Source organism: Petromyzon marinus, chromosome 13 (assembly GCF_048934315.1).
Source record: "Petromyzon marinus isolate PM22_M1 ecotype Great Lakes invasive population chromosome 13, UKy_Petmar_22M1.pri1.0, whole genome shotgun sequence".
NCBI classification, from domain to species: domain Eukaryota; kingdom Metazoa; phylum Chordata; class Hyperoartia; order Petromyzontiformes; family Petromyzontidae; genus Petromyzon; species Petromyzon marinus.
In genome coordinates this window covers 9,621,217-9,682,164 of record NC_133679.1, presented here as the reverse complement: position 1 = coordinate 9,682,164, position 60,948 = coordinate 9,621,217, and the positions used below count along the sequence as shown (strand labels likewise).

General features: G+C 46.5%; 1 protein-coding gene across 7 annotated transcripts; it reads right to left on the bottom strand.

Moving 5' to 3' along the window:
• Window positions 1-20,335: 20,335 nt before the first annotated feature.
• On the bottom strand, window positions 20,336-44,308 carry LOC116941981 (transducin-like enhancer protein 4). Of its 7 annotated transcripts, none has more exons than XM_032953428.2 (20): window positions 43,098-44,308; window positions 40,385-40,482; window positions 39,042-39,105; window positions 38,608-38,652; window positions 36,192-36,302; window positions 34,738-34,839; window positions 32,376-32,604; window positions 31,966-31,985; window positions 30,038-30,157; window positions 29,846-29,899; window positions 29,280-29,441; window positions 28,254-28,386; window positions 27,386-27,570; window positions 24,944-25,023; window positions 23,308-23,557; window positions 22,189-22,436; window positions 21,924-22,071; window positions 21,415-21,565; window positions 21,208-21,284; window positions 20,336-21,030 (listed from the first exon to the last, which is right to left on the bottom strand). In XM_032953428.2, the coding sequence occupies exons 1-20, from the start codon at window positions 43,119-43,121 to the stop codon at window positions 20,923-20,925; spliced, it is 2,409 nt and encodes an 802-aa protein (XP_032809319.2). In that variant the 5' UTR covers window positions 43,122-44,308; the 3' UTR covers window positions 20,336-20,922. The 7 variants fall into 7 exon arrangements, with proteins under 7 accessions (XP_032809319.2, XP_032809321.2, XP_032809322.2 ...); XM_032953430.2 differs by having other exon boundaries at window positions 34,765-34,839; window positions 43,098-44,307; XM_032953431.2 differs by having other exon boundaries at window positions 36,240-36,302; window positions 43,098-44,307.
• Window positions 44,309-60,948: the final 16,640 nt, after the last annotated feature.

Sequence of the window (60,948 nt, the reverse complement as noted above, 5' to 3'; positions counted from 1 at the left end):
TAAAGAGCGCAAACGCATGTCATATGTTGTGAGACGGAATGCTAGGATGTTGGACCTAACCTAAATACTTTCCTCAATGTCACCTTGTTTGGATGCTCAAAATAATGTCGCGGTTACCCATTTCCTCGAATCCACCAAACGTGTTGTACAAATCTCATACGAGGTGCGGTTTACACTCATTTAAATGTAGGAATTAATATGGTATCGGCATTTGGCCTTATGAACAAAGTTATTAAAATGTTTGACAGCCCTTTGTCAATTTACTGTTGGACCACGGTGCTCCCCTACGTCTATGTTGGTCACCGGGATTGTCTGACCATACTTCGCCATGCCGGTTAAATGCAGGTCGGTGAAGGAGTGGCCTTCGATCAATTCAGATATCACTCGCCATCTATCCTCCCCATATCCGGGAATCGAACTCAGGGCTCCGGGTTCAGAACTCAGTGCCGTGAACAGCTGCACCACTACTCCCCCCATAAAGTTGTAAACTATTTATGCTTGCACGTAAGTTTTAACAAATGTATCGTGAGAATAATAACCAACGTTAATCGATAAATCGCCACACGCACTGGGAAAGAGCTGAGCTGCAGGCTGAGATCACTTGAGTCAAAGTCACATTTAGACAGTGTGTTCTCTTTGGTTCTCTAGTTTCCTCCCACATGAAATAAGGGACTCATTAAGGTGGCTGGGTAGTTCAGAAGGTCAGAGCACTGAACTGGCACCACTGAGCTCCTGTGTTGAATTCTGGGCATCTGCCCACGATTAAACTGGGTTCTCAAGTGTCGTGAGTTGATATTCTCAGTCAAGTTACCAATGACTCCACATACAAAAAAATATATTCCAGCTCTGAGAATTCAAAACATGGCTTTGACTATGATGCGATGAACATGACTCTTAGGTGTGCAGGTAGGAAAGTGTTGGCACGTACTGTAGTATGAATATGTCACTGCAACAGATTTCAGAAGTAGTTCTGTAATATCTGCTTTCGCGGACCTTTCTCTGTCAGAGTTCCCGATGGATTCTTCATCTCGTGACACGATGCGGATTGCAAAATTATGATAAAATGTAACAATTTACCAAACATTAAAAATACCCTCCTATAAAATAACGCGGTGCTTTCTTGGAAAATTAAAAGGCAAAAATATTTTTCAATTCTTGAGAGTACATATTTGATACCTAAAATTGGATGAACAAACGTATAGCTTTCTACGCTGGAGCAGTGTGCAATGCTAATATTGCATATGCCTTTCTAGTGTCCGTAGAAATCACGATATTTATTTAACTTTATCAACATGCAAAATAAGGACTAAACAAATGAAAATGAGTTTCATTCCAATCAGTACCTATAAATCTCATCTCCGCCTCGCTGCATTTCAACTCAGCTCTGTTTGGGATTCTGTAACAACATTTCCATATTTAGGCTGACAAAGATTTACCCCCCCCCCCAAAATAGCTTATTGTGCACGTGTATATATTTAAGCTTTTTTTGTTATACCCCAGTGCGGCTGTACTAACAAAAGTCCGTGCCAGAAGAAATAAATGGTGTGATGAAACAACGTTTCCAATGCTAACATTTCCTGCAATTATACAAGCGTCGCAATGTGCACGTTTCACTTTCCAGTGCCATCCGCTTTTTAAAGATGATTGCCCAATCAGGGGCAAGATACATATCTCAGCTGCTATCGTTTTACTGCCAGGGAATTCTTGGCAGATGCCTGTGGGAGTGGGTGCTTAATAACCCTGCTCCTCTGGTTACTTTCTGCATTCATTATGCAGTATCTCTTAACAGGAGGCAGATGGGCTTGCTGCAGTGCCGCCAAATACTTGCCTTCATGCCTCCGCAAGGACTTTGGCAGTTTGGAAACTGCGTGATCGCTGTATAAATAAAGTGCTCCTCTGTACAAGCACCTGTAACTCACCACAAGCTAGACGCTCGCTGTCGCCAACTTAGAGACACGGCACTGATGACGCGCCAAGAATTCATCCATCACACTCTCACCCCCGGCCTGGATACAGATCAGTTACTGGGTTTATTGCACGCAGCGTGTGCCAAACACGTCACAACACTCATAATTGCCACATACACACAAAAAAAAGCATCGCTCTCATCGAGACATGTTCGCTCCACTTAAGATTTTGCTCCAAGCGATGTAACGGCTTACAGGAGCATCGTCGTTTGGTTTAATTTAAGACGTGGGGTAAAGTAAACAGCGTCGTATTTTAAGAACGCCCAGAAAAGCAGGGCGATGTCCCGTTCATCAATCTTGTGCCTTTATAACCGTTCCGAGCGCCGTGTGATTTCCAGAAGACAATAACAGGCCACGCGCAGACTGCCGTGTCGTGATGCGTCGTGATGCCCTGCCAACAGTAAACCGATCAGACAGGCTTCAGTGCAAGAGTACAAAGAGGAGAGGCTGTCAAATGTTATACAATTCAAATGATGCGGTAAAGAGATAATAAAGGACTCGGTTCATCTATGTGCTTTATATACACGAGCACCTCGTGTACTGTGAGAGATGATTGTGAGTGATGAAGAGAGCTCGTGGAGACGAAGCAATGCTCCAAACGAACTTTGAAGACCAGATGCTACGAATGCAATATTGCATCAATGTGTTCAACCGAAACAGGAGTTTCCAATGTCAAGTATCTTACTTTAAGAACAGCAAACTCCCGATGAACAAAATGACAAAATCACCAGCACATGTACTGGCTGCTTTCTCCAATGGATTTCCAACTTTCAACACAAATCAGCATAATAAACAAAAACCTCCCAAGTACTTCGTCTTGGTTTAACCATTCCCGTCTGCTCTCCACTGCTAGGCCCCACCAACAAAAAAAACCCTCCTCCAGACCCCGCATCCACAATCGCCATCGAGAAAGCATCGCGAACCCTCTCAACAAGCTTCTGCAGTGTTTACACGTTGCTACACAATAGCATGTGCTTCAACTAGGCCGTGTTAACAGCCATACCTTATCAGAAGAATGTGGGCAGTACACACATAGACGGAATACACTAAAATACTATTGTTGTGAAGTAGAACCACGCGGAGACGGAGTTTACTATAAGGGCGATTGTCGTTTATGAACACTATCACGTTCATCACTCAAGCTCACACAAGGGGTAGGTGCTCTTTATTCTTGGTCGTTACCCTGCACCGCCGAACTCTATGTCGTCCTACCCTCGGCTATCCCTTGGGCTCTTTCACTCGGGCCGGGGTGGGGGCTCATTCACTCAGAGAGAAGAACCCACTCTCTCTCAGCCGATCCTTACTGAATACTTGGAGCACCGCTCTCGGCTACCCCCTTTGTCCCTGGCGCATCCGCCAGGGACACTCGAAGCATGACGAACGCTGCCTCCTCCTCTTTTCCCCAATGAAACTTTTGGCCTTTAGCGGACAATGGATGGAGTGGTTTCGCGATAGTCGCAAAATCCCGCACAAAGTGACGGTAATATGAGGCAAAGCCAACGAAACTGCGAACCTCCGTGACAGATGTGGGGGTTGGCCGCGCACGGACGCAAGCAGTTTTTTTCTGAATCCGTGGTGATACCTGATGCACTGACCACATGGCCCAAATACTTCACCGATGGCTGCAGCAAATTGCACTTTTGGGGTTTGAATTTCAGGCCAGCAGCACGCACTTTGATGAAGACCGACTCCAGACGTTGCAAGTGTTCGTCAAACGTGCGGCTGAAAACGATGGCATCGTCCAAATATATTAAACAAGATTCCCACTGTAGTCCCGCCAAGACTATCTCCATGAGACGTTGGAAGGTTTCCGGGACCGAGTGGAGGCCCATAGGAAGCCGATTGAATTGGAACAGCCCCTGGGGTGTGCGGAACGCAGTCTTTGGTTTGGAGAACTCATCCAATGACAACTGCCAGATGGCGCCAATTTCGAACGTGGCAGGAGGAGAAATGTCGGGAAGCGCCCATTCCCGCTACAAAACCACGATGGGCGCACGCGGCTGGGCTCCCACCTCTGACATGAGGGAGACGAGGTGTGCGGCCGACTGCAGCGGCTTGCCGAACTGGCTGGTGAGAAGCTGCCAGCTCTCCGGCGGTGGTGAGTATCCGGCAGCGGCAGCCACCTCCTCCTGCACCGGTTGTCCGAGCTCGACGGGGCGCATCTCTGGGGCCCCGGACTCCCGGGGCATCGTGGGGACCTCTTCCGTGCTGTCTTCATCGTCCGATCTCACAACAGGTGGGTTCTTCCACTTCGTAGCCAACTTTGACATGGCGACGAAGGTTTTCGGCCACTTCCGACACCAGTTGTTGTGTAGTAGAACCACGCGGAGACGGAGTATACTATAAGGGCGATTGCCGTTTATGAACACTATCACGTTCAGCACTCAAGCTCACACCAGGGGTAGGTTGCTCTCTATTCTTGGTCCTTACCCTGGACCCCCGAACACGATGTCGCCCTACCCTCGGCTATCCCTTGGGCTCTCTCACTCGGGCCGGGGTGAGGGCTCATCCAACACCGCCCGGCAATGAGGAGAGAAGAACCCACCCTCTCTCAGCCGATCCTTACTGAATACTTGGAGCCCCGCTCTCGGCTATCCCCTTTGATTCTCCCACTCGTCTGCCCCAGACGGGGGTTCAGCCAACACCGTCCGGCGACGAGCGGCAGAGACCTCCTGCAGCCGATCCTTACTCCGGGCTCTCACAACGACCATGCCCTCGTCACGCGGTTCCCCTTAAGTACCCCTTGGGCGGCACCTCCCCCTAACTGGGACCCCCCTTTGTTCCCGAAGGCATCCCCTTACAGCACCCGTGACATGACGTCATCCTCCGCTATCAACTTGCTCGCACCTCCCTCTGTACGCCCTCTCATGGTTTCTCACTCTACTCCTCTGCACTATCACTGAGGACGATGGGGGGGGAAAGGCTGGCCTTTTTTATATACTAGCTTTTTTACATCCAAAGACGGGTGTATATCGCAGTAAATCTGAAATATTCAAAAGAAAAATAGTTCAGCTCATGATTATTAATGAGGGGGGGGGGGGGGGGTGTGTACCCCATGCAGAGTGACGACACCCGCTAATGGTTATCATGGAGTGGTGTGGCATGTGGAGTGACGTCATCTGCTCGTGATTATTAATGAGGGGAGGGCTGTGGCATGTGGAGTGACGTCTCGCGCGGGACGGACAGACATTTCTGAGTGATTATAGTAGGTAATATATAGGGCCCAGGATCGGGCACGCAACCCTACACAACACAGGGAATGAGATGCAAAGGCTCCTCCACTTACAGTGGAGCGTGATCATCATTTCAACGGTGTCGTCACTCCAACGTGCTCTACATTTGCATGTAAATCTGTAGAACGTAGTTGGTGAAAAATTAGGAGTAGAGTATTTATATACAATATATATGAATATATTATATGTGGATATATAGTATGTGTACATATTGTATAGACTAGTATATGCCATACTCTCCAGATTATAAGACGCTCCAGAAAGTAAGAAGCACCCCAAGCTTGTGCCCGGCGTGAATAAAGTTAAAGCAATCTGGTCACGCGCACCCCACACACACATTAGTTTTCATATAGAATTGGGAAAAGTGCGTCTTATGATCCAAAGGATATGGTGTACCTCTGATGTTCAGCGCTTTGAGATTATTAATTTCAAATGCGCCTTTTAAAACGGATTCATTATATGTTTATAAATATAATAGCACTAGTGGTGAATATTTGAACTGGTCCTGGACCTCCCCTAGGTCGACTCAGCCTTTAATGAGTACCTGGTAGCGGTGCGTAAATGTCAGCACTTTCGAGACACTGAGGGAGTTGGGGGTTGGCCACCAAAGTCCAATTACTGACATCAGACCTTGTGGGACATTTAAAAATATCTCAATACAACATAAGATATAGTGATAATAAATGTTTGAATTTAGTTTAGTCATGAATTAAAATGTTAGTTTGTACAACGTCAACAAAACATAATACGAATGTATGTTTACGTTTTGTTGATTAATCTACCACTGTTGCCTCATGAGACCCATTCAGTTCCCTTTGAACTACATTGAATTTTCTGACGAAAACATGTTAACATGTACACAAAAAAATAACGGCAAGACATGTGCATTTCAATTCTTTAGGACTGTCCAAACACGGCAAATTTGCACCAAACAGAGTTGATCAAGAGAGAAGAGCCAGAGCGATTGTTGCTATTCGTAAGAACCATGTTAAACGCTTCGAATTGCGTTAGACCGTGCCATCGTTCGACCGAACGTGCTGCGCTTCCTTCCGGGCCACTGCAAGCGGGCGGGGGGCGTTCGTTCGCGCAGTGCCCTCGGACAGATGCCCTGCCCTTACACAGCTCGAGGTGTGTAGTGGGGGGCACGTGATGACGTCATTACAATTGTATGCGTCAACGACTCCCCCGTGGCAGCCAGAGAGTGCCTGAGAGAGAAGGGAGCGTGCCAACACCGTGGGATTCATAAACACTCCGGTCAACTTTTTCTCAAATAATAAAGTAGTAAAGCTTTCGTGACTGCATACAATTACTCATTGGGTTTTTTTCGGTAAAGTCACGTATTTAAGCTTCTGTTCATCCCTCCGCCCCCCCCCCTCTCTATCTGCCTCCCTGTCCGTCTTTCCTCCCTCCTTACCTCTTGGTGGACTTGTATATGTATTTCTACTGACCGTGTACCTCGTGTTTTTCATTCTATCTATGCTGGTATGTGCAATCCAAAGGTCGAACACGAAATTTAACACTCTTCTGAAATTCGTGGTCCGCCAGGAAGTGTCTAACTGTGTTGTTGGCCTGACTGGATGTGCTTCACATAATGTTTTTTCAGGTTTGTTGAATTCTCGTCTCTCATCTTTTTGTTGTATTTACCTCCGTGATTTGTTCTTGACACCTGATGAAGATCGCTTGCGTTGTGATCGAAACGTCGTGATTGTTTTTTTGTTTTAATATAATTTTATTGTATTTCTACATACGTGACTTTACCGAAAAAACCAATGAGTAGTTATTCTCAAATAGTCCGGTCATAGAAATGTATGAACGTCCCACCCACCCGATCAACGACCCACTCTCAAAAAAAATGCTGCTGCTGCTGCCACAAGCTGAAGATAGCAAACGTGGGTTGACGTAGCAAAGTGTTTGTTCTCTAAAAATAAGTAATATTAAAAAAAATACTTTTAAAATAAAATACACAAACCACTTCGCGCTATGAAAGCAAATGCAAACTGATCGGTTCGAGGAGTGGTTCCATGGGCAGCATTTTTTGTTGTTGCTGTTGAAGGCAGGGCGCCTAATTGCTCCTGTTTGCAAGATGATGTTTTCATTCCAAGTCTGGAGGTCCTAAATCTCACTCACTGGTACAGTTTACAACTGTCGGAGATCCACACAGAGCTACACAACAGACGATCCGGGTGAAGCTCAGTACCGAAGCTTGTCTCAACTCCTGTTCTACAAGAGACTTGAAGATCTTCATTCTGCCAAGTCGCCCTTAACCATCAACGCGCTATAATGCGCCTGCTTTGACATTCGTTGCAGTGGAAACATTCCGCTGGCGATAGGAAGGGCTGTGCGGAGTCTCAGCCTGGATATTTAGAAGACAAACGTTTTGAGAATGGATATCGGAAGTAAACACGCACTCGCGTGCTGCTGTATATTCTCTCAACGCAGTCACCCTTAACATCAATGCATTCATCACACGTGTGTCCCGTAAATCATTAGGAGGCTTCCACATTGAGCGCATTTCTCGACAAGTATCCGATTCCTAACGCTTCTTCACCACTCATTATGTGCGATACAAAGAGAAAGATCGCCCGTATAGCCTCGACAGAATGTTGGGACAAGTGCTGTTAAGCGAGCATATATGAAGGCCGGTACGGCACACGAGGAGGTGGGTGGCCAGCTCCACGCCCGGCCGCTTTTTTCTCCCGAGTGACGATGTTCACACACCACACGAGCGAGAATGGAACTTGGGCCACCGGGTTCACAGTGTACTCCGGCAACACAGTATGTGTGTAAGCACGCACACGTACATTTGTACCACGTACACAATTGATGGTGCCTTTAAGTCATACGACGATCTTTTAAGGTCAACCTGCACATACAATTTTTAATAGCCCGTCAATCGGTAGGTGGCACATGTGGTGGGGTAAAGCGTGGGTTCCCTCGGCCTCTTTCAAGGCGTTTTGTGCAGCTTGACAGATGAGGCTAAAATCTCAAAAGGGGCTACTCCATAGCCACCTCTTGGTGCGGGCATTGTCTGGCCGTGAGCTCTTGATGAGTTGCACCCGGTGAGACTTTGCCCCGCACCGTGACAGCGTCTCGCGTGTCAAACTTTCCACTTGCGCAGTGTGTTTATGCCATCTGCCGTAGTTCGGTATGTAAAAACATATATATAACAACGGCGTATTCTGATATTTTGAGGTGGTGTTTCGCACGTAAACAGCTTGTTAAACAGATAGTATGCTCTCTCGCTTGTATGTTAATTATTTGTTATGATATGATTTCAACCATGGGTTACAGCACAGCCGTCGTGCACCAATTACGAACGTCGTGAAAGATTTCCATCGGTCGGGACAGACAACGGCGAACAACCGTGTTCTTTGTATAAGGCTTCTGATTCCGGGGTTTTTTTTTGTTGTTGTTGCGTGTTTTTATTCACGCGCAAAGCGGCGCGACTGGCTCCTGCCGCCGACACAGTCACACAAGCGAGCGTGGCTTATCGGCACGATGACACACGCTCCACACTGCACGTCATTTGAACCCGCCGGTGCCACCTCAATTGACACCGCAAGCGCCCCGCATGATGAGAATCCGAGGCACTCTTCCAACGTCAACAACAAAAGCACAGCGCGCCATCTCGTTAGCCAGAACCCTACCGCCTTGCATGCGAAGCTGTTTTGTCTACAGGTTATAAAAACAAAGGCAATGGATTTTCTATTCCCCCCTCCCTCCCTCCCTTCCTCTTGTTTTGGTTTTTCCATCAAACATTCTCATCTCCGGTTTACCTTTACATCTTCACGCTCCAGTTGCCAAAGTTTGGTTAGTTGGTTTGAATTGTGTTGCCGTATATTCAGTTCATTGCCTAGGGCAAAATATGAACAAGGGGCAGACAACAGACAGAATTGGAGCGTAGATAAAAGCGACCCACACTGCTTCGTGTAAACAAGGCTAAGCTGCTGGGTGTCCGTAGAGAAGCAGAGGGAAAATACACGCAAGGGTCCTTCAGACTACAAACAAACGTTAAAGTTTGTGGATTTACTCGTGCTTTGATTATATGTTGGCCTTCCTTTTCATGTGCGGACAAAATAGTTTCTCCCAACTCATGAGGTTATATTAGAAACACAATGGCTCACTTTATGCAGCAGCCTGCAGCGTTAAAGCAAACGCTTGTTGTCGGCCTTGGGTATCTCAAGAAATGGAACACCCCAGCAAGTTTTCTTGGTTTATTTTTTTTCCAGCTGATATCATCGCGAGTTTGAACTTGTTTTTTCTTGGCTTGCACTTCCCGGATCCAAAGGCTTTAGTATCCGCTATCAGTGCGACAGCCTGGACAGCAACTAACCTCGACAAACTGCATTGTCGGCAAGGCATTAACGCGGTTATCAACCATTGGTCTCTCAGAGATAATGGATTTTTTTTAAGCCACGCAATTTTTGCTCTATTTTTATCTCGAAGTATAGCTGATCCAGACACAGCCTTGTGCCGATGACTAACGAGCAATCAACAAGGTCTTCCGTGAGATGTTGCATGGCAGCAGAAGTACCGAGTGAAGGTGATGATCAAAGCAGCCTGACTGGTTTCCCAGTCACTGCGTTATCTCTACCATTTGGAGGCAGAGCCGAATAGGGCCTCTTGGAATGCGTTGCCACTGTGGTCACATCTTGTGAGAATTAAGCCCCTCGGCCAACCTCTGGCTCTGCTGAAATGGATCTAATAGCTTCGGCACTAAGTGGCATTTATAGCTATTTAAAGCTATTTCCCCATGATTGTCCAATGTGTAAGGATGCACTGAATACAAACCTAATAGTTTTTTTCGTAAGCTGAAACATGCTTTGTCCTCAGGAGCATGGCTCATTAGTTTGGTGTCCCTCCCCCCATCGCAACATATCCGCCAACAGCCTCAACGTTGCAAAATAAATCTGTCATCGGTGGGCGGTGGGACACCTGGGTGGGCAAAACCTTCCATGGGGGGCAGAGCTGTCCCTGGGGTACGGCGAGTCAGGTCGACCGCCCGGGCCCCGTGCTTTGGGGGGGAGGGCGGTCGGCACGCTACGACGTCCACGGTATCAGATGTAACACTTCCGGTTTAGTTTGAAGGCGTCGGGGGGGGGGCCACACAGGGTGAGTTGCCCCAGGTCCCGCACCCCACTCTATGGACGGCCCTGTCAGGGGCCCAATGACTCGACACGAGTAACGCAGCTTTTACAGCTTCGGCAATGGTTCAAAGGCACGTGCTGATGGCATAAGTTTCCTGAGTGATGCCAGATTCAACAAATGTAATCGACACAAGAAAGAAAACCGGAAAAAAGTCGGCTTTCACGAACTACCTCGGGAATACGCAGTTAACTTGAGTAAAGTTGTAATTTTTACACAAGCGAGCGGTCGGCTTAAGTGCACAGAGTGCACGTTAAATAAAACTAATAAAGGTAACTGGGCGTGCAGTACCTCCAGCAGCTTGCATTTTATGCTCAAACAATCCCCGCTTTAAATATCAGAAAATAGCATCTCTAAGCAGAAGCGTCGTGCGATTTACAACTCGGATTAAGCACGAAACGTGCTGTGTGAAGGTGATGAGTATTAATCAAGGGATACACTTGATGTTCAGAGCCAGCATGAGGTTCAGCCAACAAGTCCTTGGGGCGTTGATTTAATTCGTCATTTGAAAGGAAAACAGACATGGACTGGTTCCCAACCTGTGGGTTACCTCGTGGTGTCACGTGTACCGCCAGGGGCACGCGTCAGAATGTCGGGGGGAGGGGGCGGGGGGGTTACGTGAGACGAATCATTTATCGGCGATCACGTGGGGCACGATCACACGTGATTCCTCGGCCAGGACCGCATTTGAGCGTGTGCACTAGCAATGCTGAAGCTGCTTAACATTTGTTGCATGGAATTTGGCGAACCCGTGTGCTTGGACGCCTTCCTGTGCACTACTTGTTGTGCCTCTGTGCGCGCTATAGCACACAGCAAGATGTATGGCAGGCAAACGGGTCGGGGAGCTGCTGCCTAAGACGTTCCTTAGCGTGTCCCCCAAGTTAGTCAGTTTTACAAACATGTGTGAAGAGTATTTGGCTGCTGGAAATGTCCACGTGATAAGCCACTTCGTTGAGCGACCATTTGTAGGTCAGGTCGCTTCTGAAAAAGAGCTATATAGCTCAGTGGGCCTTACCTTGTAAATAAAAAAAAGTGTAAATAGTATAGTTTAGTTTATATTGATTGAGAGTCTACAACTGGCCCATTGTTCGCAGGGTCCCGTGATTCAGCGGGGCCAATCACACAACCCCCCCGCCCCGCCCCCGTCAAGACGAGCTTGTGCACCTTGCGATCTTTCGTGCACGTGACAAGACTCCTCGTGCTACGTTGGAGAGGTCACGCTCGAAAACACTCGCCGCATTACGGCAGCCCAAGCGGCGAATGCGACTCGTGAAACTTGGCTTCGAAGGGAACCTGTTTTTGGAGACCAACCGAGGACGTAGAATCAAAGGTGGCGACGAGACAGCCTGAGAGGGAGAGTTTTTTTCAGCCGAAGTTTTCCAGGACGGCTTCCAGAAGCCCGCACAATCGCGAGCAGCGATGTTGCCGGTGCAGGAGGAGGGGAACCCCACGTGACCTCAACTAATTTGGATGCCCATCGGAGTGTGCGCAATGCGCTCGCTCTCGCAAGATCCTGGAAACTGAGGAGGTTCAGGCCTGGATAGTGCTCGAATGGGTGATCACCATGCGTATGATTGGTGCTCTATAGGCTGCTGCAGTTTCGATGTTTCGTGGGCAGTTGACAATAATAATCGATTGAGGTATTTTAATTCTATGCAACTCGCCTTCCAGTGCACACGTATGTGCACGTGCTTTGGATGGAATACAGTGCCGTTCATTCAGATTTTTTTTGACAGGACCTCATAAGTTCGTCGGACTAAAAAGGATATAACAAGACTGGCAATTTCCAGCACTACAGCATTTAGATTTTACAGCGACCTTTCTATATTGGCCCAGAAAAATCTGCGTTTCTTGTGTTTCATCCAGTCCAAAGTGTCTCTGATTATACACTGTGTAATATATTTTTTTGTTCCTGGGTAGTAAGTGTTATTTCCTAATTGCTTATGGCTCAAAGGTACAGAAAATGGCTATTATTCCACACAAACTTTGCTTTTGTGACCAGGACAGTGATATTTTGAAATTTACCTATTTTCCAGAAAATTCCAGATAGATTCAGAACTGAGTAAACTTGGAGTAACTTCTAGAACATTATAGAACTTTCCAGTATTATAAAAAGTAGTATAAATACAGGGGCCTTAAGCCCCCCAGTTCAGTTTAGTTCCAACTGCCTAAGTGGATACATATCTGCATTTTTCTGAGATGGCATCAAGAGGCTGCAAGCATCCGGCAGACGCATTTTGCTTTGTCTGCGGCCAATTCATCAAGACAAGAGCGAAAAAGTACTCTGTGGAAGCATCTGCTAAGATGTGTGAGGCCTACAAGGAAAATTTCGGCATGCCTGTCGGGGATGAAGACAAGCCCTGACCACCTCATTTCACCTGCGAGCAATGCAAAATAACTCTGGAAAGTAAGATGGACAACTGTTGTTCGGAATTTTATGTTATAAAACGTGTTACAATTTTTTAACATGTAAAAGTTTTAAAATTTTAAATGTTTTACAATTTTAAATGTTATTGAAAAAATATCAAATATGAAAAATGTTGCGAGAATCTCTTACACATTAGTCATGGGTGAAATAAATGTATTTTTGTAGGATGGTACAGAGGGAAAAAGAGAGCCATGATGTTCGCTATCCCAGAAATTTGGCAGGCACCCACTGACCACTCAAGAAATTGCTACGTCTGCATGGTGGACCCTTCCAAACGTCGGACTGGCAAGAATGCACCTGCTATCACGTATCCGGACCTTCCTTCATCCATCGCCCCGGTACCACACTGCCATGAGCTTCCCGTACCCACTCCTCCGGAGAGAGAGGAGCCGTCTTTAGAAGAGAGCAGCAAGTCAAAGAGCGAGGAAGACGTAGATCCAGATGACAATTTCAGAGGTGGAGATGAGAGAAACCCATACTACCCCAACCAAAAAGACCTCAACGACTTGATCAGAGTTCTTGGTCTCACCAAGTCCAATGCCGGGCTTTTGATGTCTAGGCTCAAGCAGTGGAACTTGTTGGATAAAAGTGTGCAAGTCGCAGATTAGAGGAAGTGTCACCAATCTGTTTGCAGCTTCTTAACCCGTTAAGATGGGCTCTGCCTCTGCCACAATGTGACCAGTCTGTTTGAGGCAATCGGAATCGCCTGTAACCAGAATGAGTGGCGCCTCTTCATTGACAGCTCATCCAGGAGCCTCACAGCCATGCTGCTCCATAATGGTAACAAGTACCCGTCTCTTCCCCTGGCTCACTCGGTGCACCTCAAAGAGGATTACAACAGCATCAAGACCTTGCTGGACACCTTGAAGTATGATGAGTACGACTGGTAGATCATTGGAGACTTCAAAAATGGTGGCATTCCTGATGGGTCTCCAAGGCGGTTTTACCAGGTTCCCTTGATATCTTTGCCTTCGGGACAGCAGGGACACCAAGGCGCACTACCACAGGCGGGACTGGCCACAGCGGACCGAGTTATCTGTGGGGAGGTACAGCGTCAAGTGTGAGCCACTGGTGGACCCCCGGAAGGTGCTGATGCCACCACTACACATCAAATTGGGCCTTATGAAACAATTTGTCAGAGCTGTAGATAAGGAGTTGGCAGGCTTCAAGTACCTTCAAGACTTATTCCCTAAGCTGTCTGAGGCAAAGGTCAAAGCCGGTGTCTTCATCGGACCATAGATAAAGAAGATCCTGGAGTGCAATGAATTCCCCAAGAAGCTCACTAGTAAGGAGAAAGCGGCTTGGGACAGCTTTGTCGCAGTGGTTCGTGGCTTCCTGGGAAATCACAAGGTCGAAAACTACGTGGAGCTGGTTGAGGTTCTGGTGAAGAACTACAGCACAATGGGCTGTAGGATGTCCCTCAAAGTCCATATCCTTGATGCTCATCTTGATAAATTCAAGGAGAACATGGGAGCGTACTCGGAGGAGCAAGGCGAGCGCTTCCACCAGGATATACTGGACTTTCAACGCCGCTACCAAAGACAGTATAACGAGAACATGATGGGAGACTACATTTGGGGGCTGATTTGGGATTTACAGTATAATCGTAAATCTCGAAACACTACTCACTTCTAAATCTTTTGTAGTCCTTTTTGTATTACTTTAGTATAAATACATGTAATTTTTTATTAATATGGTTTTTTTCTGACTTTATGAGATCGAAAAGACACAAATAAGCCAGGTTTTTAATTGAAAATAGGTACATTTCTAAATATCACTGTCCTGGTCACAAAAGCAAAGTTTGTGGGGAATAATAGCAATTTTCTGTACTTTTGAGGCATAAGCAATTAGAAAATAATACCTACTACCCAGGAACAAAAATTGTGTTACATAGTGTTATGAGCTCACCTCTTGTTGGAGTTTGGCAGTCTACTGCAGTCTACTGCCAAACCCCATCAAAGCATGAACTTGCATGTTATTCCACTGTTCCACCATAAAAGCCTGGGACTTAAAGTGACACTATAAACTCTGTTTATTACTCTTTTGGAGTAGGCCTTCTTCCAATCCACAGAACTTTCGACAGTAATTCCTCCACACCAAGCACAGCTGTACCAGGCACTCTCCCCCAAAGAGGTTAGCTTGGGTTTATGCAATATACCACTATTTAATATACCCGGTATTACCTGCCATGGATTTTAATCAGCTTTAAAGCAATATTTCAGGCAATATATCAGTCTGCTGGAGAACTCTACAAATGTTCGACTAACCCGTTTGAAAGTTTGAGTCAACATTTAATGTGTGCAGTTCACAGTAATGTGAATAAAATGTGGTTTCAGGAGCACACTTTAGAAGCACTCCATCTTGCAAAGGGCCCTGCCGATTGGCTAAGCAGCGAGACTTCTGGCACTCGAAGCACGACACAACTGGCTATTGCTGTTTCATTCAAATTCAGATTCCTTGAAACGGCACAGGTCACCATCCACCCAAATGTAGCTTTCCCAGAAACAAGTGCATTGCCAGCGAGGGTCTTTTCAAAATTGATGGAAAAAATTTTGATGGTTTTATTAGTACAATGTTGAAATCTGAAACATGCAAATTGCAAATAATACAAATAAATGTGATTTGTTTATCCATGCAGGAATGGCATGAGTCGATAGGAAGGTGGTTCTCCAGTGGCATGTGATATACCATAGTTTGCTTTGCAAATTAAGGTATAGTCAGTAAATACAGTCAAGTTATCTTGATTCATATTTATTTAATATTTATTTTGGAATAGATGTATTGGCCAATTTTATTATGATTTGACATGTAAAAAAACACAGCAGAATGTTATTTTAATCTCAATCCACTTTTGAAATTACTTTTTCACTTTTCAAAACAAAGCAATTCATGCCTCGTTTAATATTGAGCCATTATCCACTGCTGGATGAAAGCTTCCCTGCAAAGTCACCATCGCTGGTGGGTTCCCTTAATTTTGTACTAAATCCGATGTGTGTGATGTTCAGAAACGGGTCAGTTGTTGGATAAAGGACAGCAGTGTTTGAGAGAGAGATTAGACAAAGCTTGGTTTGCAGACAAGGATAACAGGAAATGTTTCTTAATCCAAAATAATCTGAATTCACAACAGATTATGGGAAGCTTTCTCGCGAGCTGGCTTGATCTCTTTTGGACATCAGTGATATAATCATTCTCTGCCTTGGATACATAACCATGCATAAACAGCGCGAAGATGAGCCCAGGATTGAGGTCAGTCCATTATTGAACAAATTAGTTGGTGATGCTGCTGTATTGGCAGTGGTGCACGAGCACTCATAAATAATTCTGTGGCCTTAAAAGGATATTTATATAAGTGACGTTTCAGGCAATGGTCCTTCTTCATGGCATATAAAATAATAAAAGAGGGCCCTTGCCCAAAACGTCACCTCCATTATATTTAACTGCTAAGGCTGCAGCAGGATTGATACGTATTCAAAGTTATTTCCATTATTTATCAGAAACCAACTGCTTGGAATTACCTCCGGCACACAGTGATACAATGACTTCCTGAGATATGTTAATGAGCCGTGGAAGCGAGATGTTAACTCCCTTGCCTGGTATGAAGGAGGTCGTGGTTTCGATCCCAACCCTGACACTCCTGGTATGAAGGATGTCGTGGTTTCGATCCCAACCCTGACACCTGTATACAGTATTTGGAGTTTTCATGTTCTCACCGTGGATTTTTCTCCGGGTCCTCCGAGTTTTCCCTCCACATTTAGAATCAACGTGCGTTTAAAGAATTTGGCTGGCTTAAATTTCCACGTGACAAGCCACTTTGTTAAGCTGTCATTTGTGGCCAGGTCGCTTCTGAAAAAGAGCTGTATAGCTCAGTGGGCCTTATCGGGTAAATTAAAAAGAGTATTTTTGTATTTACTCTCCTCCTCCTTAAAGCAGCCGGAGAAGGAAGATGTGCCAGCTGAAGGAACTGTATGCAAAAGCCGAGGGACCCGTGGCGTTTTCACTATGACAAGCTCACGGGTTATGCCGCTCTAATTAGTGTGTGCGCTTGTGAGGAAATTCGCTTTCCGAGATACAATGCAAATAGGGTAGGTTTGCACGTCGGATAGATCTCTTCTCCTCCACCACCTTAAACGTCATTGTGTTTACTCAGAGACATGCCCTTCCGCGGATGAGAACTAATGCATTTTTATTGAGATAATATATTTTGATATCACTGTAGTGCTCCCTCAACTGTGCAATAACCGTCCCCGTTTTATATTACATTGATCCCATCTGAAGCACAACAATGAATTAAGTGGTAGCCTCTACAGCAATGTGGTACACATTCCAGTCCTATTCTGGCATTCCAGAGGCAAGGACGCGCACACACACACACACGCGCACACACACGCGCACGTCTAACAACGAACGTCCAAAGAGCCATCGTGACAGTAAACTCTCACCCGACTGCCACTGCGGCAGAGGGAATAGAACGATAATCCTCGTAACATAGCGCCTAGCAGTTTTAACCTGGAATCAATCACACGATGGCTGAACCAGCAGGAGGTTTGCCTGCATTCTGCGGACAACCTGTCTGCTTATTGAGGATTTCAGGATTCCCTCGTAATGCCCCGGGCAGAGACAGCGAAACGAAAGCGGCCTCGGTAGCACAAACTAAAAAAGAACATTGCAACGGTATAAGGTTGCTCAGCTTATGCCACGTGCCAGACAAGGCTACAGGAATAACATTCCCGGTAGGGGTTTTCTTAAGTTTCTATCATGGGCAGAGTTACTTACCCCCACCCGCAAACCCAACCCCCAGCCCGCACCCCCATCTCTCTAGCGGAGCAGTGGTTTGTAGGGCACCTCTCTCCACTGCTAGGGTGTCTCAGAGTAGGCAATCGATTCCGTTTGCATTCGTTGCTCAGGGTCAAGTTTGCCGCAGCCGCCATCCTCGCCCGAACCCAGCTGTGGCTGCTTGGAGCGAGGGGAGCCCCACGGGGGTTCTCTGCACTCTCCACGCTCTGCGGCCGAGGCGCGCCTGTGCATATTCGTAGTGTGCGGGATCTGTTGTACGGGCAGCCGCCGACTCACCGCCACCAGCAGCAGCAGCAGCAGCCGCCGCCGCCACTCGGCCTCAAGAGGCGACTCGCGGCCGAGAGGCGGCGTGGGGGTCGCGTTGCGGCGTGAAGCGGCAACGCCGGCGTTTTAGTGTTACCCGACGCGGGCTCCGTTGGCTCTCGTCCAAAGCCGAATGTCAAAATATTTAATTACTCGTGCACTGCAGGTTAACACCACCCCCCTCCTCCTCCTCCTCCAACCCCGTGTTTAAACAAGACACGGACACGAACGCATTTTGCGCGTGTGCCCAAAACGAGAACGGCATTTCGCTCGACTAAACGTGTTTTGGGGATGCACGTGATCGACATTTACTTCGAGTTTGATCAATTGTCGCTGCGCTGGAGCGGTCAACATCAAAGGGGAGAGACAACTCGACGGCAGAACGCAGAAGTCCGGCACCGTGCGGCACCGTGCGCGACTGGGAAATCGGTGGCGCCGCGAACACCGTGGGAATCACAAAAGCCTTGAATTAAAAAACCACGAGGGGCTTGCGAACAAGACACACACACACAACAATTGCGAACAACACACACAAAACAATTGCGAACACAAAACAATTGCGAACAACACACACACACAAAACAATTGCGAACAACACATACACACAAAACAATTGCGAACAACACATACACAAAACAATTGTGAACAACACACACACAAAACAATTGCGAACAACACACACACACAAAACAATTGTGAACAACACACACACAAAACAATTGCGAACACACACACAAAACAATTGTGAACAACACACACACAAAACAATTGCGAACAACACACACACACACAAAACAATTGCGAACAACACACACACGCACACACACAAAACAATTGCGAACAACACACACACACAAAACAATTGCGTGGTTTTGGCGGCGGTCACGGTTTGGTGTGGGGGGGGGTTGACGAGGTGTGACGATGGGGAACGGCAGACGAATTTAATATGCGGGACGTGCCTTTTAGATGCGGCCAAAACGCGTCGAGGGAGAGGGCCACGTTTACTGGAAACCAAATTTGGGGGGGGGGGGGGGGAGAGAGACCGAAGCAGCCCGCAGTTGCCGTTATCGTCGGTCTCGCATGGCGGGGGTGTGCGGCACTTCAAAAATGGGGTTTTTTTTTTTGTTACGGGATGCACAGCCACCGAACGTCTCCCGCCAGATCAATGGGCGTCCCCTCCGCCGTCTGCGCAAAGCGGCGATGCGGAGAGACGAGAAACGTCGCCGCAGCCGCCGAGTGGCGAGGTGAAGACAAAGTGACGGCGGTCGAGGGGATATAGCAGGCGCGTCAACCACGCACGGACGCCTCGATTTAGCGTGGGCAGGAGTTGTTTTTGTTGTTGTTGCGACGAACGGAAATTTGGGCGATGGAACCTGGACGCGCTGGATCACGCGAGAGAGACTTTCGGGACGGTGCCGTCGGCGACAAAAGCCGACGCTGGGATAAGGATTGGCGCGAGCGTTCGCCGCTTTGTTACGCAGGCAACGGGGAGAATAGGGCCCCCCCCCCATCCCTTTTGTAACGATGAAGGCATCAAGATTGAAGATAAGTGGGAATTCTGCCTACTCCAACAGAGGGAAGCGTGGAATGACACGCGGGAACCTTTACGTCCCAGAAGCTTTGGAGAAATAATAAGTAATATTTAAAAATACTTTTAAAAAAAACACGCTTTAATGAAATGTACCCTACTCGTAATGGCAGAACTCCACAACTCCAGGAAGTGGCCGAAATAAAAGCGCGTAATAATAAAAAGTAGACCCTTATTGATGCCAGAGGTAGTTTCTATACATGCACACACGAGGTTGCAGAAAGGTCACCATTTTCAGATGCTATACTGTACTTTACCATTAGAAGGCTATTGTTTACAGCCCCTTATGGAATATACTGCTAGATGAAGGCCTCCCCATGCTGTCGGGCGCGGGGGGACGGGAGAGGGTGTTTAATCCTCCTTCCTTTACACCGGTGCGTGTGGGTCGGCGAAAGGAAGGGGGGCACGACCAGTCAGAGTTATCGCTCGGCTACTGACATTAGCCGAAGCTGCCAACTATACTCGGGTTGTCGGCTCAACGGCGCAGTGTGCTGATCACTGCGTCATCGCTTCCCCCACCCAGCATCGTTTCGTTATGAATCCTGAATTCAAACGAGGACACAGGTACACGATGGGCGTCAATTGTGCCCGAGAAACGTGCATCGATGGCGATACTGAAGGGTTGCCCTGCTTTGAAAGTAAATATCCTGGACATGAGAAAACACAGAGGAGCATCAAAACACTAAACAAGGTGTTTAAAACGTATGCAAACCTTGCTTTTAAACGAGTTAATTTCTTGTAAATGGTTACAGTACGAGCAGAAAGCAACTATTCATTATTTAAAAATAAAATTATTTAAAATCGGTATGGGTATGTACATTTTCCTATATTACATATGCCCCAACGGTTGAAAAAACAAAAAAACCGAAACATATCGTCAAGATCAAGATTTATTCAATATTTACATTTTATACACAAAAGCAATCCATAAAATACGACACGACACACACTCTTGATTTTACAAGTTAGTGAACCTACGGGCGCCCGACGGCTGCTTTTGTTCCCCCCCCCCCCCCACCAAGACAGGTTTACCAATTCACGAGAAAGTCGGTAACATTTAGAGACTGTTTGTTCAGTGCAACATCATAAGTAAGAGAGCATAGTTTGACAGTTATATAAAAACGAGAGACGTTTTACTGCTCTTTCGGCAGGGGGGCTGCTTGACCACTGCAGTAGACCACCCTCGAGTGATTTTTTCGCTATAAAACACCCGCGCGGCGTCATCTCTTTCATTTCGGCACAAAACGTGTCCATCGGCTTGTGTAGTTTCTTAAAACGAATTCACCCAACAGCAATTCCTGCCCGCGCCCACCGCCGCCGCCGCCGCCCTCCGCTGAGATATGTGCACCGTTGTTGATTCAGAGGCTCAGATTTCACAAAGGCAATTTGTATACGCACGTGCATACGTGCGCGCTCACACACACTCCGCGTTTTCCAAAAAACGTCGTCACGTACACGCGCGATTCAATAAATGACTTCGTACAGGGTAGCCTTCTTGTCCCCGGAACCAGTGACTATGTACTTGTCATCCACCGAGATGTCACAGCTCAGAACGGACGATGTCTCCTTGGACTGCAAAATGGGAAATCAAGACGTTTGTAAAAGCACTCGCAGCCTCTCGCTTTAACATTATTTTGTCCGTGCAATCATTTTTTCGCAGATAAAAAAATACAACCACCAACAGGAACAAGTTTTAACCGAAACGCCATTCCTGCAAACTTTGCAAAAAAACCACTCGACAACACCTACCTGGAATATGCTTGCCCCGTAGGGTGTTCTCCAGGCATTCAGCAGGTAATCTTTACCGGTGCTCACAAACCATTTGCCTGTAAAGCGACACGCACGAACAACCATTAACAACGTGGTCTTTCATCACGGTCGTCGTTTTCGTGACGCGCCACGTGACACATAATAAATCACAGCGACCGCAAAATCGAAACCCCATTTCTCGCTCACCGCAGTGGGCGAACTTGAGCGAGAGGACGCAGCTCTCGTGCAGGTGCAGCTGGTACTTGTCGGGCTTGCTGTGGTGCAGCACCTCCACGTTGCTGCTCTCCATGCCCACGGCCAGCCACTCCCCCGTCGGGCAGTAGCCCAGCGAGAAGATCTACCGAGGGCGAGGAGAGACATTCATTCACACCGCGCGTCATCGGCCTGCGTTCTTGGCCCGGCTTCGTGGCCGGCGTTCGAGCTGTCGGCGCTGGGTGTGGTTTTTCAACCAGAAGTGATGTTTGTCAAAAGGTGAGTGGAAGGTAGCATAGGCACGGTCAATTGATTTGTGGCCAAACGTTTTGCTTTCCAAATGACACAGAATCCAACTGTTGTGAAAATTAGACAACAGATTGGGCTTCGTCAGGGAATAAGGTGGGGAGCTGATGGGGGTGAGGGGGGGCTTAGATAAACTAAATATCTATAAAACTCTGACTGCAAGACAGGGCAAGAAGAAGAGGGTGCAGGCAGCACACCTGCGAGGTGAAGTCGTGCTGCTGCAGCTGCCTGCCCTCCCGCAGGTCCCACGACCTCACGGTGTTGTCCAGGCCTCCCGTCCACAGCTTCGTGCCATCGTGGGAAATGTCGATGCAGCTCGCGCCGTCCGTGTGTCCCTGGAACTGCCTGTGGGACGAGTCGAACCCAGGGCACGCACGCTTTATGAAGCCGCCGGCTCTGGCGCGCGGCGTGGCGCGGCAATTCGTGTCTGCTGGTGCCTGCTGGAAGCGGCTGGCGACGGACCTGACGAGCGTCTGGTTGTGCAGGTCCCACACGGCGATGTTGCCGTCGCTGCAGCAGGAGAAGCACACCTTGGAGTCGGGACTGATGGCGAGCGCGTAGCACGCGGGCGCCGACGACGTGAGCTCCGCCTTGATGCGCGGGGTCGGAGCCGCCAGGTCCCAGATGGAGATGGTGCTCGCCTCGCCGCCCACGATCAGCGTGCGCCCGTCCGGCAGCAGCTTGCACGACCGGATGTAATTGTCCCGATTCTTAACAAGAACGACAACAACATTTTACTGAAAATTCTTAAAATACTGGATGAGAGTACACACTTCAAACATCCGTCATGTTGTACACGCACACATTGCGCAACTCTGCTTCAGCGTTGTGTATACCAAAACAAAGTGCGTGTACACGAGACGTGTACCACCTTGTGGGCGAAGTCAAGTGCGGTTATAATTCCATAGATAAACTTGTCCACACCATAAGAATGCGTAACTTTCCACCAATGACTCAGGGCCACAATAAGGAGATGAGCACCGTCTGAATTCTTATGTGAGTAGGCAATCACTTTGACTGAAATAAACGAAAAACCATCGCGGTAACCATGGCAACTCAGGAGCATCCCTGATGTCACGACAAGGCAGTCAAATTGTATACTCCAAAATAAACAAGCAGACAACGCATCTCCTACATACGTTACTCCACCGCATGAAAAATATACAAGTGTTATTTTACACTACCCCTCAACCACAATGCATTCTGTGGAGTGCACAATTTCAGCAACATTGCTTCAATGCAAGCAAACGCGAGTTTCGCCACACAGCGTCTCATCATCAGCAGCCAGACTTCCTTGAGAAGCAACGCTGGTGAACTGCCACATGTTAAGCGGCAAGAACCCTCATCTTAAAATATGGGGGGGGGGGGGGCGATAAAGTCCTAATTCAATGCACAATGATTTCCAAGTGATGGCATTAGTCGTGCCAAGAGATACTTTACAACCCCCGCACCTCCGATTAGCATGGTTGGCTAAGTGCGGTGCTGAAAGAAGTTCAACAAAAGTACATACATACATACGTACATTCTCCACAAAGGCACGCATTTATTTGTTATTATTGCGTGTTGCAAACATCAGCTTACGAGGCAGTCGAGCTGGGAAACGGGCGTCTTGGTTCCCGGCTGCCCGATGTCCCAGATCTTGACGCAGCCCTTGCCCCCCGTGTAGACGTGGCGCGTGGGGTTGCTGATGGTGACGGCGCACACCACCTCGCCGTGCGGCAGCGTGCTGATCTGCCGCGCGTGACGCGGGATCCCTGGGCCCATCAGGGCGTCCGGAGGGAACGGCACGGGCTGCATCTGCCCGTCCGCGCTCACGTGGAACGAGTACGCCCTGTGGCACCAAAACGCAAAGATGTAGCGCGCAAAGCACTCTCAACACGGCTCCATTGGGACTTATCGTGGAATATTTGCAATTGCAACCGCGCTTCACGAGCCTGCACAGAAACAGCAGTGCATCACAGTGGCATGCATATCTCACTACATATTTATTTTTGTTTGAAGTCAGTCATCGGCAGAGAAGAGGAAGGAAGGCCTTGAGCCTGGACTTAGGCACAGAGAGTCTTGTCGCATGGATCAGAATCTTTATTTAGACTGGAGAAATACGGAGAGATACAAAGCGCTTTTTTTTATTTTTTACAAGTCTCTGTGCGGGAGCCCCTGAGCGCGCGTAATGTTCTGGGGGTGCAGAACCGGAGGTGCATAGACACGAAGAGTCGGATTTCCACTTTTCCTAGAGACAAAACCCATACTATTTCCGTCCGCCTGGATCAGGTGTTGGCAACCTGTGGCTTCGGAGCCGCATGCAGCTCTTAAAAGGGACCGCTTCGTGACTTTTTTTTTTAACAGACCACCGTCTCTCGTATTCACATTGCATTGCGGCTCTTGAAATGTTTTTTTTACCGAATTCGAAAAAAATGGAACTTCTTGTTATGTTGGTTGCTGACACATGGCCTAGATCGATCACACCCGTGAAATAGACTTAATAAAATTGAACGCAACACCACCAGATCCCCCCCCTACATCCCCCCCCCGGATTGCCAGGGGGGTAGGGAGGGGTTAGATAGTAGGGGCAGAATAAGAAGTGACTTCCCACTAAAATAAAAGGTTGGCTGGAGAGGTTTTGGCCAAAAAGGCTTGGTTTGTCGGGAGGAGAGCGCACGCGACGGGCACTACAGCGAGCTGAGAGAGCAAAGGTCGACAGGGGCAAGTGTCGGGAGGATCTTGAAAGAGGTGAGCGGGATTCTTAAACCCACTGAGCTATATAGCTCTTTTTCAGAAGCAACCTGGCCACAAATGAAAGCTCAAAGTGCCTTTTCACGTGGAAATCTATATCAGCCAAATATTCTAAACGCATGTTGATCCTAAATGTAGAAGAAAAAACTGGAAGACCTGGAGAAAAATACACGTGACCACAGAGAGAGACGCAAACTCCAAATATACAAGCATCAGGAGTCGGGATCGAACCCACGACCTCCTGTATACCAGGAGAGGCAGTTCACATCTCGCTACCGAGACTGGTCCAGAAGTCAGTGGAGGGATTGGAGGGCGGGCGGGGGGATGATGTGGATTCGTTAACGCATGCAGGAGAGGAATCTGGCAGTGATGGCGTGCATCATCTACAGGCGGGGGGGGGATTTCATCCGACTTATATGCAGTCGTCATGCATCACCGTCACCAATGCATTGACATCTAAGTGCTATTGATGTGCGGTACTTACGGCTTTCCACCAGAAATACTGTTGGGCAGAGACGGGGGAACGCCGGGCACGCGCATGTGCGAATGTGGATCAAAGCCAACCTGTGAGCGCACGAAAAGGAAACGTTAATCACGCGCCATTAAGGACCTTGACGCGTAAGAATTAAAATCGTATTAGAGTGCAAGTGACAGGAGGTATGCAAAACCCGTCTGAACAGCCAATTCAGGAAAAAATGGAACATATTACAAAAACCCGTGTTGACGTAAAATTTGGTTTCTGGAACGTATTTTTGCAAAAGATATTGGGAGCGACTCATTAAATTAAAACATGCAGTAAGCAGTTTATTATTTGACCAGGTGGGAGGTCACTTATATTCCTCGGTAATCAAAGATAAACTTGCACGTCATATATTAACAGCACCACACATGGATAATATGGCAGTGCAATATTTTTTTAAATTGTATTTAAAAGTTTATATTTTTACGACTAACCTGTACCGGACTTCGTCCACTTTCTAATAAGCTTAAGTGTTGCACTCTATTGTGGGAGGAAAATGACTTGGTGGGCATCGTACATTTCTATAAAGTGTTTAATAACATGAGATTTTGGGGGATCAGTGCCACACTTCTCTACGAACCCTGGGATCAGAGTTAGATTTCTGGCAACGGCTGACATTGGTGGTGATATCTGAACTGATCCTGTATCCTGCCTCCCCACATCATCAATCCCCACTGTCCAATATCGTCAAATATAATCAAACAAAATCCATGATCGACACAGCATGGGGAGGTCTTCATCCAAAAGTGGATAAATAAGAGCTGCAAATAATTTTACATTATGCAAACCAATTTAGGAAAGCATTATGACCCTGCCCTTTGGCATTAAATCAATAAACCTTTGGGCTGCAATTATTGGCATCCACATTTTGGAACTTTGGTAAAGGCATTGGGTTTTTTTTTTAAGACAGACTTTAATATATTTGTGCCAAAATTCTGCTTTGTAACCAATCTGAAATATCATTAGAGATAACAGCAGTCGCTTAGACAGTCGCACTCATCTATGTGTACAAGTTTTTCGGATCCAATAAGAATAACAATCAAAATGAAACACTACTACAATAACAGGGGGTAAAAGTAATTTTTGTTGTATATCCATTTAACACTAAAAAAAGTGAAAATGTAACCCCCACAAGTGCTTGCTCATGCCACTGCTGGCAGAACAGCCCCCCCCCCCCCTTCCAGGTAGCTCTTATAGAGAGGCCCCCCTCCAGAACGTTAGTGGCCTACTCTTCCACATTCACCAGACATCTTTGAAATGGTGTGAGAGCACCGATGTAGCTCTCCACACATGACCCAGCAATCGACTGTGGTGAACCTATATTCTTGGTTCTTTCGGTAAAGTCACCACGTAGAAGGGAAACAATAAAATAATAAAAATATAAAACAATTAAATTCTCAAGACGTTTCGACTGCAACACAAGCAATCATTATCAGGTGTGAAAACCACAGCAAGAAAATTTGAAAAAAGTGGCGGTTTTTTTTTACGTTAGCACCACGGAGAGCGATTTGGCAGTTATTCAGATGGACGAGCCCATCTATGTTCGGAAAAGAGGAGGGGGGAGACGAAAATAATGGATGCGGTCTGAAAGCCACCGTAAGCGTGAACAATCAATTAAGACCCGAAATGGTTTATCAAATCCTTCCAATGATTGCTAAGCCAGAATCCATCTTCTCGGTTGAAATTGTCTCTGTTTGTATATGTGGATAGCCTCATGAACGAATCTCTCATGGTAGCCAGATTGCTTGCAAAGAACCTCTGTCTTGGAGAAGTCAATGTCATGTGAGCCTACTGAATTATAACAGTGATCTGCCACGGCCGAGGTGTTGGTCCTACCGTGTTTTAGGTCTGCTTTGTGTTGAACCTATTTATCATACTAAGTTGGACAGAGACCGGGGTATGGGGTGTGCGGCGAAGTGGAATTTAAGAAACTTGGTCCAATGTGTCACTCGCCACACGCGCTGGGAGATCGAATGGAACCGACGACCACTGGATTGCACGTGCAGTGTGCCCCGCCGGTACACCACGGCAGCATCCCCCACTCCCACTTTACATCAGCCTGCACCGTGTGCTAACAGCCCACAAAAAAAAAAAGACAAGTGGTCAGGCTACTTGTGGGAACTGAACCCGCCGGCTCCGCGTCAACTGGCTGCGGGCGGGACCACCGGTCACGTGACCACGTTACACCCACCGTGGGCAAGTAACGCCCGTCTTGTGACCACGCGGTCGATCAATGCAGAGCGTGTCGGGCACCCTCCATGGGTGAGCGTCGGCCGGTCATGTGACCGTGCATTCAGCCAATATGAAGCGAGACAAACGTACGAGTGCGATGTTACACCCCGTGGGCGAGCGAAGCCCGTCATGTGACCACGCAGTCGACCAATGCAGAGCGTGTCGGGCACCCACCATGGGCGAGCGTCCGTAGGCGGCGGCCGCGGCCGCCATGGCGCTCATCTGCGGGGACATGCCGTGCAGGCTGGCGTACGCCCCGGGGCTGGCCAGCTCTCCGTTCAGCCCGGGGTGTGGAATCATCCCAAAGGGGTTGCCAAACGGCCCGCCGGCCGCAGCCAAAGGCATCCTGAAGCCGGCCCCTGCAACAACATCCCCATGGCGGAATTATTTAGCGCCAACCCACGGTGTTGCGACCGCCTAACTAGTGGGCTGGCATGGCGCACAGAATCAGGAAGGTTGGGCTCGGCCCAGATTCCAACGGTAGCCTTACCCGGGGGCCCAAGCCGGCATTAACCGGGCCATGTAGCCTACTTGTTTGGGCCTCTTGGCCCCCTTTCCACAAGGGAGCTGCTCGCAAACACCCGTTGCAGCCCTAGGCACTAGCCGTGATGTCACGCTGGGGTTAGTAAGCCAAGCAGCGATGACATCTGTCACTTAGGTTAACTTCAAGGCAGTGGGTTTTTTGGTTGTGTTTAAAAGGATGGCTGAAAATGAAAAAAAGTTAAACAGATTTTTTTTCTTAGATAATCAAACCCAAGCGTACCTTCAACATTATTTCTATATTATAAAAATAACAAATGCTATCCGGGGTGTGAGGTGGAGCTGCTGGATCTCAACAGGCTTCGCCTGGCTCACGTTTCAGAAGCATGAAAGAACATCACTTGTTGCAAATGGCTAAATGTACGACTGCCGCAGGGTCACGGCGCATTTATTATTCTTGTATCGCATTACTCAGTCCTGGACAGAACGCCATCGCCCCCACTTGAAACACCAAACGCGCACTCCCCTCTTAAAAGGCATATCATCTTTAAGTGCGCCTTACCCAGAGGGTCCATGCTGTGAGGCTTTCCTGGGATGGGCCTAAGGCTGGCCGAGCCGCTCGTGCCAGGCACAGGGAGGTCATTTGAGGAGGCTGGGGTACTTGAGGCGGACATTGGGGTGTGAGGTTTCTCGTTCTGCAGCGACAACAAAAGAACCGAGGCGCATGTTAACACAGTTCCCATCGATCTGTAACGAAACGCCAAGGCCGAGCTTGTTGCAGAGTTCAATTAAAAAGGACAAGCGGCTCTTTAACCTCCAGCTACATAGAGAGAAGTGTGCGGAAACCTCAGGCACGTAAACAAAATGATCCAAGAAGCAACTAGATCTAGCATGAAACGCTTCAATGTGGGCAGTCGCGTGTTGAAATAAACACAGCGGCGTACTTGCACACGAAGGAGGTCAACACGATTGGGGCATTTACAATCTGGCTAAGAGATGGCAGTACAGCGCCGAATTCTTGATCTACGTGTGGAGCTTTGAGCACTATCCCACTGTGCGAGAGAGGGGGGGGGGCACTCCCTCTTCGTATTCCACTTTTTTCCCCCAACAAGAACCCCCAAAACCCATCAACAGAATCGTCCAATCCAGCCAATGCAAAACCTTCCTAAAAAAGTTTTTCCCAGTGTGCCTTCCCCCCCCCCCCCTTGGGCAACAAAAAGAGCAGCGTTATTACTTCTAATGCTATGACAAAACAACAAAGCTACATTAAACCGGTGACCTACAACGAAACGAAAAAAGCAAGCGAAGCAACAAGCACCTGCACTGAGGTGGGGGGGGGGGGCAGACCTCGTGCACCTCAACCCCTTACGCACCTGGGCCGGCTATTTCCATGCAAGCGCGATAATGGTCACCGGGGAACGATGGCTCCCAACCACATGAAAGGACGCGAGGTCGCAGCCCAGCAGCACGACTGGCGGGGCCAGATAAATAATCCCCTTGCGGCGCGGGCGAGCGGGCGAGGCCTGCCAAGTTAACAGCCGTCACACCACTACCGCAGCTGCCGCTGCCACCACCGCCAAACCCTCACCTGTGCGTGGTCCTTGGAGCGAGAGGACGGAGTGCTGCTGGACGACGCCACCGACGCTGGACTCTGCGGGGGCGCCTCCTTCCGGGGGCCGTGACCGTGTGACCGATCGAGCCCGTTCTCTCGGGGCAGGTGGCCCGGGCTGCCCCGGGGGGACGTGGGGTCCTGCCCCCAAGGTGGAGGGGTAAAACAAAAAAAAAGAGGGGGGGGGGGGGTGGGAAGAGGCGTAAGGCGGGAGGGAGAAACGACGCTAACCGTGAACGGCGGGTGACACGCACCAACCCAACAAGCCACAGCGAGGCCGCCCCGCACGCTTCCTTTGCTGGAGGCGAAGTCTCCGCAGTAGTTAACGTCAAACACAACAGGCGTGCCGTAAACCCTGCGTGGCTCCCGCGATGACCCCGTGCCTCGCCGCCTCTAAAACTGCCTGATTTATCGCGCGCGGGTGTCAGTCGCCCATATTTTATGCATGCGAGCCACGGACCACGCTGCCCTGTGTTTATGCTAATAATCCACCGGACGCAATTCTGAGTGCCGTTTTTTTTTTTTACGAACCGCTCATTACGAACCTCATTTGAGACATCCACGACTAGGTTGTCATCACTCTTGTCAGCGTCGCTGTCCTGTAAATGCCAAAACATCGCACGCGTTAAAGATGCGTTTTTTGCCGTAACAGTAAAAAACGTGGCCTTTCTGTACGTCAAAGCATTTAAAAAGCCGATATCAGTGATGCAGATTAACCACATGTTCCATGTACGTACGTAGTGATTCATAGACTCCTTCACATCCATCTTCCTCTTCTTGTTCTCATTTGCAAAGTCGGACGAATTTCTGAATTTTTCATTGCTTCTCAAGCTGCCAGCTGGTGACACGGACTTACTCTGGAATTATAACACAAGACACAACTCAAGTTTAGCCATCACTACTGGCCCCGAAGTTTAAACATTCTATTTCATGCCACTAAATCACATCAACGAGCATATTCATTACTTTGCCTTCTTCCCCCAATTGTATATCGTCTGCGCTACTGATGTCAGTCATGAGACAAAGCATCCATTCGGACCTCGCAGAGCAGCGCAACCCTACATTCTATAAATGGCCCACAAAAGCAGACACCCGCAGGGGTACCTCTGCAATCCCATCAAGTGACCTCTGGTCGACTCAGTAAGGGGGCAGAACTTTCCCACCTGCCCTGCCACATTGAATGTTAATTATTACGAGAGTCACACTGATATTTCTGATTCTTATACGCGGAATTTAGCCATATTAAGTGCAGAACCAAAATGTATTTTCGGTTGTTTTTTGTGCCATCATTTTTACACCATCAAGTCACTCCATTTGAGAAACTGGTTTAATCACAGCAGGCTACCTGGATTCGAACCCTGGACCTCAGCATTGCCAGCTTGGCAACCTGATATTTTAGCTTACCTGACCACCTGCATGTCAAAAAAAATTGTTGTGGCTTTGAAATATGTTGTTGAGCAACAAACATAATAAAAGCATTCAATGGCCACAAGTACAGGGATATACCTGCATAAAGAGCCTATTACTAGTGTTGCAGCTCGGTTAAAAACACAAGACCTTGGGAGAGCACAATTGTGGGGACCATGGAACACTCAAACAACTTTCTTCCACTTGAACTACGACAATTCGCTTCCCGAGTGCCAAATCGATTTGCACCTGTCCAAAAAACCCCAAACTTTTTTTAAAAAAAGCAATACATACGCAAGCACATTGCAAAAAAGGACTGCACCAACAAGTGAAATTATTTACTCTTTAATAAGCGAAGGCGGCATGCGCTTTTATAAAATTATTTCCAGCTCGTTCTAATGTAAAGTCGTGGTCTTTTTCTCTTTAGGCGAACCACTTGAAATGAGGAAATGTCGCTTGGTGGCACTCCCTGGGCACAATTAAAATTAAGAGTCCTCTATATTTAGTGCAGCAGAGAACAATTTTGAGCCAACAATTTTTTTTTGGTCAATAATTAGCCGCTGCTGGGAAAAACATTAAACCCTCAGCATGTTTAACTGCATCTTATGCTACAGCCAGTGGACAAATTGATGCAATTTGAAACTGCACTGTAAACTAATTGCAACAAGAGCAAGTCTGTGTAGCTCCATTATGCTTATTTTCAAAATTGCATTTAAACATTAAAAGGGCGCATCGCTCCTTTGCTTAGCCCATTCAGCATAAAATACAGTAACACCATTAGACCTCCTTTGCCAATACCAAAATGTAATAATAGGGTTTTTTCCCCTTTTTTCTGGCAACAAAACTGAAACCTTCTTACAAGGATTCATGTCTGCATTAACTACAATACCTGCAGTCAAAATGCAAACAAAAAACATACTATGATAATATATGCATTGTCCTTGAAACTGCTGTATGCCTTTTGGCATCATCTGGTCGAGCACCAATTGGGTCGAGGCTCAAAAGAAAGCCGTCCCTTGGTGTGGACCAATCAGTTTCAAGGACAATGCATATATTATCATAGTATGGTTTTTGTTTGCATTTTTACTGCAGGTATTGTGGTTAATGCAGACATGAATCCTTGTAAAAGGGTTTCAGTTTTGTTGCCAGAAAAAAAGGGGAAAAACCCTATTATTATACAGTAACACCACCCCAACCCGCCATCATTTACGATTAAAATGGTACAATTACATTTTCTAAATGTTAAGTGCGTGCTTACTGGGCCTGGGTCCCGGTCTGCTTCCGAAGATTTAATACGCCCGGAGACGATCACAGGAGCCAAAAAAATACAAAAGGAAAAGCACATTTGTTAAAACTCCAGTACGCACATTTTTTTGGTCCACCTCTCAAGAGAAAAGTGGGGCTTCAGCCGGCAGGGACATTGGTCGACGGTCAAGAATGATGATGGCGCGGCGGCCAAGATAGGAACGTAACGAATCCCGAGAGGACATTTGCCATGAGGAGATGGAGCAATATAAATGGTGACATTTTGGGGGGGGCCTTTTCACCCATCAGTGGACTGATAATGGCTGCAGATGATGATGACAACAAAACAAACACTCTTGCCACTTCAACCAAAACGAGAGTCGAACGCGTGCAAAGTGCCGTTTCGCCTCCGTGAACACAAACCTCTGTGGTTGTTGTTGTTGTTGTCTTGGTGGTGGTTCTTGTCCTCCTTGCTGGGGATGTGCGGAGGTGGCGCCAGGGCCCCCGAGAGGGCCCCCGACAGGGCCAGGAGGCCCGAGTTGCCCACGCTCACCGGCGGGAGGCCGGGCGGCTGCAGCCCGGATGGGTGCGGGGGCAGCGGCACGGGCGGTGCGTGCGCGTGCGCCAGGTGCTGCGCCTGCAGCTGCTGTTGCTAAGGTACAATACATGTATATATAGATAAATCACACGCGTTCCTCCATCCAACGGGATCATTTTTACAGTTGAAAACGTCACGACAGATTTGGCGTCGAGGTGTCAACGGACGCCGGCGAACGCGATTATGCTGCTCGCAAATATCAAAGTGCTTTTTTGCTACCCATGTGGAGGACTGCCGACTCTTATGGATCACCAATACTGTGCTGCTCAAACACCATACCGCGGTGGGTTTTACACCCGTTACGCTTCTCTCACACTGCTCCACTCTGAAATTACCTCCCATCGTCCATTTTCTCAAATTCTTATCACATTTCTCAATTCAAGGAAGGCATCAACTCCGATCTATCATGCATCAAATAGCGCCGTCTGTAGCTGGCCGCTTGGCGCTGTGGGCTTTTGGAGCTGCGCTCAGCAAAACAAACTTAATAAATATTGCAAGAGTTTGATGTGAGGCAAGGGATTAATCTGCAAAAAAGGAGGGATGGGGGATGCGCAATGACTTAAGTATAGCGTTTCAAAGTCGGGCATATACATTAAATTGGCTTGCCATCACTTTGTGGCTTGCCTTTTGATGTAAATGATCCCACGGCGCTCTTTGCAACAGTGGGCCATTGTATGCGAGCCTCGTGGGCCAATTTGCCTGCAATTACCAAGAAAATGTCCCCAACTGTAGAGCTAACCAGCCTCCCTTATAAATAGCATCTATGTCTTAATAGCTGCATTGCCCGAGGCTCGAACATGAAGTGAGGCGGCAGCGATAGTAGCACGCTCCTCACGGCACACCTGTACGCCCGCACATATTTTATCAGTCCGTGTATTACGGCAAGGCGAGGCAAATCCCCCCAGAATAGAGCACGTATATTTCACTGGCATTGCTCATGTCATCATTGAACAATATATATATTATTAACGCTACCAAAGAAACGTTTGCCCAAAGACCCATGTGACGCAGTCTGCCAGTCAATCACGAACGCAATTGTCCCCCACCGAGATTAATTAAAACCATCTTGAGCAATGCTGCGCGTTACAATTAACAACCGGCAAAACAACGGCATGATGATGTTCATAATAAATTAAGGGTTAAAGTTAATTTTAAAAGCACTCGTAAATAAATATTAATTATGCACTCACGACCATGTACAGTTCCATCAACTCTTAAAAAGATCGGACTAATACACTCTGTGCCGATACTACAAACACGGTTTTGTTTTAAAGTTTTGCACAATGCTCTCTGTCAGCCTAAAATGCATTCTGCTGAAGCCATCACCCAAACATTCTTCCTGAACATGAAGCCCCCCACCTAAAAGTTAATTTGCGTGACATTCTAGGTGGGGAATTCACACCAAGTATTTTTTTATGTGTCACTTTGACCTTTGATAGTGGGGAAAAAAGCATTCCCACGCATAATAGTGCACGGTCCTTGAAAGCCTATATATATTTTTTTATCAAATAAATGTGTTTGGAGGCATTGAGAGCATATTAAGATGATTTTAAAAAGGATATTGCTATTGGATTTTGTTTTACATTGTCTATTTAAATGAAAGTACATACAAATCTATAGTGTATTACTCAAGCAAACAAAAGCTCACTGAAAAACCACGTTATGGTTTCTTTTCTAATACTTCGCTTAATGCCAAATGCTAAACTCTGAGAAAACCATCTAAATTGTTATTGAGAGGTACTAATCATTGAGCATCATTGTGGATAATGTAATAACAAAATAATGCCTTATTCAAATATTTGTCGCTCATGTAAAAAGTTAAAAGCATTAAAAACACAAATCCCATCAGCCCACAGGACATTCTGGGAGTGCATCTTTTCAGCAGCTTCGGTTTAGTATCAGCAAGTACTCGACATTCACCATCATCAGACGTCAGGCTTGCTTAAACCGATTGCAGAATATTTGATATCATTTTTCACGAAGATAAGCATTTACGTAAGGCGACGCACAACCGAGACATAAAATCCCATTTATGGATCGGCCCTAGAGGCCGCTTGTGATGTGTTGCATTTTTTAACGACGGCCAAAATAAAAAAAAAAACGCACCACGGCGGACAAAGCATTCGGCACGGCGAGCGTTCACGGCGTCACAGTCATCAAAGAAATGTTAAGTGGAAGAGGACAAACCAGCGGCAGGTTGGGAAGGGCACGTACCCCGATGATAGCGTTGAGCTCCGACATGGTCACCTGCTTAGCTCTCTCTACAGCCTGGATCACCTGCTGTTGGTGCTGCAGCAGTCAGAGGAAAAAGACGAGAAACCAAATGCACTCCATTTCACTGCAGCGCCGGCCGCGCGTTGCCTGTGCATCCGCTAGGGTCCAGAGACTCGTAAGAGCGAGAGGCTGCAGCAGCTCAGGTTGGCAATCCTGAAGCAGGATTAACACCAGGAACGGTAAGAGTACCGACGATAACTTGTTAAATAACGACAAAAATCCACAATACGTACGTAATTAAAACTCATTACACTTCGGGTCGGACAAATCGCACGTTAACTCCTGGGGACTGATTATTTCAGAAATGTTTGATGGATAATGCCTCACTGCATGCCGGTGAGTCCATCACTGAAGCACCAAACCTCACCTGCTAAGACTGTCAAAGACTCAGGCTTCTGCATACAAAGATAAAGGTGCAGCCCCATTGGAGGGAATTTTGCCTATTCTTCCATGCTTGCCTGTGAAAACATTAGTCTTCCCATAAAGAAGGGCGGTCGGTTGAAAAGGTGATATCTTCCTTTCTCCTCGATGGCATTGAATGACTGGTGATAATTTTAATCAACCTGTTATTTTGTCTACAAGTTTACCGAAGCAGTAATTTGAAAATCTAAAACCCCGCCATGTATTAGTTACGTGTTATTTTAAATAAAAATAAAAACGCGAGTCACAGACAGTACTTTTGGCTGCAAAGTGTGGAATTGCACAGAGAGATTGGTTCACCAACAGGAAATGCTTTACACCGCATTTGACAAAGCAATGTGAAACGTTGATTTGGATAAGCATGCACAGCCCTTGCTTAATATGCCACTGAAAGCAAATATACATTTTTTTTTCAAAACTCATTCATTCCACTTCCTATCAGATTTATTTTTCATTTGCAGATTTCAAAATGATTCACATTATAAAGGTCAACGGAATTAAAGGTTAATGGGCACTTATAACAAATAGATTTTTGTTTAAATCCAGGAGCCCAGCTAATGACTGTCTTTTTACATGTCCGTTTAACAATGTCAATGAGTCGCACGTTATTACATTAAAATTCCCTCCAGGAAAATACCTTCTGCCATGCTGCTTTACTTTCAGAATGTGGATGGGCCAACAAGTGCTACACAGGTTTTTCAAAACAGTATGTTTAATGACCACCATTCCATATTCATCCTACCACTTTTCTATTGTGCGCACTCACACAAAAAACCCCAACCGAGGATAATGACTGCCTTTAAAACAACGCGCTTCCACTAATGCCAAAATAACAAGCCCCGCTGGGTCTGTGCAGATGGTCTAAGCACTTACTCCCACCCATCTAGACTACAGACACACAAAAGCACGGATATAAAAGCACGGCATACAGCGTTGACTCTACCCACCTCCCACCAACTTGCAGTCAGCAGGGAGGCATTTTGGTCCATACTCACCTCCGGTGACAGAAACGGAATGATCTGGGCACAGATTGCATTGAGCCTTTTCACTATCTCCATCTGAAAGAGAATACACTGTTTAGTTTCTTAGTTCTGAGAGACGGAGAAGATAACTTAAAAAACACAACAATAACAAAACATTCATAACAGAAATTCGTGCAACCCTTATTGAACGAAGATAACGCGATGGTGAATGTTCACCTTGCCCCTTATGGGTTCTTGAGAACAAAAAAAATGTAAAACACATGGTGTGGAGATAAAGCACGTGGTGGTGTTTTTTCAAGTTTGGGAGAAACGGTCAATTCGACGCGGTCTGAGAGTATCTACTTCTGTCGGTCTTCAGTACCTCTCCAGCATTTAATCCAACTGTAAGTCACTGCTACGCTTCAGCGGCAAACCAATAACACTCAGCCCGAGGAATGTGCACGTTCGACATACGAGCACGCGCGCAGATAACAACTACCCATGATATTAAATTATTTAAGGGCCAGGGAGTTCGGTACCTTCGGGCCCCTTTGCTTTGTTCATCGGTGGCTACAGTTGAAGCTCACCAACGCTCGACAATTAACAAAACAGAGATGTCGCCTCAACGTGCCCATGCCATACGCATGCAATTTCTACGACATATTTAACAAAAATGTTTACATGTAAATAGGTGGATGTTGATATTAGCACCTGATGAGTGTTTACTAAATTCAAGTAAGATAGGACTCCTCATTTGTAGGTAAAAAAGTCACCTTTCACTTTAGCTTAATCTAGATTTACTGTGACTAACAATACATGGCCATACACTGCAAGACAATCAAACCTCACGCTTAATTTCAATAAACGTTGACTAATTTCCGCAAAAAATGGCTAAATATCTCGACAGAAATTTGGTTTATAAAAAACATTAATAGCAAGGGCTTCTCATCAACACCATGTTTTTCACATCCACATAAATTTAAGAATGACAATTTTAGGGTGTTGAAATTTGACAACAGAAACCCTTCTAACGTCATGGCAGGATCACTTGTTGCACCAAGCAACTCAGCTTTGATGCTACACGCGGGCAAGGTGGGATGGTGAAAATTGGAAATGGCACGAAATTAATTAAATTTTGCCATTGTGGACGCTAAAACATAATTTACGATAATGAAGCATCGGTCAATGTCGATTTCGAATCTCTTGATACAAGTACCGAGATTTGCGCGTGCGTACGTATATATGTCAGAGCGCGACATCCCTGCAGCCGCGTTGGCCACGTTTAAAAAGATAACTGATTTTGTGAATATCATTGCGGCAATTAATTGAAATTGCCTGCGGTGGGAGGAGTCCGCTACACCTCTACTGTACGCCGAACCACAGGCAAGTCAATGCTGCATTTAATTTGCAATATTTTCATATATTCATGTGCTTTGCGTTTTATTTTTAACGACAATGACAGTTGCAAAACATATCTATAAACAGCTTTATACTCTTCACTCTGTGCAATTAAAAAGAACCCAAGAAGCATGATGCACCCTTTTCAAATCGCTCTATTTATCATATTTTAAATCCATCTCATTATGTCTCGAGGCAAACAGCTTGCAGATCGCTGCTTGCAGACATGCTCAGATTAATAAGCAGCTTCCCGAAGCCGAAAGAATTGAAGTGTTATTACTCTTTCAAGTCCAAAAGTGTAAATATTCTTCCAAAACATTGTCAAGGCGTGGATAAAACTCCCATTATACAGGTAATTTATATTATTTTACATGCGGTTTTACAAATTTACAACTACGCTTAAAGTGGCTTTTTTTATTGTTCATTGTTTAGATTAATGGTAGTCACACTATACTAATTGCTATTTTTTTCCTTCCACAAACACAGGGCAGAAGCCTCGGGGGATGCCGATCCAATAAAGGAAGGCCTGCCACCATTCCACGTGTCAGAAAAAATATAATCCCTTCACACAGAACACAGCCGTCTGCATTACATCCCCATTTCCCTGTGGGGTGGGCTACGGGTCAGTTATTGACACACCAAGAAATTGCTTGGGAAAATTAAGTATAAATAGTTCGCCAGCTGCCAAAGTTACGAGTATTTAGCCAAAGAAAGCAGGACAAAAGCTATAGACGAATTTGCTTTCCTGCAACCTCAAAATTCACATGCAGAAAAAGGTGCACCAGGCCATAAGAAAATGCAGATAGTTTGGAATAGACGCAACAGAGTTGAGCTGACTATACCACAGAACGAGACAAAACTAAAATCATACGGTGGGTGCAAAAGGGCCCAATAGTTGACAAATGTAAACAAAAACTATACAGCAGCTTTTTTTTCCATTGGTGACAAATACACTTAAGGTAATATGACAAGAAGTACAAATTGTGCAGATTATGCCACTCACTTGTTTGTGCATTTCGATGTTCAGGCCATATGACATTTCATAATACTGAAAAACAAACACGGAAAATTTGATTAGACGATCCAGTCATTGTGCCGTTAGCGTTTTGAAAGGATTCATAACACAACACACACCCAAAGCAAATTGGATTACGTCAAAGATAGGACACAATATTAGTGAGGCTTAGGCGATGCTTTGTGAAATCTTGTCTTACAAAAATAGCACTTCTGTCTGGTTAGCATGGGGCGAGGTCACAAAGGACAAGCTCGCGCATAATAAAAGGCACATTATGAAAACGAAGGAGCGTGCTGAGAGGTTAAGGGACAATGGAAGTGGACCCATGTCTTTTGACATTTAAGAACACGAGTTCAACTCAAAAGATTCCTCAGTACAGCAATGCGTTCGACAAGTACCGTTCTGCACAATAGAAGGCTTACCATGACATAATGCCGCTGCATCTCTGTTTTCTCACTGGCCAGTTTCTCACATTCCAACTTCAAACTGATGACGCAAGATGGCAACAAAAAATAGAGGACACTTATATCAGACAAACATTTTGGCACCTTCTACCAGAAACATTACTTTATTAATAACAAATAAAATGCTTTGGTTGTTTATATACGGCTGGGTTATTCATACATTCAATATTTATTTTCCCTTTTATTCACACCTTGTCACACCTCCTTCAATAACGCAATTCAGCTCTGCACCAAGGGCTCTGCCCAAGTCAACGTTAGAAAGATCTGTATTATTTTTATGAGTGGAACGTCTCTTTCGGCAAGTTGTTTGGCTATAAACTCCAACTGTGTAAACACACACACACCACACCACACAAGGGGGCTGCTGTTTCCACGATTCTCAAAACCAAAGTCAGGTTGAATCCTACAACCAGTGATGAGGATGCCTGATGCAAAAAAAGGCCACGTAGGTTCATGAACGCAGAATTGCGAATGAGGCCTCGTGCAACAACGCAGTTCAAATTTTAACGGGCGTACGAGTAATCCCTCCACGCCGTGTGTATGCACATATTCCCAAAGCCAAATGTGGCAATGGGGCCGCTAACACAGGACCCTCGGCGCATTCTTTACACGGCAACAATCACTCGTGTGTTCCCCACACAATTCGTGTTTATCTTAAAAATTAAAACAATAATCGCGTGATACTGCGTTGGCAGCGGCGCCACAGGCAACACATAACAAAATAGCAACGTATTCATCAATGACGCTGCATGAAAATGGAAAAAAATATATGCAGTATTCTCTAGGATTAGAAGTCACTACAGAAAGTAAGATGCGCCCCAAAACGTCAAGGATAATTTTGTTTAAGTGTATCTTGTAATCTGGAGACTACGGCAATAGCGTGACGTTTCAGGCAACGGCCCTTCCTCACAGCGAGAGCTCACATTTGCACTCCCGTGTTTTTATTATTTTTAGGGCCTTGTTTCTTGAAGGATGTGTTGAGTTCTTTTATTCGTCGTAAAGCAGCTACGCTATCGTGGTGGTGGTGCACGGGGTGTGGTGGTGGTGCACGGGGTGTGGTGGTGGTGGTGCACGGGGTGTGGTGGTGGTGTGGTGGTGGTGCACGGGGTGTGGTGGTGGTGCACGGGGTGTGGTGGTGGTGCACGGGGTGTGGTGGTGGTGGTGCACGGGGTGTGGTGGTGGTGTGGTGGTGGTGGTGTGGTGGTGGTGCACGGGGTGTGGTGGTGGTGCACGGGGTGTGGTGGTGGTGCACGGGGTGTGGTGGTGGTGGTAGTCGTCGTTGCATGTGTCACGTTGCCCACCTGTGATACTGCGCCTGTAAAAACTGAAACTCTTCCTTGATGCGGTCACAAGTCTCATTGATGGCAAATTTGAAGGGCTGCCCGGCTTGGGGTGGCGCCTGGGAAAAAGACAAGAACACAAACTGATGAATCACCAGGCATCTTCACCCCCACACAATGCCATCACCTACCCTCCCCCATATATATTTTTCCACACCCCCCCCCCGCCCCAGTTGCAGACAGGCCATCACTACTACCACCACCACCACCACGACTACGGCCTTACCAGTGCATCATCAAACAAGACTCCAGCGTGAGCCACCTCCATACCCCCCCTCCCCGTCACTCTTCCTCCTCCACCACACATCTTTAGCCCCAATCTTTCCTTTTAAACAGATTACATTCCCACCCAAGCCGAACAACCCCGCCCGCCCGCCGCCAGCAGAGCCTACCCAGGGAGCGTAAATCACTATAATCAGTCATTTCAATCTCGCACCCCGGGGCGAAGAATCCAAAGCGCCATCACGACAATCCACTGTCGCCCATTTATCAACCGCAACCATCTGCGTGCGAGGCGACCACTGGAATCTCGAACATGCCTTCCCAATGTGCAACATCCTCGTAATAGCCTCTTAACTATAGAGTGGAGGAGCAAAGACTTTGCAAAACGGGGGGGGGGGGCGGGTGGTTATACATTACACAGGATTTTTTTTTATCTTGCCGGAAGCTTTTTATGAAAACAATTTGAAGGACAGTGTGTGTGTGTATATATACGTGCTTTTTGAAATGTTTGTCTCTTATGTACGCGTGTGTGTGTGTGTTGGAGATGGGGGGGGGGGGGTAGAGGTGGCGGGGGTCGTGGTTAGCACGCAGCACACCGCGACAGAAACCCGGCCAACCTAAGTTTGACTCCTGGCCACGGCCAACAACCGTTGGCGCAGAGTTCACTCTGATGACGATGATGATTATCACGGTGTAACAAAACAATCCATTTCTTTTACTCCTGGGTAGTGAGTGTTATTCTCTAATTGTGTATGCATCAAAAGTGCAGAAAACGGCTATTATTCCGCACAAACTTTGCTTTTGTGACCAGGATATTTTGAAATGTTGCTATTTTCACTGAGAAAACGTGTGTGCGTGCGTGTCATTCCTTCACGTAAAGTTCCGGCCACAAACGCGAAGTTTGTGCGGAATAATATCCATTTTCTGCACTTTCGAGGCACGAGCAATTAAAAAAAAAAATTCGTGTGACATCGTGAATTATCCGAACCGGACGAGACAGAACAGACAGTACGCGGGGCCTTCACAAACAAAAACGATGTTAACTCCACCGTCTGAGAGGCGTTGTTTGCCTGGGGTCGTGCGGGTAAACATCGCCTCTAGCTGGGGAGACAAAGGCAGCCGTGGAGGGGGCGCTGTGGTTGTTTTTTGTTTGACACCGCGGCATTAATAGGCGTTCGCTAACAACAATTGTCATCACAATGCATCGTGGTAGTCGTAGTGGGTGGTGTGGTGGTGGTGGGTCTCTCTCTTTGTTGTACGTCGCGTGAGTGAGTATATGTTGCTGTTTTAGTGCTACGCTATTGTCTGTACACCGCGAGACATCGGCGAGGCTAGGGAGACGCACAGTCTCTACGCCTCGCGCCATTGCCGGGCTTGAATCTACCACGAAAGGGGGGTCCCCGTCCCCCCCCCCCACACAAACTCTCTCTATCGTGGCGATCAACCCCTCTGCATCCTCCACGCCGGAATGAGATGCGACAAGACGAGAATGTTGACGACGAAGGAAGGGAGGGAAACGAAAGCTCGTCTCGCAACAGCTCGTCTCGCAACGCACAAAGGGGGGCTTGCTCACGACAGTCGCGTCGTGGATGTGCGCGAGGCATTCTTGTTTGCTGTGGAAAGGTCGACGACGGTCCTGGTGGTGGTTGTGGTGTTGGTGGTAGTGGTTGTTGTGGTGGTGGTGGTTGTGGTATCAACAACACGAGGACACGACACGCGCACACAGCGAACAGCGTAGCCGCAGCCACCCGCTGCCAAGACCAATATTAACGTAGCAGCCATTTGGTTAATACGACTACTCTGGTTCTCGTCAGCCACGGCCTCGATTGTTAAACGACTGCCGCCGCCGCCGCTGCTGGATTAGCAGATGATGTTTAGTGACAAGAGCACTCCTCGTCAACTGTGAGGAGGAAGAGGAAGGGGACGACTCCTCGTTTAAACGACGCTAAAATACAAAAGGAGTCCGCTCTGTCTCTCGGATCTTCTGCTGGATAGCCGGGACCAAACTACGGGCTGTGGTTCTAAACGAGGCGCCGCTGGACGAGCGGTGACACCGTGCAGCAACAACAACCGGTCGTGACGATGGTGGCGGTGGTGGCGGTGACAACACGCTATCTATCGTGTTATATTTACAACGATATTGGATTCAAGATACTTTTGAGATTAAATTCGCGTAGGGAGGGAGCTTGGGGGGGGGGGGGCACGGAAGGGAACCCGGCGCACCGAGCTGGGTCCCCGGCCCGACAAAGGAGGAGGAGGGGGGGTGAGATGGGGGGGCCCCCTAAAAGACATCACTCACGCCACAACGAGCAGCAAGGGGATGGGGATGCGAGCATTTCTGGGGGGGGGGGGTGTTGCTGGTGGGGTTGGGATAGGTGGTGTTGCTTGGTTGTTGTGTGGTGGTGGTTGTTGTTGCGTGTGGTGGGGGTGGTGTTAGGTGAAAGGTACTCACAGCGTGTCTGCTCTGCGGATACATGTCGCGCTGCTGCTGCTGCCTATCGCCAGCAGCTCCGTCTCGGCAGGGGATAACTCCAGTATTCGGCTTCGATGTTCGCGACGGCAAGCACCAACAAATAAATAACAAAAACCACCACCACTACCACCACCAGCAGCAGCACGGCCGCGGGTCTGGCGCTCACAGAATCAGCGCAGAGCGAGCGGCGATGTTCGCGTCCACAACTCCTCTGCCTCTCTCTCTCCTTCTCGTCTCTTCCCCCCTCTGCACTTTTCCTCCTCCTCTCCCAAACCTCAGCCTCGTCTGCCTCTCTCGCCAATGATGTCGCTGGCAAACCTCCCCATCCGAGCCGACCTCTCTTCTCTCTCTCTCCGCACCACGGCTACGCTTGGTAGTAACAACACTCCTCTTCGATCCTTTATCTAGCTCTCTCTCTCTCTCTTACAGGGGAGAAACTTCAGTATGGCAAGCAACCCACAGCGACGCACACAACACGCACGACACAGGCGAGAGAGAAAGCGAGAGACAAGAGGGCGCGCGTAGCTAACACGCGTGCTTAACCACCACCCCCACCACCCACCACCTCCTCCTCCTCAACAACAAAGAACGGCTTGATTGCTGGACAAAGTAACGAGCGTACACACACATACAAACAAACAACAACCCTTACACTACTGCCGCTGTGCAGCTACCATTAACACGGCAACAACAACGACGTCGTCACGGCATCATCCGCAGGGCCGACAAGAAGAAGCAGAACTCCGCACACATCACCCCACAACAGTTTTGGAAGCGACGAATCTCTCCAGCCCACTCGCGGACCACCAAACCACCAAGCAAGCAACCGTATAATATATTTTTTTTAGTTATTAACAGAGCCACGAGGAGAGAGAGGAGAGAGCGAGTAAAGGAGGGGGAACGCACAAAGAAGGCCGGGTTGAACGGCGGGCAAACGAGACGGGGGTGGGTGGGTGGGTTGGTGGAAAGAAATTAGCCCCAGCCCGACTGTGCTCCTCCGAAGGAAGCAAAAAAAAGCCAGCGGAGCGAGGAGAGAGAGAGGAGAGGGGAACGCAAAAAAAAATCAACCTCGCTCCTCCGTCCGGAGGAACGACGCTGCGTGACGTCAGCGCTCATTTTTTTTTGCATGCGAACAGCGGTGGCGGTGCCTGGACGTGAAAGTGGGGGGCAGGGGAGGGGGGTGACGAGGGTCTTGGCTGCTTTGCTTGCTGGTTCGTGAGATTGGGGGGCGGTTGCGGTGGAGGTGGGTGGGGTGGGGGGAAAGGGGTCGCGCCTTCTCTTCCTCCTTTGTATGCAAGCCAATTAAAGGAGCGCCGCCCTGGCCCCCCCACTACGCGAGCCAATTAAAGGAGCGCTTTGCCTCGAGCGCGCGCGGCCCTTACCACCAACCCCTCCCCCTGCCCGCCACGTGGGGCCGTGACGGCAGCCGCAAGCCCCGGCCAATGGAAGAGGCCACGCGGGCGCGCTCCAATCATTAAGCGCGCACACGCTAAGGACGTCATTAAGCCCCGCCTGATTGCCATTAAGGCGTATCTCGGCCACGTCAATCAAAGTAACGTGGGCTCGGCACCACCCATCCCCCTTCACCCCCCTCCACCCCACCCAGCCACCCGCCCCCCACCAGCCTCTCTTCCCCTACCCCCCACATCCTCGCGTTAGCGAACCAATGTAATTGTGGCTAATTAGGAATGATTCCTGCGATCTTGCGCTAATTAGGTTTGATTGTCTTTCCGGAACGGGAGAGTTTTGGGGGGGTTTTTTTTGCAGGTGCTGCTGCTGCTCTTGCGGAGAAATGCAACAGAGCGGTGTTTGTGTGCGTGTGTGAGCGCAAACATTATTTACATAAGCGTGAGTGAGTGTCTTGTTGTCGTAAATCCACGGCGGTGTTAGATTTAGCACGGGTGATTGGTACACACTTTATTTAGCCGGGACAAGCACTGTATTTGGCACTTAGGGATTGAAGCGTTTTCGCATCGTGATATCTTGCATTAAAAACAGACGACGGTGCCCTGCGAGTGCGAGGAATTCGTGGTCATTTCGCAAGTCACGGAAACCTCCTCCCCCCCCCACCCCCCATCGAGTGAGAACCACGTGGCGCGGACACCGCCCCGTTCTCTTTGTGTGCCATAGCCCAGGGTACAAAGGCGCAGCCCTGCAACTGCTAACTCGTGCCACTGTTGGCGGAAGGGCATACACTAGCGAGAGATCGAGAGGCCCCCTCCCCTCCCCAACTAGAAGTTAGTTGGTCCACTCTTCCACGTTGTACAACACGACTAAAGGGCCGTCCATAAATGACGTCACGTACCTGGGGGGGGGAGGGGGGGATCAGACATTTGTGACGATGTGTGACGAGGGGGGGGGTTGAGAAATGTGACGTCACATCAAAATGCGCAACTTTAAATAAATATAGACAACACTTTTTAATAAACGTTTTCTCCTACGACATCAGAGTGCAGCGCCACATTAAATACGCACTACAATGACAATAGTTTAAAGCGATTTGAAGCATGTTTTTTTTTGGGGGGGGGGCAGAGTTTTGTGACATCATATTTGAGGGGGGTCTGACTTTTTGTGACGCCGTGTGACGAAGAGCGGGGGGGAGGTCAAAAATCGTCCAAAATCGCGTGACGTCATTAATGAACGGCCGCCTAAGACGAGAGTTGTGGGAAATACCCACACTTTAGCCCACCACGCGCGACCTGCCGGTTGACTCACCGCGATTGTTATGTTACTGCTGCGTGGGCAGAGCCAGGGGGAAGGGGTGGGGGAGGGTTCAAGACACTTGTCACCATTGTTCGTGCCGGGAGATCGAAGGGGGCGACCTCTGATATTGCAAGCACAGCGTGGCAATCATTAACAACCAACGGCATCTTCCCTCCTCGAATATGGGGTGGTATCGCCTCTGTTTAAACACAATATATGCATTAACGACACAAAGCGTTGCGCACGTAAATGCTAAGACGCATTAAAATTACAAATGTTTGTTTTCTTCGCCGGCGAGATTAACATACAACTTGTAAAGTTGACACTCAATGCGGGAGGGATTCAGCGCGTGGTGGTTGGTATCTCGTCCTGGCTTGCCGATGCTTCAACGCAGCAGAGGGCTTTCAGTGCGTGGCGAGGTGGCTGGCACCAACGTTGACACCGCGAGAGAGCGACCATTATAGAACGCGTGGCCCTGCTCCTCGCGGGGTGGGACATCGTTGTCTGCTTCCCACACGCGCGCGCGCTCACACGCCACGAAAGTTTAGGCCACAAGTCCCCGTTTATCGCATGCATTTGGGCTGCTCGTATTATAATATATAATCCGTCTCCACGAACGTACACGCTATGCCTCCTCTCCAGTCACATCCGTTATTCTTTACAGAACCACAGACTCGGGCAGTGAAAAGTGAAACACAGACTTACACCGATACACATCGACTTACAGAGCAACCTAGATACGTACATATTCGAGCCAAGAGTCCCGTTATTGCATGCGGTCGACAGGATTTTCCTTCTCCATGAGCTTCTCTTTTTTATCTTCTGTGCCTCTTCTCTCGTCGCATCCACTATCCTAACATCTCACTCCACCGCAACATCCCATCTTCCCCGTCGGGCTCCCTCTCGCCCTTCTGCCCAGCACCGGTGGCAGCTCCACAGCGCTTCCCGTAGCATTTTCTTCGTCCCTTCTCAACACGTGGCCAAACCATTTGAGTCTCGCCTCCAAATTTCACCTCTCGAAAATTGTAGTAATCCCCGCTAAGGCTATGACTTCTTCATTCCTCCTCCGTTCCCTGAGAGATGTACCCAGCATCCAACGCAGCACTGTCATCTGAAATGTTATACACCTATAGCAGGGGACGGTGTTTCATAATGTAAACCTTCAGCACGTTAGTCCAGCCCCTGATGAATGAGGGCCACCCAAAGCTAGATCGTTGGTGAAGGCAAGGAATATAGACAGCGGGAGTACCTGTATAACAATGTCCTTCCCTTGCACTTCCGATTTGCACGGTCGGCTGCGAAAGAAGTTCAACATATAGTACATTCAACAATGTATTTTCTGCGCTACTTATTGCTGGCCACCACGAGGCCACTAACCACCCCCACCCAACCTGTAAGAACTTGCTGTGTGTGGTGGTCGCCCATCCAAGTACTGTCCAGGGTCAAGCCTGCTTAGCTACCGAGATATGTCGAGAATGGGGGCATTCCGGGGCACATGGTGAAAGGAAGTGGCATCTTGTCAACACAACCAAAACACGTGAATTCACTTGGCGTTTTTGGAGTTTGAGCCAAGCCAGCGTACCTATTTCGCCCCTGTATCATGCTTGGAATTCCACCAAGGTCTCCTTTATCTTTAATCCTCGAGAGAAAAAAATGCGTGTTTATTTGCGCTGTTGGGTATACCGTATAGGAAAAAGGTACAGCCCTGCAATCTATTGCTCACACGACTGCTGGTAAATCTTGACTTAAAGCTTTCGTGACTGCAGGAATACATATTCTATGGGTCTTTCGGTAAAGCCACGTAGGTAGAAAAAAAGCTGTATTTTTTCACCTGAAGACGATTGCGATCGAAACATCGTGATATTTTTTATTCTTTTTCTATCTACGTGGCTTTACCGAAAGACCCATAGAATATGACTGCTGGTAAGTTGGGCCTCCGAGAGGGGGAGCACCAGGGACCCTCTCTAGCGGGTATATGTTTTTTAAATTACCCATCCATACTGCTTACACGTCGGTGCACCCTTTAATGTCGCCGAGTGGACAGAAACCTGTTCAGTCAGTGTGCTTGCTATTCGTCACACCACGGCAGCATCCGTAGGGTATGCGTTGTCAAGTTTGGTTTTGCATTGTTGTTCGCCCCCGCGTTGTGCTTCGCTCGCTTCTAAATACCGTACACCATCCAATTCGTGAGCACTCGCCTGAGCAATAATTCACTGAGGGCTTTCGCTTAAATGTTTTGTGTTTTGACATTACACCGCGCTTGCAGAGGGCATGTTCAACACATTCAGAGGGGCTGTACGCTGCCTGCGACTTATATAAATTATATATTTTTTTAAAACAGAGTTTGTGCTGAAGTATTTGTATTTATGCGTTTCAACTACTGTGGAAAACGTCTTAAGCATCGTTATTTATAACTGCCCATTCGTACGTGAAAAGGGGGAGGGGTCACTATAAATATCTTGAAGATGATCGAATATAAACAAAATTTCAGTGTAAAGTCGTGTTGCTAGTGTGGGCAGTCCCGATCGAAAATTGGCCAAATTCATAATCGAAATGCCTATATCTCCGAGACACAAACCAGAGCAAGAAGGACTACATGTACAGTATTTGCGAATATGTAACACATTTAGCTCTGACCCTAACCCACCGACTCCCCGTGCCATTCTGTTAATGAAATACTTTCGAGGATAGACGCATGTTCAAAAGCGTTACATAATCCATAATACTCTATATGCGAATGCGGGGATTACTTCGCGCGTCGGGGATGCCCGATGGTCAAGAATACGCCAGAGTGGCAATCAAAGAATGGAATGCGTCCAAAAACGTGCGTACAACCATGGGGAAGGAGCGATGCAATCAATTCCATGTGCAGATGGACTGGTATTACATTGCATGTTCGTGAGAGGAGGTGGCGGGTCGGGGAGGCCTTCATCCAGCAAATCATTGACCATGGCTGCTGATGATGATGATGAGGAATACTTTTTACCAAACTCGTTTCATTGAGGTCCCAATACCCCGTGATGGCGTGCCACGGAGGGCGTGCGAGTAAGCACGCCACGCGGTCATCTCATCTCGAGAGGTTGCGATCCCTGGCGGTGCCGATGGCGACAGAGTGGTGGAAAATTACAGCTCGCTCGCTAACGTAGACTCCTTGTCTCGAGAGTTGGCGGCTCCAGACGCTTCTGGCGGTTTGTGAACAGCGCTTAATTGTTGCCTCTGTAGAGCAACAATGGGCAAGTCGAGTGACTTTCTAGCGCCACCTACTGATCAGTGAGACCGAACCCACGCGGTCCGTATGGGGTTGGCACATGGAAATCTGCAACTTGTTTTTGTTGTTGGTGGTGATGGTTGTTGTTGCCAGGGCTTCATTCATTCAACCGCAGCTGTCCAGGGCTGCGCTCCGGAAAGTATATTCTCCCTGTAGACTGTTGGCGGTGGGAGGCACCGGGGGTTCAGGCGTTGAGTCAGTTGAACACTTAGACTTTCGCGACCAATATTATCCATAATAGAGGTTTTGGGGGTTAGATTTAACCCCAAAAATAACCTCTATTGTGGGGGTTTGGGTATTATTAGGGGGTGGGGCTCAATAATATTCTACGAAAAAACTCAATACGTTCATGAACTATACTGCCCTGTAAGGGAAATTAATATATGATAGGGCCTAAGTTAAGTTCTGGTTGTACTTGTCTGTTCCATTGTAAAAAAAAATATTCATACCACTGGCCTAACATACGCAACATTAATTTGAGCACAGTGGAGAAAATGTTGACATGTTGCTCATCCAAACATAATGCACGTGTGAAAGCAGCAAGATGTAATAATAATAAAAGTCACCAGGGACGTCGCAGAAAGTTTGTGTTTTGAGTGTCTGGGCTAAACGCTGAAATGGGGCATGGCGATTGAATAAGGCTGAACTGTGTCACAAAACGCAGCGTCGCAATGGCTATGGAGAGGTTTGGGATTTCTGTGTTTGCAAGAACGTTCAAAAGGCATCCAGGGGCACGGGGAAACGCGTGAATGGAATGACTCAAAGACACAATCAGAGAAACACAGCATCAGGGAACAACAAATAAAAGCATCTCAATAATTCAGAAAACAAAGCGGTCTTTGCTATTTAAACCCATTTTTGCCTTTATAGAACACTTTCTGAGAATAGTTATGCCGTACTCATGAAAACATCTGCATATATGGATACACTTTCGCAAGCCGTTTTTTTGCAATAAATAATCAACAAGCACATTTTTGGTTATAAAGCCTTGGGAGAGCGGTGGTGCAGTTGTGAACACTTTGTTCGGAACCAGGTGAACTGAATTTGAGTCCCACTTACAGCTACCATTAGCTGTAGTGGAGCCATATCTAAATCGGGGCCTCTCTTTGCCAAATAGCCTGGTGAAGTATGGTCAAACAGCTTCTACAACTGACACGGCATGGAGAGGCCTTTGCCTAGCTGTGGATTCTCAAAGGGCAGAGCATTTTAACTGAGAGAGGCTGAGAAAATACTCCTCTGTTGAATTGATTTTCATGGCAATTAATTAGTAGTAATTGTACCTCATTTATCTAAGCGGAAGCCACCAGACATTCGCCAAATTGTTCTGTTTTAATTCCTATGGGGGGGATATTTTGTAGGCAAGTTTCTGTACAAACAAAATTGAAGATCCATCATCTGCATCCACAACTGCAACACGCTGAATAATGAATGAATGTGCCACATGGAAGCCTTTAGCTGATCCGAGGGCATTGTTCCATTCTCTTCTTAAGCGCAGTGTATGTTTGGACGAGCCTCATTTGCTTTACATTAGTATGGCTTGAAACAACCAATGATGACCAGGTAGGGCACATTATATACCTATCATCAGATGGTTTATTATTATTATTGCAGTTGCTTGTGTAAGTAAGCAATTGACGTCTTTATTTAAAAAAAAAACGTTGTTTTCTTACCAAAGAAAAATACACAATGATCGAATGGCAATGGTGCATATAATAATAAATTATCTGTTCCGCAAAGGCCTCTCCATGCCCTGTCAGTTGTAGAAGTTGTTTGACCATACTTCGCGAGGTTATTTGGCAAAGACAGGCCCCAGTTTAGATATGGCTCCACTGCTCATGGTAGCTGTGAGTGGGAATCAAACCCATTTCACCTGGTTCTGAGCATAGTGTATGAACAACTGCACCAATGCTCATGTACGCTATACGGTATAACTAGCAGATGCTTTAGAATATCGCATAGTGACCTAATCTGGCACATATATATCAAGAAAGTTAAATTCCTCATTCTCGGCCACAGCTAACAACATCTGTAGCAAGTGATATGTGAACTGGCCCTGGGCAACTCCCCCACCCCCCAACCTCCCAGCCCTTTACTTACCAAAGTGGTGAGGTATGGTCAAACGACCCTCGTGATCAATACGGCCCGAGGAAACCTTCATCCAGCAGTGGATTGACGATGGGTTGTGAACTGTTATTTTATTATTACTACAATATTTACTGCGGCGCCTTCAAATGCCGACGGACGGCATACGCGTGGAGGCGATTGGACACGCACACAGCACACAAACTGGCACACAATTTTACACTTGGCTAGTTCATAATTGTAAATGTCCTATATCTTCATTTAAAATTCATGCTCACGCACAAGCAATTCGAGTGCCACTTTAGCCTAAGTCTCACTACCTATATCTCTGGTAATAAATCTGCACGTTGTGCTAGTGCTGCACATTAACACGTTTACATTTGTTCTTTTTTAACTGACGAGGATTTTAAAATAAATAAATGGCAGGAATAGATTTTTTTTTCCTATTTGCTCAAGCAGCAAAATGAAAAATAAACAAACACATTGCATTTTGATGCCAATGCTGAAAAAAGAAAACCCCACAGCAGCAACCAGCTAACACAGTCGTAAAATACTCCTGGCAAAAGCCCAGTGCGAGATGCAGCACACTATCTGGGGAAGGAAAACAGCTGATAGTGGCAGGAAGTGGGTTCAAGTCATCAGTGGCTGGGCTTTAACAAGGGCTCTTGCAAGGCACACTAATGGTATCTGCAGGGACCAGTGCTGCCCATTATTCCATTGTCTACTCAAAGATTGCTGGAATGGCAAATGCATCTTCTTTTTTTTCTATCTCCCTCTCTTCCCCTTCCAGGTTTATGGTCAATACCCATTACGCTCTGAATAGCTTGTAAATGGCAAGGCTTTCCTTTTATTTTGCAGCATTGCGAATTGCTAATGCCAGTGCTATTGGCATATGCTAAAGCCCATTATTAAATAATGTCTAATGTCCTTGATGTAATAATAACAACAGTTTCCCATTAAGCCACTTGCAGTTTGGTATTGACCAGATGGAATAAATACTCCACAATTATACATGCTTACATGTTATATTAATACAAATATCGGCTTATAGGATTATGGGACATGGGAGGCGGGTTGATGGAAGAAAAAAGAAAAGCTGTAATTGTAAAAACAAAAGGCGCTTAACTTTTCAGGACACGTTTTAAATGTATGTTTAACGTAACCCACAAGTGCTGTGGTTTGTGCCACTAGGTTCTGCTCCGAGTATAGGAGCATTCCACGGTCCACTGAGCACCAGCGCACACGAGAGCCAACATCTTGCACTTGTGATTAATGGCCTGGCATACATGAGACCAGAAAAAAAGGTCACCACATATCATTAACTGTTGTATAATTATATCATCAATAATCATATGGAAAAATCTGGGGTTTCTTTTAGCCTCAATAACAACGAATATATGTAATTATTATGGCATTAAATGATTACCATACTAAGTGAACAAAAAAATAACCCCACACCATATGACCTCATCGTAAAAATCTAACAGCCCCACTTATATTAAGTTGCTAGAGCTGAATACGATTGGCGGTCGCCCATGAGTTACACCTCAGCTGATATGATCAGCTGGTGGCATGCTGGATAGGACACCCTTGGCTCGTGCTTAGCGAGGGCAACAGAGCTGCAGCGATGGGAAGCGCCGCCGTGAAATGATGAATTTGCTCAGAGCGTAGGGCCGCACGTTTATCCATCAGCCGCTTGCCAGTCAAGCGCAACTTTGCCAAACAGAGCAGTTTATCCTCACCCGGACGGTGTCCTCTACGTGGCTAAATAAAGATCAATTGCTGATTTAGGGTGCACTTTGGTCAGTTATAGGAGCGGTCTTCACTGAAGTGTAGAGCGCTTTCCTCCCGTGAACCAAATCCTCACTTCTCAACTTACAGCGAGGAGTTATGCTCACGCCAATAAGGAATAACGCGCAATAATCCCATCAATAAATATTTATTCTGGCGGTAACCATGCACATTTCTACCTTCTAGTATAAAATGCTGCGAGGAAAACAAAAACCTGTGCTTCGCACAAATAAAATGTCCTATGAATCCTACAAGGGCATACATCTATTCCTGACTCTTATGATGGGTGGCAAAACATTAAGTAGGTGGGTCATTTTTGCAGAGAAAACCCGCCCATGCATGCCAAAACAAACCACGGGTACCGCGGTAAGTTGGCTGCATTACGGGAACAATAAGATCTGAAAGAAAGCGGGAGTTTAAAACCATCAAATGTTACAGTGTGTGCTCCGCTCTAAGGTGTAATCCATTGCGGTCACTGATGAAGCGAAAATACCCCCCGGTGCCAGAAGCGGCAGAGTTTGATTATAATCTGAGAGCAGAGTGCAAATGGTATGGGCAGCTGTCTTGGCTGCATATCAAAAACATTCAGGATATCATGACGGACTGCATATCCAAGGTGTCGATATCATTGTACCAACTCTTGCCGACGCATAACATGTAGTATGTCCGGTTACTCCACGTGACCAGTGGAAGGTTTAAATGTTAATTTTGCTCCGTGTTAGATATCGCACGAATACACATTAGCATTCGCATTGTATTTATTGAAATGAAATCAACTATAAATAGCAAATTGTGTGTGAACTTCTAAATATACAAACAAGATATTGAATGTGTTATATCTGTAAGATACAATTCACGAGATATGATTATAAAACCCCTATGTTTGCATTTTTCAACCCCATTGCCAATACCGGTGGTTAATTATATATTGTATGTATATTTAACTCATTAGGCTAATTCCGGCAGGTGGCTGACTGAATTATTTTTTTTGCCGTCAATATGCCGACCACGCTGATGGAAATTGCTAGCGGTCGAGCCAAAAAAGTAATTTGGTCGATTGGGATTATTGGGCTAAACTTTCATGATTCTGTGCACTGAAGCACGACTCAATTTTAACAAGCCCTCTGCCAGAGTTGAATGACTAATCAGCTATGGGAATAAGACATCTGTTATGCTCTCTTATGCTAACACTGTCTGTCTCCGAAAGAATCGATTGAAGGAGGAAAAAAAAGAAAAAAAGGGGGGGAGGAATACAGGGTCAACACAGTTCCCGACAAATGGCTTTGTCAAACACAATCAATGTCAATCTTTGAAAACTTTTTTTTTATTCCACCCCCCTCTCCGTTCGGTTTTACCCTGAGAGGTTTTACTTCACAGGAGTAGCGAATATTCCTTGGCAGTAAAATATTAACGGCGCATGTTAAAACAGTTGTTAAAATTGTAACATCCAAAAATTGTAACATCCAATGCAAATGCCGTTGTGATATGACCGTTAGAATCCCTTTGGTTTGGCCTGTGCGGCTGAATTGTACGTTGTGCAACGGGGGGGGGGGGGGGGGGGGAGCTGGGATTTCAAGTGTGCCAGGAGTGGAGGGAAACTAATTGTACACGGAGGAGATGGAATGCCGGGAGAAACGTGTGCAGTCGCCCTACAGCGGTACAATTAAACGGCCTTTGTGCTCAGCATACGAGATATACCGTTAGGCCTCCCGTTGTCCTGCATACAGCCTGTCAATTTAAGTCATTTATTAAAGGTCTGGATGCATCGCCGGGGCCACGGCTACCCGCTCATTACACCCACATTTCTGTCTCCAGAGGAATCATTAAGTCCAATTCGGGTCCATCTCCCCCACCACGCAGATGACAGTAAATTGTTAGGCAGGGGTTTAATCCATTTCCTCCTATGCTGCTGCTCCTGACTCCCCTGCACCCCTAACCCCTTTCCACCATTGATTATCCCCAACACACTTGCATCTGGTCAAGTCAGGTCTCTGATGGGCAATTACAGCACCGTACGGTTCTGACAGCAGACACAAAATAATGGATGTCATTAATATAGCGGAGAGTGGTAATTTTCGAATACGGTCTTTTTACGGTACCAAACTCAAAAAAAGACAGCTCCTTTGTCGTGTTTCTAACTGCTAAGCTTCGCGGCTAAAAGGTCCTGATGAAACTGTGCTGCAAACAGGTTGCGTACGGAATACATAGCTGTAATAGCCGCTTGTGGTAATGGATACGCTGTGCTTTGACCGCACGTATAAACTGTGCATATGCCGAGAGGTGCACGCATATTTTTATTTTCACGTTTTCAAGAAACATTTCCTTCAGGAATTTGATTCGACCGAAATGCAATCATGACGTTTATTATGACCTTGCGAGCTGCAAAGAAAAGGCAGGATAATGGTGCTCGAGCAGAGCATCACGAATGGCCCAATTATTGGAGATAAAAATCGTTCGCATTCCACATTCCTTTACAACAACAACAACAAAAACCCAGCGCTTGTACGCTTCGGCTCGTACGACGACGAGCGAGGTCAGCGATTGACCAAGGTGACATAAAAGTATGATTGGCAGCGCGAGCACTCTCGGCTCCTCAGGAGACAGCGGTTTTCTGGTAAAGGGGAGATTTTTTTTGGTTGTTGAAAGTTTTCTTCAAGAAATACGGCCGCAGCGAGCCACTCAACAGCGACGCTCTCTCCGCCGTGGTCTCGCTCAACGGCTCCCGAGCTCTTTGTTCTCCCACCTCATCGAAGCGACACAAAGAATGCACGAGTGAGGGGGGACGCTCCGTTCGACCACATTAGTGAGCAAAAAAAAACCATAAACTAACATGTGATTGCATCAGACTGTGGGTGTTTCTGAGTTAAAATGTGTGCCAGCAACATTTACGGTCTATATTCATAGTCCCCGTAAGAAATTATGTTGTCACGGATTGGGGGGGGGGGGATAAGTAAATTCATGACAATTACACTGCAAATTAATGAATGCATCAATTTTGTGCAACATTAATCTCCTGAAACATATAAAGTTTGTTGTCAAAGGTCATATAAATGAAGCCTCAGTCTGTATTATTAAACACATTGTTTGGTGACGCTGGTGCTGCTTTGGCAGTGGTGCACAAACACATTTAAACTAAATTTCGATTTAAAGCTTTCGTGACTGCAAGGATTCATCTTCTTTGGTTCTTTCGGTAAAGTCACGTAGAATGAGAATAAAATAATAAATTGATAAAATAAAATAACAACAATAATATTCTCACGACGTTTCGGCCACAACACAAGCGGCCTTCATCAGGTGAAGGGACGAGACTGTCTGGTAAGACAGCGCTGGAGTGAAAAAAGCCACGTTCAGATCACGACCTTTAAGTCTCAACTTTAGTGCTAACTTTGGTGCTAAAGTTGAGGCTTAAAGGTCGTGATCTGAACGTGGCTTTTTTCACTCCAGCGCTGTCTTACCAGACAGTCTCGTCCCTTCACCTGATGAAGGCCGCTTGTGTTGTGGCCGAAACGTCGTGAGAATATTATTGTGTTATTTTATTTTATCAATTTATTATTTTATTCTCATTCTACGTGACTTTACCGAAAGAACCAAAGAACATTTAAAATAATCAACACATTCATGAATAAAATCACCTTAAAAGGAATAAAAAACATATATAATTATGCAACGTTTCAGGCAGTGATCCTTCTCCATGTACTATCAAGAAGGGTAATTGCCTAGAATGTCACCTATTATATACTTTAGCGTTTAAGGCCACAGTGTCATTGACTAATGCGTTGCATTTGTATTATTAGATGCTTAATGTTTTTGCTGTGCAAGGAGCATTAGTACGCAGGCATAGAATTATTTCGCGATTCGATCGTCACCATTCGGGGATTGCGATGTGATCCAAGAATCAATGTTTTTCATAATTGTGGTGAATGTAGCAGCCTCCAGTTGCAACGGGGATCATGTGAACCTATTACATGCACTGAGCATAATCGATTCTTGCAAGCACAGTTCGATGCGTGTATTGTGAGCATATGAATCTACATTAATGGCATAATCCTATTAATTTTATAGTGTACTTTCATGTTTGTCGCCTACTTTTGGGATGGGCTAGTGTTATGTTTTTTTAATTGTTTCATATAATTATTGCTCAAGTTTGAAACACCCAATGTTTCTTGTCATACTTAAGATGCTTACATTAAAAAGAAAAGCTTTGAAAAAATCCACGAAATCCGGCCTTGACATTTATTGGCATCTCCTGGAAATTTCAAGTGGGGGGAAGAGGTTTTGCTCGCACCCTTTGCAAATCCCATTCAGCTTTGAGCTATAGAAGGTACAACATTTGCATTGCGGATTTTCTGGTGTGGAATTCCATTTTCCTACAGCAATATAAAATATAACAAAAAATATATACACTGAAGCATGCCATGCCTGCAATTGAAACAAGATGAATAACAGGTCCTTTTTTTATATGAAGTTCCTTGTGGTCAAATTTGCCCATGTGCATGCGATCATATAAAATTTGTATGGCCAAATCACCAGGTTCTGAAAGCCAAGCAGGTATGAGCCTGGATTGTGCTTGAATGTAAGTATGTTGAACTTCTTTTGCACCGTACATAGCCAAATCGTGCTAATTCATAATGACATGCCATTATTGAAACATGCGCTAATTTTGCTTTTAATTGGAGCGCAATGCCATGGATCAGGAAACGTGGACACCGATGAACGTTGGTCCAACGTTGGCATGCTTACTGGGCAGTAGCGTGGAAAGGCACGTGCAGTGCATTACACTGACAGGAAGGAGAGGAACACATGGATTAGAGAACACACACACACACAGGCTAATGACATCATGTTGACCATTAAGAAAAAAGTTATATGAAGAAGGGCCATTGCACAAAACGGTGGCTTTAATATATTTACATTGTTAGGCTAATCGAGAGGTGCGATTGGGTGACCACCATACAAGAAACTGGTGTCGCAGTCTGTTGTGGGGCTGTACCGTCACAGGATGCGCATCAAATATAGGCAAACAAGCCGTTGGACCCCTCCCCCTGCCGAAATAAATGAAATCTAAAAATTATCTACGTTGTCAGTAAGAGGGTATTGCAGCAAAATCAATTTTTGTCCTGCACTATGTTCTAACGTCTATGCTTCCCACCTTCACCATCCTGAACTGACCAGTAATGATAAAAGGCAAATAACGCCCATGACCCAGAATGTCGCGAGGATGACCTTATGCAGCAGTCGATTAAAATAAGGTGCATTTATATTTTGCATAGGATAGCAATTTATTGAATAAAATTTTTATGAATATATTGTCCTGTTTATATTTGTATTTGAAATATTTGCCAATACAATGCAATTCAATTAATGCATACCAATATAATTTGCAAAGTAAAGTATACATATATATTTTTACAAGGATCAAAATAACACAATATAGATAGACCATCTGAGCAAACAGCCATGGAGAGAAATATCATATGGAGATAAATGGGCATTCTTCCTCTTTGCCTTTCGAATGTGATCATGATCAAATTCATTGCGGTGAGGTATGACATTAATATTCTGCACAAAAATCAAAGGGCAGGTGATTGCTGTCAGCTTGGCTGCGTTTATTACCGGTGCACGTTTTATGTCAGGGGAATGCCGAGGCATTAATGAGACAGCCGGGTAGCACTGCATGTTCTTTAAAGCAGAACCCATCACCGGTGCCTGACATTCACCGTAATTAGGCTGATATTTGTCAAAGCTTTTGGCTAAATGAAGAACCGGCTGTACCGTAAGTCCTTGCAGAGCTAGGTTATGAAACACGTTTTTTTTTGTTAAAGCCAGATCTAATGAGCGCAGACGGCAGAATAAAAGTTTTTTTTTTAAATCATTATTAAAAGATATGAATTGTCAACAATAGTTAGTCACAAAGCAAAGAGCACACACAACACATGAAGGGAGCAAGAGGTACATCTGGTACATCACTCGTCTTTTGTTTGTCCACCTTTGCAACGGCTCTTTATTTACAGAACAGATTACGGTTTCAGTTTGTCAAGTGTGCATGACTGCCAAGAATAATTTGGCTCTTTTTTGTCATTTTATATTCTTTTTTTTTTGCCAATGTCAATTTCCAAACGTTTGCGCAGAGATATACAAATGCATCCTGTATTTTCATCATTAGACTTCCTTTGCCAGTACCAAAATGTAATAATAGGGGTTTCCCCTTTTTTCTGGCAACAAAACTGAAACCTTTCTTACAAGGATTCATGTCTGCATTAACCACAATACCTGCAGTCAAAATGCAAACAAAAAACATACTATCATAATATATGCATTGTCCTTGAAACTGATTGGTCCACACCAAGGGACGGCTTTCTTTTGAGCCTCGACCCAATTGGTGCTCGACCAGATGACGCCAAAAGGCGTCATCATCATGAATCCTTTTAAAAAAGGTTTCAGTTTTGTTGCCAGAAAAAAGGAGAAAACCCCTATTATTACATCCTGTATTTTCTTAATAATAATAATAATTATGAAAACGCTCATGCCTTGGTGGCCAAAACAAAAAGGAAATTCAAGCAGACGTTATTAATGCTTACGTAACACATAAGTTAATGATAACGTAACAGATAATAATTACGTAAACAGATAACCTGTTTGTCAGTTTTACTTAGAATTCATGAAACACAACTATTATATATTTCATGTGGCTCAACGTAAAATAGCACGCACGAATTCGCCACCTACTGACCGTTCCTCCATGAATCGTTCCTCAAGGAAAGATCGATTGAAGTTCTTAGTGTATCGCACTGATCCTGCCTGTGACCGAATCACCCGAAAAGATCCCACGAACAAAGCATGCTTGAGCGTGGATAGCACCTGGGTGGGTTGGTGACCATGAGTGTTTGCCAGATAATACAGGTGAGAGAAGACTCTGGCACTTTTCTTTGTCCACAAGGTAAGGTCTTTTTATTTCACGGCACGGGTCCACACCTTTGTTCTCGCTGTCTCCCGCAACGCCCCGAACGCCGCTCCCTGCTCCCTCTTTTATCCTCCTCCTGGCATCCACCCCTCGCCGCACTTCCGTCTCCACCAATCGTCACCTCTCTTATCCTCACCTGGCTTCACCGTCCCACCTGACGCTCACCCAACCCTCCATCTCTTTTACCCTTTTGAACGTTCCGGCCAATATTCTTGCTCCCCGTGCCCTAACCAATCAGAGTGTGGAGTGTTTGCTCTGGCCTTCTTGAATACTCTGTCCCAGGGATCGTGTGGGACAATCACTACACAGCCACGGGGCTCTGACGTGGCTAGGAGAAAGCAGTATTTGTGGCCTTTCTCTGGGTTTTCCAGTTTCCTCCCACATGAGGCCGAATATTCGTCAATGGTACTGGGCAACATTTCACAATGTAGGACTCACGTGACAAAGAGACGTGAGACTCAACAGAGGCATTTTCTGGTAAATAATTGGCATTGCTCTGATTAAAAGAGTTGAACTCTAAACCAATGGGTTTTGTCTTTAAATTATTTCGTCTGAAGCTACCATACCCCGACCAATAATAATAATGCCAAATTAATGTTTCTGAACATCTAGAAAATTGGTCGTAATTACTTATTTGTTTTAAAATATAGCTGCAAAATTGTAAAGCTGCTTAATCCTTAATAAAGGCCAAAAGATCCATTAGCAGTTTATAATGTAACATCTTGCTTAAGCCCCCTGACAGTAAAAGCAAAGTATGCTGCTTAAAATGCAAATGCATTTCCTAATTGCTCTGCTTTTGATGTGCACCACATAATAATTGCATATAATTAAAGCCATTTGGAGGTAGACACAGTAATGGGGCAAGACTAATTCAATTTGATGTCAAAATATTACATGCAAGAGCACAACTGGGTAAAATTATCGCCGCAGAAAAATTAGTTGGATAATTTGGAGGAAACATTTACGGTTAAATATTCACCGTGGACTCTGGAAGCATTTCCATTAAGCAAGCGGCAATAAAATGT

Coding starts and splice junctions, on each gene's coding strand:
- LOC116941981 (XM_032953428.2), bottom strand. CDS start 43,121: ATGTATCCGCAGAGCAGACACGCT. Junction 32,605..34,737: donor CCCTTCCCAACCTGCCGCTG/GTTTGTCCTCTT, acceptor ATTGTACCTTAG/CAACAGCAGCTGCAGGCGCA. Junction 21,031..21,207: donor ACGGGGCAAGCATATTCCAG/GTAGGTGTTGTC, acceptor CCCATTTTGCAG/TCCAAGGAGACATCGTCCGT.